The 72,089-nt window shown below is 34.1% G+C and overlaps 3 protein-coding genes and 1 pseudogene across 4 annotated transcripts; 2 read left to right on the top strand and 2 right to left on the bottom strand.

The window, feature by feature from the left end:
• Positions 1–37,284: 37,284 nt before the first annotated feature.
• On the bottom strand, positions 37,285–40,083 carry LOC139859186 (probable L-type lectin-domain containing receptor kinase S.5; annotated as a pseudogene).
• A 343-nt stretch (positions 40,084–40,426) lies between these two features.
• On the top strand, positions 40,427–43,508 carry LOC139859185 (uncharacterized). The gene is made up of 4 exons (XM_071847980.1): positions 40,427–40,432; positions 40,960–41,671; positions 42,092–42,185; positions 42,485–43,508. The coding sequence occupies exons 1-4, from the start codon at positions 40,427–40,429 to the stop codon at positions 43,506–43,508; spliced, it is 1,836 nt and encodes a 611-aa protein (XP_071704081.1).
• Positions 43,509–44,009: 501 nt separating this feature from the next.
• On the top strand, positions 44,010–49,528 carry LOC139857227 (RNA polymerase I-specific transcription initiation factor rrn3-like). Its single transcript, XM_071845965.1, has 15 exons — positions 44,010–44,343; positions 45,044–45,127; positions 45,209–45,280; positions 45,671–45,742; positions 45,825–46,061; positions 46,151–46,261; positions 46,352–46,468; positions 46,580–46,705; positions 46,798–46,866; positions 47,194–47,300; positions 47,480–47,563; positions 47,650–47,737; positions 47,825–47,944; positions 48,518–48,702; positions 48,881–49,528. Exons 1-15 carry the CDS (start codon positions 44,245–44,247, stop codon positions 49,182–49,184), a joined length of 1,875 nt encoding a protein of 624 aa, XP_071702066.1. The 5' UTR covers positions 44,010–44,244; the 3' UTR covers positions 49,185–49,528.
• A 3,370-nt stretch (positions 49,529–52,898) lies between these two features.
• LOC139858579 (DEAD-box ATP-dependent RNA helicase 15) lies at positions 52,899–58,022 on the bottom strand. Of its 2 annotated transcripts, XM_071847416.1 has the most exons (12): positions 57,922–58,022; positions 57,670–57,790; positions 56,662–56,762; positions 56,154–56,326; positions 55,819–56,050; positions 55,616–55,734; positions 55,127–55,183; positions 54,612–54,796; positions 53,961–54,105; positions 53,798–53,881; positions 53,500–53,563; positions 52,899–53,246 (listed from the first exon to the last, which is right to left on the bottom strand). In XM_071847416.1, exons 2-12 carry the CDS (start codon positions 57,786–57,788, stop codon positions 53,236–53,238), a joined length of 1,290 nt encoding a protein of 429 aa, XP_071703517.1. In that variant the 5' UTR covers positions 57,789–57,790; positions 57,922–58,022; the 3' UTR covers positions 52,899–53,235. The 2 variants fall into 2 exon arrangements, with proteins under 2 accessions (XP_071703517.1, XP_071703518.1); XM_071847417.1 differs by lacking the exon at positions 57,922–58,022 and having other exon boundaries at positions 56,154–56,427; positions 57,670–57,696.
• Between the last annotated feature and the right edge of the window lie 14,067 nt (positions 58,023–72,089).

The following is a 72,089-nucleotide window of genomic DNA, read 5'->3' as shown; positions in this document are numbered from 1 at the left end:
AAACCATAGCAATTTGATTCACTCAAAACGGATTTAAAATGAAGAAGTTATGGGTAAAACAAGATTGGATAATTTTTTCTCATTTTAGCTACGTGAAAATTGGTAACAAATCTATTCCAACCATAACTTAATCAACTTGTATTGTATATTATGTAATCTTGAGATACCATAGACACGTATACAATGTTTCGACCTATCATGTCGACACATCTATATATATTTCGGAACAACCATAGACACTCTATATGTGAATGTTGGAGGTAGCTATACAGGGTTGAGGTTGATTCCAAAATATATATAGTTTGAGTTGTGATCAATACTGAGATACGTATACACTGGGTCGTGGATTGATTCAAGATAATATTTATCGATTTATTTCTGTACATCTAACTGTGGACAACTAGTTGTAGGTTACTAACGAGGACAAATGACTTAATAAACTTAAAACATCAAAATATATTAAAAGTGTTGTAAATATATTTTGAACATACTTTGATATATATGTATATATTGTTATAGGTTCGTGAATCAACCAGTAGCTAAGTCTTACTTCCCGACGAAGTAAAAATCTGTGAAAGTGAGTTATAGTCCCACTTTTAAAATCTAATATTTTTGGGATGAGAATACATGCAGGTTTTATAAATGATTTACAAAATAGACACAAGTACGTGAAACTACATTCTATGGTTGAATTATCGAAATCGAATATGCCCCTTTTTATTAAGTCTGGTAATCTAAGAATTAGGGAACAGGCACCCTAATTGACGCGAATCCTAAAGATAGATCTATTGGGCCTAACAAACCCCATCCAAAGTACCGGATGCTTTAGTACTTCGAAATTTATATCATATCCGAAGGGTGTCCCAGAATGATGGGGATATTCTTATATATGCATCTTGTTAATGTCGGTTACCAGGTGTTCACCATATGAATGATTTTTATCTCTATGTATGGGATGTGTATTGAAATTTGAAATCTTGTGGTCGATTATTATGATTTGATATATATAGGTTAAACCTATAACTCACCAACATTTTTGTTGATGTTTTAAGCATGTTTATTCTCAGGTGATTATTAAGAGCTTTCGCTGTCGCATACTTAAATAAGGACGAGATTTGGAGTCCATGCTTATATGATATTTTGTAAAAACTGCATTCAAGAAACTTATTTTGTTGTAACATATTTGTATTGTAAACCATTATGTAATGGTCGTGTGTAAACAGGATATTTTAGATTATCATTATTTGATAATCTACGTAAAGCTTTTTAAAACCTTTATCTATGAAATAAAGGTTATGGTTTGTTTTAAAAATGAATGCAGTCTTTGAAAAATGTCTCATATAGAGGTCAAAACCTCGCAACGAAATCAATTAATATGGAACGTTTTTAATCAATAAGAACGGGACATTTCATATATAAACTAAACAACAACAAGACCCAAACAGATAGTATGTAGAGTTTAAATATAATTTACGGTAACAAGTGGAGCCAGGGGTCCACATTCAACAGCCACCATAATTCTCTTCTTTTATATAAACCGATCGAAAGTAAAAAAAAATAATAGATAGCAGCTTAAATAGACGCAATTAATAGTGTAGCAGCAGTTTTTCAGTGGGTTTCGATGGTTGATCACGGTGGTGGTCAACGATGAGATGTGGTGGTTTTCGTTGTGGTGTAGGTGGTAATTGTTATGGTGAAGATGATGGCGGTTTAGTGGGTTCGAGGTGGTGATGATTGTGGGGGACGGTGGTGATTATCATAGAAGTTTGTATGGTGGTATATGGTGGAGGTGTTGGTGACGGTTGATGATGTGGGTGTTTAATGGTGCTTCGAAACAATAACATAATAAGAGAGAGAGAGAGAGAGAGAGAAGAGAGAGAGAGATGAAGGAAAGAGATGGTTGAAGGTGACAGAGGTGGTAGACGGCGGACGGTGATGGTGGTTGTCGAGGGTTGTAGTTGGAACAGAAAGGGATCGGGCAAGTGAGTTAGGGAGTGGTTTTCTTGGTGATGGGTTGATAAACACTGAATTCCTTGTATATGTATATAGATACATCATATAATATGCAAGTTGTTAACATAGATAAGAATATAAACGTGTTATATAAGGGATTTTAAAATGCAAAAGTAAAACACAGTAATTCAATCTCAATCATGCATAGTTGTATCCAAATAATTAGGCACAGTGTTCTTAAATCATATATCGATTATCACGGATCTAAATTACTATGTCTAATATAATAATTATAATATTAAATAATAATATATTATATCATATGAAAGTCAAAAGAGCATAGTAATAATGCAGAGAATGAAAGAAGCATCCTTCGTTTTGTTTACTAGTACCGACAGTTTTTACGGAGTATTATATCGTGCGAAATTAGTGGCGGATAAAAGTGTTCAGAAAAATACCATATTTTTAAATTAACTATATTTATTTATTTTGGTCATTATGGTATAAAATTCGATCATTAATTTATTAAATAAAAATTACATCAACTGTCCCTTTCATTTATGGGTGAAATATAAAAAGTGTTAAAACTTAACAAATAGTTCCTAAATATATTTTTAATAAGCCTAAAATTTATAGATTTCATTTTTGTATCACCGTTTATTTTAAAATTACATATGTTTGAATTTAACTTGCTTAATATCAATCAGAACATCAGACGAGTATTACAATCATTTAATATATTTTTTTAATATACTTTATATATATATGTATATATATATATATATATATATATATATATATATAGATTCAGGTTTTATTATATAATTAAATACATTAAGTATATGTTTTCAAATAAATAAATTTAATATTTAATCTTATATATTTACAATTAATATTCATGTACATATATATATACATACTTAAATATATATGAATCTATTTACAAATAGTTGTTCGTGAATCGTTGGGAACAGTCGAAGGTCAATTAAGTATATAAACATAGTTTCAAAATTTTCGAGACCCAACATTACAGACTTTGTTTATCGTATCGAAATCATATGAAGATTAAGTTTAAATTTAGTCGGAAATTTCCGGGTCGTCACAGTACCTACCCGTTAAAGAAATTTCGTCCCGAAATTTGATTGGGATGGTCATGGCTGTCAATAGGTATGTTTTTATGACGCATACGAGCTGAAAATTAGAGTTTTATTACCATTAAGTAATAAGTATAAAATAATTTGATTATTCTAAGAGTACGAATGAAGCTATCACAAAAGATTGGAATGAGGAAATAAAGATTCGTCATAACCTTTGACGTAGTCACCTTTGAATTTAGAAAATAAGGTTCGTCTTAACTTTTGACGTTGTCTCGGTTGAATTCCGGAATTCAGGGGATTTAGAGGAAATCTTCGTAATAAGATTTGATTCTTTGGTAATTAAGGAAATTGGGATTTTCTTTGGTTAAATGCGATAATCTGTTTTGATTGCTCTGTCGGATATTTCACTATAAATCTACTCTCTTCATTTCCTTTATATTTTAAGAGTTTCATCCTTTTGTTTTCTCTTTCCGACTTTAAGTCAAGCGAATAATGGGCCAGAATTTGTAGATACGGAGTTTCGAATGAACTTAGTTAATGTTCTAAGAAAGAAACGGTAATAGCACAATCTGACTTGTCAAATTATCAAAATTCAAGAGAAAGATAAGACTATCAAGAAAATACGTTCTTGATATGTTTGGAGATGAGGTAGAATGTAAGAGTCGTGTCACATGGCACATGATGATGTTATGATCTATGAATCATCATGTTCCATTAGAAACTCAGCATGACTTACTGTAATATAATCACGTTGATCAAGTGTCATTATATTATACTAACTCATGCTTCAGTTCCCAACACAGCTTCCAAATCATTCATAATTTAAACTTGAAGGTTTACATAATATAGAAACTAAACAGTTTCCTTTATGGTGTAATACAGGTAACGTGAAAAGATAACTGATTTCAGAAAAGGATAGTTATGAAAATATCTTCAGAAATATCGAAGATATTTATGACGATTTTTAGAATTTCTAAGATCGAAGGTTGATGAAGAAAATCCTTTCGCAAGAATTCAGAATAAATAAGGAGCAAGATATTCGCTGAAGAGTTCATCAGATACAGGATCATCTGAATTCGTTAAGTACATGTTTAGTCCTTGTGATTTGTTCACAGTCTCCTTCATAGTTTTGCATAATTCGCTTTTTGGTACTAAATTTTATATTAAGCGTTCCCAACCTTCCATTCTTTATTATCAAACTTTTGGCCGTTTAGACCATCTACAATTTTGCTGTTTCCTCTGTATTTAATGCTACCATATCTGAATCATCGGTTATCAATCCGAGGTGGTTTCAAGAGAATCATGTTTTTAGATGATTAAATGCTGATGGTAATATGGTGGAATATAAAAGGTTTCCCGATAACAATAAAAGAGCACTTATATATATCAAGATTATAATAAGGTTGTTTCGAACGAAAAGTCGAAGTTGGCTTGCTGGAGCTGTGACAAAATTTGCTAATTTGGAAAGAGATTGAAAAGTTATTTTCGGTAATAATAACGCTAAAGGAATTAGCACAGTTACGCGTTAAACGTTTACTCAGTTTCCAAGAGTTTTCAGGTGCATAGCTATACGCATCAATCTTTTCTTCCGTAGATGAAGTGCAGTTGTTTCATTCTCTCAATTGAGGTGTGGTCAAGAATCATAAATGATTTGAACGCAGATTGTAATCGTCAAGATACAAATGAGGTTTAAGATGAAATCAAGTGGCAACCTTGAAGAATTGTTTAGTTTCATATGTTATAATCAATATTTTAATTCATTTTAATTGTCCAATGTTATTAGTCCACAGTCGATAGTCCACAGTTAACAGTCCAATAATTCATATATAATTTAATATATAATATTCGAATTAATTAATACGTATCGTGACCCGTGTACATGTCTCAGACTCGATCACAACTCAAAGTATATATATTATTTAAGAATCAACCTCAACTCTGTATAGCGAAATCTAGCATTATAGCATATAGATTGTCTATGGTGATTCCAAATAATATATATAGATGCGTCGATATGATATGTCAAAATCTTGTATACGTGTCCCGATATTTAAAGTGCGTAAAATAAATAACAAAAATTAAATGACGATAAATTAAATGCGTAAAGTAAATAACAGAAATTAAATGACGATAAATAAAATTACGATAATTAAATTGCGATAAATAAACTGCGATAAATAAAATGTAATCAGTTAGCTAGGAACAGTTAGCTAGGAACAGTTAGCGTGGATTCGTAACAAAATTTTTTTCATAGTTAATTTGTTTGTTTCTAACAAATTTTATTTTGTCCAATGTTTTCTTCATTATGCCACTTGTTGGATTCTGAGAGGTCAAAATCCAAATATGAAATTGAATGAAAATGGTTATTCTGCGGTGAACGGATACGTATATCTTGTGGATGTAAGTAGGATAGTAAATGACTGTTGAATCAGATTCAAAGAATGTACAATGTAACTTATTAATGTGAAATCAAAATATTCCTCGGGTATTACCTACCCGTTAAAATATTTTTCATCATTAACAGTTTGTACGAAAGAATTTTTAATTACAAACTTTATGAAAACATATGTACATATATATTTTCTTCAGATGTAATCATGGATTTAGTGAGTTAATATGATATTAATCTCATTTGATTTAGTGTTAAAATTAGAATACATAATCTCTAAAACATTAGAGATTACATAATTGCCATGAAGAACGAAGATAATTGATGTAGAACGATACATTGAACGATAATTATACTCGAGGTACAAAATGAGATATTGAGGCATGTGATGTTGAAACTTGGCTTGTTGGTGGTACTGTTGGTGTTGGTGATGTTGTTGAAGCTGGTAAATTTTGCACCATATTCTCCAAATTGATTACACGGGCGCAAAGTTCGTTGACTTATTCTATTATTCCGGGATGATTGTTGATCGAAATGAGTAGATGAATATGGTTTAGAATCTGAGTTATGATTTAGTCATGGTGAGATACTCTGAGAGAGAAATTGGTGTTTCGAACAGGTTCGCCGGTAAGTGTTTCTGGTTCTTCACCGAGAGGGGAATGTGGTGGATGGAAAGGATCGCCTTCTTCTCGTCTCCATCGGTTAAGTCGACTACGAACCCATCAGATGAATTGTGGATAGCTGATTGGTTGATTCATTCTAGTGACACTGCTTCCAGAGCTTAGGTGAATATCCATGTCGGAATAGTTGTCGGAATAACTATCGTAATAGCTATCGGAATCTAAGGGACTCGAACTGGTTAAGGGATTCATCTCGTACGACCAGATGAAGGATTTTCGATAAGAAATAGATTATAGGATGTAGATTAGTACCCTGCAATACATAATTTACATATGCATATATAATACTAACATCTCATAAGTTACGGAGGAATCTACGGAAGCTGTCAGGCAAAGGTAATAATAATAGATACGCTAAGATATGAATTTTTGTCTATACAATATACATGCAATCAATGTAGTAAGACGTGTCTAGACTTTAAGGATGATAAGCAGGTAATTTCCGACACTAAATGATAAGCAAAACTTTTGACATGCAGACACGGTCGAAGTCCAGATCCACTAATGCATCTAAACAACTATCAGTTAGACACACTAATGCAAGACCTGGTTCGCTAAGACCACCGCTCTGATACCAACTCTAATATGTGGGGATAACCACCGTCTCACCCAGTGCCTTCCCAGCTAACCACCTGGTGACCACTGAGTGTACCTCAGATACTGATTTTAGGGCCTGCCTCTCGGCTACTGCCAACCCTCGTAAGGGATCGCAAGGAGTAAGAGCCAATGCTTCGTCACAGGTAACACTGTGAGAATCTCCTTTACGACTAACCCGCCACTCATGGACGGCGTTATACCAGCTCTGATGCCAACTCTAATGACCCGTCCTAATCCATCTGGACGAATACATTACAATTGGTTACATCGCGAGGTACTTGACCTCTATATGATACATTTTACAAACATTGCATTCGTTTTTGAAAGACAAACTTTCTTCACATCGAAAGTTGACGGCATGCATACCATTTCATAATATATTCAACTATAATTAACTTAATAATAATCTTGATGAACTCGACGACTCGAATGCAACGTCTTTTGAAATAGGTCATGAATGATTCCATGTAATATCTCTAATATGATCAAATGCACAGCGGAAGATTTCTTTCGCACCTGAGAATAAACATGCTTTCAAGTGTCAACCAAAAGGTTGGTGAGTTCATAGGTTTATCATAAAACAATAAAATTTATCATTTTGATAGACCACAAGATTTAAATCCTGCATGGTACAAATGGGCCCGAATCCTATACCCACCTGTAATGTACATGCGATATCTTTTAAATACAGTACACCTTTCTCGTGTACGAAATCCATTTTTCATAAATCTTAGTAACCGTACACATATCTCGTGCACAAAAATAACATACACATAATCTGTGTATAAAATCATTCTCTCGATACATAACATTCACTTTTCATTGCTTTCATAGCTTGGCTTGGTAACCGACCTTAACATATAATGCGCATAATAATATCCCCAAAACAGAACATCTCGTCTGTATAATAATCATATAAACTTCGAAGTACTAAACACCACGCCCACTAGCCCTTCCGTCTAGTGAACATTCTGGGTGAGGGTGTTAAACCCGGTAGCTACCTTTAGGATTCGCGTCAATTAGGCGTGCACTAATTCTCAAAATTAGTGATATTCCCTAATTCTTAGGTTACCAAGAAATAATAATCAGAGGAAAAATATTCATATCAATTGTGGTAATTATCACGTCCACATAATTCAATGGTGGCAATTATCACGTCCACAGAATTCATTCGAGGAATGTTTTGCTTGTGTTTATCTCGTCAAACATTTATAAAAGCATTTCATGTATTCGTAGTTCAAAATGTATTTCAAAAGCATTTAATAAAGCAATTGTAAAAGTAGCGCATGTATTCTCAGTCCCAAAAATGTAAAGAGTAAAAGGGAATCAAATGAACTCACAATACTGTATTTTGTAGTAAAAATACATATGACGAAACTGAACAATGCAGGGTTGGCCTCGGATTCACGAACCTATATCATTTATATATATATATATATATTAAATCATATAATCGTAACTGAACTAATTTATTTATTATAACCTTAATTTATATCTTATGTACATTTAATTTGTGTATGTTTTCAAAATGGTTAATATTTATATAGTTATATTAATATATTTATATACATATTTGTTTTAATGTTTAAAAATTGATAGTTTGTTATTTGTAAGTATTTATATAAATAGTCTTAGTAGGTTTGATATATATAGTTATGTGAAATTTTAATATAAGTATAGTTTATATAATAAGCATATTTTATGTACAAAATATTTATCTGCTTAAAAATGATAGTTTTGATATTAATGATTTAAAAAAAATGATAATATTAATAATAATATTGATTTTTACTGTTAATATTGTTATGATAATGATTTTTGTAATTACATAATAATAATACTCATGATAATATAAATAATACTACCTATATTAATATTAACAATTCTATTATTTATAAAAAGATACTAATACTAATATTTACGAAGAAAAAAAATAATAATAATTTGTATTATTTTCATAACGATAATAATAATAACAACCTTTCTCACCATAATGATAATAATATTAAAGTTTTTTTTTAAATTAATAATAATATCATAAGTAATACTCATAATAATAATAGATATGATACTTATATTTATGATAATAATAATAAATACAATTATGATACTTATAATAATAAATATAATACTAATAACAATAATAATCACAATAATAACAATAATAAACATAATAATAAACATCATAATAACTAATATTAATAATGATATAAATAAAATAAAAGTGTATACCCTCTCCAAGATTTTTCTAAAAAGTAATGTCCTAGACGAGACTCGAACCCGCGACCTCACGCTAAAGCACAAACACCCTTAAACATATCACCATTTGTTTCTTTCTGTTATACATCGACTGTTTAGTCTTTTTAACCCGACAGTTCCCTTCTTCCATCCCAATCTCTCGGCCCAATAATTACAACAGAATTCGGCCCAATCAAAATAACTGCTCACGGCCCAACAAAGAACAAGCCCAACACATGTGGCCCACTTGTACTGCTATTTATTGATAAAAAGAATAAACTGCACCCGCCTTGGTTCGAACTCGTAACCTCTTGCTTAACAAACACCCTTCCAATCCACTGAGCCATTCGTTCATTTTTGATTAAACTCGCCTGGTTATTTATTTACTAAGTATGAATCAGTTTATCTATATCCTACTTCTTTTCATCATCATCGTTATTTACTATTGTATCATCATCATCATTTTTATCTAATCTTAACATCATCATCGATCATAATCATCTCGTCTTCATCATTACACCCGCATCATCATCTTAAACCATCATCATATATTATCGTCCTCTCATTTCAACATCATCGAGCATCATTTATCATAATAATAATCATCACGATTACCGTATCCATCATCATCGTCTTCATAATCCAATCGTCCCGTAATCATCGTTCTCGTTGTTTAACCTCAACATTGTTACGTCCACTATCATCATAATCTGAGTATCTCACCATTATCAACCGAATTTTTATTGTTCTCATTTGCTCAGCACAACAAAATAAATTTGGGCGCTGGTTCACATCCCAATATATAAACTAAACAACAACAAGGCCCAAACAGATAGTATGTAGAGTTTAAATATAATTTAGGGTAACAAGTGGAGCCAGGGGTCCACATTCAACAGCCACCATAATTCTCTTCTTTTATATAAACCGATCGAAAGTAAAAAAAAAAAATAGATAACAGCTTAAATAGACGCAATTAATAGTGTAGCAGCAGTTTTTCAGTGGGTTTCGATGGTTGATCACGGTGGTGGTCAACGATGAGATGTGGTGGTTTTCGTTGTGGTGTAGGTGGTAATTGTTATGGTGAAGATGATGGCGGTTTAGTGGGTTCGAGGTGGTGATGATTGTGGGGGACGGTGGTGATTATCATAGAAGTTTGTATGGTGGTATATGGTGGAGGTGTTGGTGACGGTTGATGATGTGGGTGTTTAATGGTGCTTCGAAACAATAACATAATAAGAGAGAGAGAGAGAGAGAGAGAGAGATAAGAGAGAGAGAGAGAGAGAGAGAGATGAAGGAAAGAGATGGTTGAAGGTGACAGAGGTGGTAGACGGTGGACGGTGATGGTGGTTGTCGAGGGTTGTAGTTGGAACAGAAAGGGATCGGGCAAGTGAGTTAGGAAGTGGTTTTCTTGGTGATGGGTTGATAAACACTGAATTCCTTGTATATGTATATAGATACATCATATAATATGGAAGTTGTTAACATAGATAAGAATATAAACGTGTTATATAAGGGATTTTAAAATGCAAAAGTAAAACGCAGTAATTCAATTTCAATCATGCATAGTTGTATCCAAATAATTAGGCACAGTTGTAACATCCCGCATTTTTCCGTTAAATTATTTTAACGCCCGTCTTTTTCTTTTTAAATAATACCCTTCGTATCTAGATTCGTATCCTTTGTTATGTAACGTTTTAAATATTCTCGTTATCGGATTTCAATATCTCCCGTACTCCCGTGTAACTTAAAATAAATCGTTTGGTTATATCCCGCACCCGATTTGAACTCGAAGGACTAAAGTCGCCAAAGGGTCAAACTAGTGACTAGGTCAACTAGTCAACCCTTCTCCTCCATCCATTCATTTCACCTCCTTCTTCCTTTTTGATACTTTCAAACTCTCTCAACATTCAAACCTTAAATCATCATCCAAATCCGTTCAAGCGAGCTTCAATCCAAACAAACTACATATTCTTGATCCTCTCATCATCCTCTTCGATTTGATGCTAACCACTTCGATTTTGGGTAACATTTCTTAAACACTAGATTTCTTTAAATTCGTGTTCTTGACTTAAAAGTATGTTAATTGGTGTCTATGGCTCATTGTGATGTCGTGTATGTAATTTGTATGCTCGATTTGTTGTTTTTGGGAGTAACTAGTTCATTATGAAAATTGCTTGCTAAATCCTTGATTTTGGATGATCAAATGTTGTTAGATTGTTAAAGTGCATGTTTTAAAAGTGTTACTAGTATCTTTAGCTTCGTTTTGATGTATAGGTTGATTAAGGAAACATCAAACTCTTGACTATTGATTTTTGTGAATTTTCGTTAGAGTTTGATAGACTTTAAATGAACTTTTGATGATTTGAATGCCATGAAATGTTGTTAGTAAGTGTTTAGTTGTATTACATGTTTCATTACCTTCAAAACGGCATATCATATGTATAAATTGGATTCCCGAAACTTGAATTGCAATTGATGAACTTGAAACCTTGTTTTGGAACGTTTAACGAACTTTCGACGAGATTTTTGTTGTCTAAAATGATAAATTTGATTTAGGAAATGTATCTAGTTGTGTTCCTTGTCGAAAGAGCTTTCCGGTGATATAAAATACATGTCTTGATTGTTTGCGGATCATAAACTAGGATTGATTGAAGTTTGGCTCGTGCCTTGTGTTTTCTGCAAACAGGACCTGTAAGCCTTTTGGGACGCCGTCCCAACCACCTAGACGCCATCCCACCCTTCATATTGGGACGCCGTCCTGACAATTGGGACGCCGTCCCACTCTTCATATCAGGACCCCGTCCTGATTTTTGGGACACCGTCCTGATACACTAAAATGGGCTGTTTGCTTTGATCTTTTGACGTAAAATGTTTGCTATGCTACGGACCTCCGATTAACATGAAACTTGGCCAACATGCTCATATATGATTATATAACTTAGAAAAATTGTCGGATACCCAACCCGACCCCGTTGACTTTTCCGTTGACTTTGACCCGACCAAGTTTGACTTTTTGTCAAACTTAACCAAATACTTATGCAACCTTTCTAACATGATTATTTACTTGTAACTTGCATGAAACTTGACTAGTTGATTCACATGTTAATATAATCGAGTCGTAACGAGCCATAGGACTAATTGAACATCTTTGACCGTTTGTGCTTACCGATATTGATATAACCTATATGTTTAGGTCAAGACTAGCTTTGTCTTTGCACGCGTTTACTTGTTGAAGTACTTTATTAACTCTCGCGCTCAAGGTGAGATCATAGTCCCACCTTTTCAACAACTTTTATACTTTTAAATCGTGGGCTGAGAAAACATATACTTTGTTACATCTTGTACTACTTACTTTTATGTTTTGAACACAAGTGTGAAAACAAACATTCCACGTGCGAGTTAGAACAAAAATGCCTCAATTTGATTATCATTAGTTACACTTGCAGGGTGTAAGCGAGAACTTATATTGTGTGGCCATACGGGTTTAACAAACCCTCATTCGGACGGTTCGCTACCGTTATGCGGATGAAATATATTTTTGTGTTTTAGTGTGGGTTCTAGCACTGTGTGATGGGGTAACGTTGGTTAAGTTTTGATAATTGAGTGCTCGCGTATAACAACACTTTTGGAATGCAAATGATTTGGATAATCTACGTTATGGAAATACAAAATCTTGTGGTTCAAAAACAACGTTTAATACTTACTAAACCTATGATTTCACCAACGTTTTCGTTGACAGATTCTTCTATGTTTTCTCAGGTTTTGAATGCTTAGTGATACATGCTTCCGCACTCTTTTGATACTTGCTTGGATGTCAAGTATACATGCATTTTGGAGCATCTTTTGAACTTATTTAAACTGGGTCGCATAGTTTTCATTTGTACTTAACGTTGTAACTTAACTTGTGGTCAATTATCTTTGTAAACTTTGAAATAATCTTTACACTTGAATGGATGCGACATATTTTGGGTCAAACGTCTGTTTTAAAGACTTATGACCAGGTAATGGGACCTACGTAGTCGACGCCGTCACTTGACGATTTGTCGGGGTCGCTACAAGTGGTATCAGAGCCTTGGTTGTAGGGATTTAGAGTTCATTTGTGTCCACCCCGAGTCATAGGGTACATAGGTGAATCTAGACTACAACTGGCATATAGACTGAAGTAGGAATTACTTGACTATTTGTGCATCTATACTCAAACTCTTCTATCATATCTAACTCGTATTCGATCTTGATCTTACGTTGATAAATTTTGTTGACGCGCCACCTTGACTTTATGAGGTAATGTTAAATGCACATGAGAATCAGGGTAATATAATTTCCGGGATTATATTACGGTGATTCATATGGACATTCTGACATTATGACATAAAGAATTTAAGGCGAGTCAAGGAAAATTTTCTCTACATCATCATTCCCTATCATGATTAGTATTATTGAGAATACTAATCAACGATATTCTTGTGTCTTGAAGGAACAATGCCTCCCCGTCGCGGGCCACGTAATGAAACTTCCGAACAAGCTTTTCAACGCATGATAGCCACCGCCATAGGTGCGGCTATGGCTAGTATCTCCTCCGACATCAATAACAACCACAACCACAACAACCATGGAGTCGGTAATTCAAACGATGGTTGCTCCTACAAAACTTTCATGGGGTGCAAACCTCACACCTTCGATGGGACCGGAGGACCGGTTGTGCTCACCCGATGGTTTGAGCAAACAGAAGCCGTTTTTAGCATAAGCGGTTGTCGGGACCAAGACAAAGTCAAATATTCCACCCACACTTTTGCCGGTATCGCCCTCACATGGTGGAATACGTATGTGCTGTCGGTGGGTATCGATGAAGCTCACACTCTCTCATGGGCCGACTTAAAGAAAAAGATGATCACCGAATACTTCCCGCACGAAGAGACCCGTAAGCTCGAACACGAACTAAGAACTTTAAAAGCGGTCGGGAATGACCTAAAGGCATATAATCAACGATTTTCTGAGCTATCCTTAATGTGCCCAAACCTCGTGACCCCCGAACCTCTAAGGGTTGAACTTTACATGGATGGTCTTCCCAAGAGCATCAAACAAGGAGTAATGTCATCCAAACCCAGTAATCACCAAGAGGCCCTGAATATGGCCCGTCAATTGATCGAAACGGTAGACGAGATTGAAGTGCCGGCACCTAAAGCCGAGGATGAGTCGGGTGACAACAAAAGAAAATGGGAAGCCCCCCAATCGAGCAACTACAACAACAACTTTGCCAAGGAACCTCTCACCCCCGTCGGCAAGAAAAGTTATGCCGGGACACGACCTTTTTGCAACAAATGCCACAAGCATCATTTTGGTGAATGTGGCAAGCTAATTTGCCATCGGTGCCAAGGTAGTGGTCATATTGCCAAGTATTGTGGAAGTACCGCCCCCGTCACTCAAAAGGGGCCCGACGCACCAAAGCCGAGTATTTGCTACAAATGTGGCCAATCGGGTCATTTTAGGAATGAATGCCCAAAGAATAAAGCAAAAACCAACGCGCGCCGTTGAACTTACAACATCGACACCTAGAATGCCCGAGACGATGATGGACTAGTCACGGGTACGTTTCTTCACAACAAACCGTATATTTCATACTTATTCGATTCGAGTACCGTTAGACATTTTATAACCAAGGATTTGACTCGTGCTCTTTATATTCCACCTCTTTCCCCCAGATACTACTTAGACGATTTAAGTGACCGACGGAAAATATTGTGTGCCTATAAATTTTATCGGAGGATATGTGTAACGACCCTGGTTTTTCCAACGTTATTTATTAATAATTATTATTATTAATACGCTTGATTAAACGAATGTATGTTATTACATTTACATGTTGCTTTAATTGCCCGTACTTGAACTTTAAATGCCCGAAACGTCTTTGTGACACCCGGAACTTGCACGAATAATATTTTAAGATATTATTTACATTCATGATTAATTTTATTAATCATTTTAATTAACTAAAGCTATTAGTTAGTTACTTGGGCTTAAGTTGGACTTTTAGTGGACTTACATGTTACTTGCATACAACTTGGGCTTTATACATGTACATGGACTTATGAGAGCCCACCCTACTTATTAGTTGGACTTAATTAGCCCATTAAGACTTGCAAGTATCAAACTTAAGTGTAACTAGTTAGTTACATCCATTTAGAATCTTGTTAACACATCATCCCCATGCACTACACCTTAATATCCAACTTTTGTCATCTTTACAAGCTAGTAACCAATGAACCAACCCATCCCCTCTTCTTTTTCTGCTGAATGCCGAACCCATAGTGTCATAATAGTGGTGTTTTGATTTCATTTTTCCTTCATTACTCTCACTTGTATGCTCTCTCAAAAACACACACACTTTACTTGCAAATTCCCTCAAACTTTCTTCCCTTTTTCTCTCATACTTGTAAGTGTTTGAAACAACTTCTTTTCTTCTTTTCTTTGTTGGTAAAAACTGATTTCATAAGCATTCATCATCATCAATCTTTGTTTGTTGTTTGATTCTTGTTACATGTTGTTGTTACTTACTCACTAACTTTCAAGAATCTAACTTCCTAGTTTTGATTCTTCATAATATCTTGTATTTATCAAGAACATCCAAGAACATAATCTATCTAGTTATGTTCTACATATTTTGTTTCAAAAGATTAAAGTTCATAGTTGTATAAACTCTTTACTTGTAGTTCTTGAAGTAACTTTAAAGTTACTTCACTTAAAGATCAACTTGGGTTGAATCTTTAAAAGTATGAGCAACTATGAACCATTTTCTTATTTAGTTAGTTTTCTACTTTATTTTGTTTCAAAAGATTTAAAGTTTATAATCTTTATAATTGTTACTTGTGTTCTTGTTTGTTGTATGTTACTAGAATACCACCTTCATGGTTGGTTTAGGCTTATCATTCATTTTCTTTATTTCTTATTGTTAGTTGCTTACTACACATTTGAACAAGGACATGAAACCAACAAGAGCTTACACTTTGGTGCAAGTATCATGGATCCAACACTTGGTTGTGATCTTTCTTAGTGTTCATGAACTTGTTCATAAACTTACATGTAACCTTGGTTCATCAAACACTTACAACACTTGCACTTGAGTTATGATGGACAAACCTTGGTCAAAATGATGTTAACACATCAACGAGTTGTACACTTGAAGCTATACGCATCAAGGATGAGAACCGTGATGAACATCAAGCACCGAGACAACCGGAACTCTCCAAAACCCACTGCATTCTGTCCAAAAGTTTCTGACCTACTGCTTCTGGAACAGACCAGTAGACCTGGGCTGTTCTAACCTTTATTTTTAGATAGAACTTTTCGAGTAGATAACTTTTCATATAGGACTCGTCTTAATCCGAGTTACGGTCTAGGATTTATGGCCCTCCGATCGTTACCATGTCCTTTAACGTTGTGCAGAAATTTCTGACCTACTCGCACTTAGACCGTCTCCACGGTCAAACCAAGACGAGTTTGCTTCTGTAAATTTTACCACACTTAAGGGACTCATAGACGGAGCCATGACCACTGGTCTCACCTTAATTCAGTAAGGGTAGAGGCCGTGGTGACTGACCGAAGTCAGCCTTTGTTTTAAACGACTTTCATAAACGAGTCTTACTTGTTACCTTTTGTTTAATGATGATTGATGATGACCCTTATGACCTTAATTACGTACTTGTAAACCTTTTGAGACGACTTAATGACTTAGTGCTATTTGACTTAGGTTGAGGACGTTTGGACCGTTACTTGCACACCACTTTCCGACTACTACCTTACCGTTACTACTAATCATTGTGAGTTATAGCATTCCCTTTTTACTTTAACTTATTTTGGGAACTGAGAATACATGCGGATTTTATGTTTTACATACTAGGCACGAGTACTTAAACTTTATATATGTGTGGGTTATATAACGGCAGAAACATTCCCTTTAGCTCGGTAACGTTTAATCATTGGTTTTTGAACCATGAACGCGAATCTTAGATATGGATCCATAGGGTTTGACATCCCCACTCGGGCTAGTAGCGCTAGCATTTAACGAGTGTTTAATACTTCGAGGTTATACGCACTTGCCAAGTGCACTTTAAGGGGGTACAATAAACGTTAAGTTAGTTACCGGGTGCCCACGGTTAAGCATATACTTTTACATACTTTTGAAACGCTCGTTGTAGCACTGAAATCTCGTGGCCTACTTACATTACTGTTATACTTAAACTATAGCTCACCAACCTTTGTGTTGACCTTTTTAAGCATGTATTTTCTCAGGTGCTTGAAGTCGCTTCCGCTATCTTACTAGTCGTGCTGTAGAACCCGCTGCCTAGAGTTGTTATCGCATGACTACTTATGTTGCATTCAAACTTTTTACTTATGAACTTATGTAACGACCATTATGGTCACGTACACTTATTTAATGCTTCTACTTAGCGAAGCATACTTTTGATTTGTAAAACAATTGACGTATGTTATGACGTCACTTTTATTTATAAATGTAAACTCTGTTTTGATAACGCATATAGTACTTAACCTTGTAATGATCCTGTTGTTGATGGTCCGTACATGATGATTTAGTACGGGGCGTCACATTTGGTATCAGAGCATTGGTGGTAGGGAATTAGGATGCATTAGTGAGTCTAAGACCGACCCGAGTAGGATTCACTAATAGGGCTAATCTACAACTTGTTAGTTTACTTGTTTCCGCTGAACTTACTGCATGCTGCTGCTTACTGTTACTGCTATATGCCGTATGCTACTACGTGATTTCACTACTGCATGCTATTACTTGCTTTCGATTGCATGCTAGTTTCGTACGATTACTGATATTGCCATGCTACTTATTGTTATACATGATTTAAACTGTTGGCCTATTATTTGCTAGCTTTATGACATACTGACATGGAAAATTTATTTTTCCTTGTTCAGATGTCGGACGTTCCACCTACTGACATCCCGAGCGGCTCAGGCCCCGTTGTTCCTCCCACTGCTGCACCTGTTGCTGCTGCTGCTGCTGCTGACATTCCGGCCCCGACACCCACTGGCGACCCCGGCGCCTCTAGTTCTGGAGCTAGCTCTAGTGTGCCTATCCCGGCGTCTTCTTCCAGACCCCTGAGGCAACTGGCTCGCATTGGTGGCATGGAGATCCCCGCGGAGTTCGGGGAAGGACCCTTCCGTAATCACTGGCGCACACCTTGCCGACGCACTGCCGACGGCCGCTTAGCCGTGATTACGCCAGGCCGACACCGACAGATGTTGGCCGCTTTCGGATATGTTGAGCCACCCGCGCCACCACCGCATGATTCAGACGACGGTTCTTCCACCGATGCTTCTTCAGACGACACCTCATCTGACGACTCCAGTGATGAGGAGGATCCCGCTGACCGACCGATTCAGGCACCTTCTACCTCGCCGAAGAATCGGTATCGCTTCGCTGGCATAATTCCTGGTCGTACTGTCACTGACGCTTATGGTCGGCGTCGTAGGATCACTGCTCGTAAACGGCTGGTGCCGTACCCCGCCGACCCACTAATATTACCGTCTCCACCCAGAGCCGGACCATCCACTTCAGCACCACCGGCTCCACCTGCACCGCCAGCACCACCTGCCCCACCATCTTCCTCTAATGAGGAAAGGAGGCGGGAGATTGAGATTCTCCAGACTCGAGTTACTGAGCTCGAGGAGCAGTTGGCTCATGTTTTGGACATCTTGTACCCACCATCGCCGTAGGACTTCGTACTAGATTCTGTATTGTAATCTCTTTTGTAATTTCATATTTCACTTATGTAATGTACGAACTTATTGTAATGTATGAACTTATTATCAGTAATGAATGGAATTTGTGTTGCTTACTTCTTGCGCAAGTGTTCTATTTACGTTATCATCTCATGGTTTTGTGGTACCTATATCTGCTTGCGTTATTTAATCAACATGTGTTGTGCTGTTTTCATGTTGGTTGTTATATAATGTACTATTATTATTTGCATAATGGATTTTGACTTGAGTCAAAATGTTTGTATAGAACATCATGGCCAACGGGAGATCTACCCCCACCGCGGCACAAATTGAGGAAATGATTAACGAGCGAGTCGCTGCTGCACTAGCTGAAAGACAACCCCAAGTTCCACCACCACCGCCTGTCAATCCACCTGTCGTCCGAGATGGGTGTACTTACAAGGAATTCCAAAACTGCAAGCCACACTACTTCAGTGGCACTGAGGGACCCGTCGGTCTCACCAGATGGTTCGAAAAGTTGGAATCGGTATTCAGGGTTAGCAATTGTTCTGAGGCTAACAAAACGAAATTTGCATCTTGCACGCTGTCTGATGGCGCGCTCACATGGTGGAATACCATGGCCCAAGCGAAAGGAATTGATGAGGCGTATGCTACGCCTTGGGAAGAATTTAAATGTGCTATGATCGAGGAATACTGTCCGAGAACCGAGATTCAAAAGATGGAAATCGAATTTATGCAATTGAAAACCGTAGGGAACGACCTTAACAGCTACAACCGTAGGTTTTTGGAATTGGCTCTTATGTGTCCAACCATGGTCACCCCCGAATTTAAGCGTTTGGAGAAATACTTCTCGGGACTTCCTAAGTCCATCAAGGGTAATGTTACCTCATCCAAGCCGCCAAGCGTTCCCGAAGCAATGCGCATGGTGCATACTCTCTTGAATCAAATCATCCTTGACGAGCCGGAGAAGGCTAAGTTCGAAACTGTTAGTGGTGAAAAGAGGAAATGGGACAACAACCACAACAACAACAGGGGTAGGAACTATGATCAAAACCCGGCAAAACGACATGAAGGGTTCAGGCAAAACAACAACATACACAACAACAACACCAACCCCAACAACAACAACCGCACCAATCCGAACTACAAAGGAACCTTACCACAATGCAATAGGTGCTACAAGCACCACACTGGGTATTGCAATGTTATCTGTGAGAAGTGCCAACGATCTGGACATGTTGGCAAGGATTGCAAGGTTACCACCTTGAACGTGAAGCCAAACCACAACAACAATGGGCCTAAGAAGTGTTATGAATGTGGAAAGACGGGCCATTTCAGAAACGAGTGTCCTAACAAGCGTAAGGATGGCGGACCACCACGTGCTAGAGCCTTCAATGTTAATGCAAGGGACGCTCGCGACAACCCCGACTTGGTGACAGGTATATTCAAGATCAACAATCTTTTAGCTTCTGTCCTATTTGATACTGGTGCCGATAGGAGCTATGTGTGTAGACATTTTTGTGATAAGTTAGATTGGTCGTTAGTTCCTTTGAAGGAAAGTATGCTTGTCGAGGTCGCCAATGGAAAACTTGAAAAGGTTGACCATATTAGTCGTGGAGCTATTATCAACATAGCTGGTGCAGATTTCGAAATTGATTTGATACCTATCAAACTGGGAAGTTTTGACGTGATCGTCGGTATGGATTGGTTGAGCAAGATAAAGGCCGATGTTATCTGTGGAGATAAAGCACTTCGCATACCACAAGGAGATGGTGAACCACTGGTTATCTATGGAGAGAAATGTACCTCGAAGTTGAACCTCATTAGTTGCGTGAAAGCGCAAAAGATTATGAAGAAGGGACGCTTTGCTGTCCTAGCACATGTGAAAGCGGTAGAAACTGAGGTGAAGAACGTGAACGATGTGCGTATTGTGAACGAGTTTTCCGATGTCTTTCCCGGAGAACTGCCTGGATTACCGCCGCCGAGGGCAGTAGAGTTTCAGATTGACTTAGTGCCAGGAGCTGCACCTGTAGCTCGCGCACCTTATAGACTCGCACCTTCCGAGATGCAAGAATTACAGAGTCAACTACAAGAACTATTAGATCGAGGGTTTATCCAACCAAGCTTCTCGCCTTGGGGCGCACCTGTGTTGTTTGTAAAGAAGAAGGATGGATCCTTCCGTATGTGTATCGACTACCGTGAACTCAACAAATTGACTATCAAGAATCGATATCCTCTCCCACGAATTGATGACCTTTTTGATCAACTACAAGGATCGAGCGTTTATTCAAAGATCGATTTGCGATCCGGATATCACCAGCTGAGGGTGAAGGAAAGTGACGTGATGAAAACTGCATTCAGGACCCGTTATGGTCATTATGAGTTCCTCGTGATGCCATTCGGTTTGACAAATGCACCTGCCGTGTTCATGGATCTCATGAATCGTGTCTGCAAGCCTTACTTGGATAAGTTTGTTATCGTCTTCATAGATGATATCCTCATCTACTCTAAGAGCGAAGAAGAACATGAGCAACACCTTCGGCTAGTGCTTGAACTCTTAAGACAAGAGCAACTTTACGCCAAATTCTCCAAGTGCGAATTTTGGTTGAAGGAAGTACAGTTTTTGGGTCATGTTGTGAGCGACCAGGGTATCAAAGTTGATCCCGCCAAGATTGAAGCCATCAGCAAGTGGGAGACCCCCACTACTCCAACGCATATTCGCCAATTTCTAGGTCTCGCCGGTTATTATCGAAGGTTTATCGAAGGATTTTCTCTGATTGCGCGTCCTTTGACCGCACTGACTCACAAGGGCAAGAAGTTCATTTGGGAATCCACACACGAATCAGCATTCCAAACTTTAAAGAAGAAGTTAACCTCCGCACCTATCCTATCACTTCCTGAAGGCAGTGACGACTTTGTTGTTTATTGCGATGCATCGAAGAGTGGTCTTGGTTGTGTATTGATGCAACGATCAAAGGTTATTGCCTATGCCTCCCGCCAATTGAAGATTCACGAGCGGAACTACACTACACATGATCTTGAACTTGGAGCCGTTGTCTTTGCACTCAAATTGTGGAGACATTATTTGTATGGAACTAAGAGCACTATCTTCACCGATCACAAGAGTCTCCAGCACATCTTCGATCAGAAGCAATTGAATATGAGACAGCGTCGATGGATCGAGACGCTCAACGACTACGATTGTGAACTCCGTTATCACCCTGGCAAGGCCAATGTTGTAGCTGACGCTTTAAGCCGAAAGGAGAGGACGGCACCTCTCCGTGTTAGGGCTCTGAACATCACCATCCATTCGAACCTCAACAACCAGATCAGAGTAGCCCAAGTTGAGGCTCTCAAGGAGGAGAACATATCTCACGAGCATTTGAACATACTTGTCTCTCGATTCGAGGTTAGAGAGTCTGGACTCCGATGTTATGCCGGAAGAATTTGGGTACCTTACTATGGAGATCTACGAAGCCTGATACTTGATGAAGCACACAAATCGAGATATTCGATTCACCCCGGTGCAGGTAAGATGTACCACGACCTTAAAGAACAGTATTGGTGGCCGAATCTTAAGAAGGACGTTGCGACTTATGTTGGCAAGTGTTTGACTTGCTCGAAGGTTAAAGCCGAGCATCAGAGACCTTCTGGGTTACTTCAACAGCCGGAAATCCCACAATGGAAGTGGGAAAGGATCACAATGGATTTCATTACTAAGCTGCCGAAGACGGTGGGCGGATACGATACTATTTGGGTTATTGTTGACCGCCTCACCAAATCTGCACACTTCCTAGCGATGAAGGAAACTGATACAATGGAAAGACTTGCTCAGCTGTACATCAAAGAGGTTGTATCTCGTCATGGTGTACCTTTATCAATCATCTCCGATCGCGATCCCCGTTTTGCTTCCAGATTTTGGCGTTCTTTGCAAGAAGCCATGGGAACTCGTCTTGACATGAGTACTGCTTATCATCCTCAGACTGACGGGCAAAGTGAACGAACGATTCAGACCTTGGAGGACATGCTGCGTGCATGTGTCATTGATTTTGGAAAGGCCTGGGAAAGGCATTTGCCACTCGCCGAATTCTCGTACAACAACAGTTATCACTCAAGCATTAATGCTGCGCCTTTTGAAGCATTGTATGGTCGTAAGTGCCGATCTCCTATTTGTTGGGCCGAAGTAGGCGAAAAGCAAATCACCGGACCCGAGGTAGTTCACGAAACCACGGAGAAGATTGCTCAGATCCAAGCTAGACTTAAGACTGCCCGTGATCGCCAAAAGAGCTATGCCGATCTTAAACGAAAAGACTTTGAATTTAATGTTGGTGATCGTGTAATGTTGAAGGTTGCACCTTGGAAAGGTGTGATCCGTTTTGGAAAACGTGGAAAGTTGAACCCACGATACATTGGTCCTTTCGAAATTTTGGAACGTGTTGGACCCGTTGCTTATCGTCTTGATCTTCCAGCACAATTGAGCTCAGTTCATCCTACCTTCCATGTGTCAAACTTGAAGAAGTGTCTTGCTGCACCCGAACTCATCATACCATTGGAAGAACTTACTATCGATGATAAACTCCACTTTGTGGAGGAACCTGTTGAGATTATGGATCGTGAGATCAAAACTTTGAAACGCAACAAGATTCCGATTGTACGAGTACGATGGAATGCCAAACGAGGACCTGAGTTTACTTGGGAACGAAAGGATCAAATGATGCGGAAATATCCTCATCTTTTCCCGACTCCTCCATCTACTTCAGCTTAAATTTCGGGACGAAATTTTCTTTAACAGGTGGGTAATGTAACGACCCTGGTTTTTCCAACGTTATTTATTAATAATTATTATTATTAATACGCTTGATTAAACGAATGTATGTTATTACATTTACATGTTGCTTTAATTGCCCGTACTTGAACTTTAAATGCCCGAAACGTCTTTGTGACACCCGGAACTTGCACGAATAATATTTTAAGATATTATTTACATTCATGATTAATTTTATTAATCATTTTAATTAACTAAAGCTATTAGTTTGTTACTTGGGCTTAAGTTGGACTTTTAGTGGACTTACATGTTACTTGCATACAACTTGGGCTTTATACATGTACATGGACTTATGAGAGCCCACCCTACTTATTAGTTGGACTTAATTAGCCCATTAAGACTTGCAAGTATCAAACTTAAGTGTAACTAGTTAGTTACATCCATTTAGAATCTTGTTAACACATCATCCCCATGCACTACACCTTAATATCCAACTTTTGTCATCTTTACAAGCTAGTAACCAATGAACCAACCCATCCCCTCTTCTTTTTCTGCTGAATGCCGAACCCATAGTGTCATAATAGTGGTGTTTTGATTTCATTTTTCCTTCATTACTCTCACTTGTATGCTCTCTCAAAAACACACACACTTTACTTGCAAATTCCCTCAAACTTTCTTCCCTTTTTCTCTCATACTTGTAAGTGTTTGAAACAACTTCTTTTCTTCTTTTCTTTGTTGGTAAAAACTGATTTCATAAGCATTCATCATCATCAATCTTTGTTTGTTGTTTGATTCTTGTTACATGTTGTTGTTACTTACTTACTAACTTTCAAGAATCTAACTTCCTAGTTTTGATTCTTCATAATATCTTGTATTTATAAAGAACATCCAAGAACATAATCTATCTAGTTATGTTCTACATATTTTGTTTCAAAAGATTAAAGTTCATAGTTGTATAAACTCTTTACTTGTAGTTCTTGAAGTAACTTTAAAGTTACTTCACTTAAAGATCAACTTGGGTTGAATCTTTAAAAGTATGAGCAACTATGAACCATTTTCTTATTTAGTTAGTTTTCTACTTTATTTTGTTTCAAAAGATTTAAAGTTTATAATCTTTATAATTGTTACTTGTGTTCTTGTTTGTTGTATGTTACTAGAATACCACCTTCATGGTTGGTTTAGGCTTATCATTCATTTTCTTTATTTCTTATTGTTAGTTGCTTACTACACATTTGAACAAGGACATGAAACCAACAAGAGCTTACACTTTGGTGCAAGTATCATGGATCCAACACTTGGTTGTGATCTTTCTTAGTGTTCATGAACTTGTTCATAAACTTACATGTAACCTTGGTTCATCAAACACTTACAACACTTGCACTTGAGTTATGATGGACAAACCTTGGTCAAAATGATGTTAACACATCAACGAGTTGTACACTTGAAGCTATACGCATCAAGGATGAGAACCGTGATGAACATCAAGCACCGAGACAACCGGAACTCTCCAAAACCCACTGCATTCTGTCCAAAAGTTTCTGACCTACTGCTTCTGGAACAGACCAGTAGACCTGGGCTGTTCTAACCTTGATTTTTAGATAGAACTTTTCGAGTAGATAACTTTTCATATAGGACTCGTCTTAATCCGAGTTACGGTCTAGGATTTATGGCCCTCCGATCGTTACCATGTCCTTTAACGTTGTGCAGAAATTTCTGACCTACTCGCACTTAGACCGTCGCCACGGTCAAACCAAGACGAGTTTGCTTCTGTAAATTTTACCACACTTAAGGGACTCATAGACGGAGCCATGACCACTGGTCTCACCTTAATTCAGTAAGGGTAGAGGCCGTGGTGACTGACCGAAGTCAGCCTTTGTTTTAAACGACTTTCATAAACGAGTCTTACTTGTTACCTTTTGTTTAATGATGATTGATGATGACCCTTATGACCTTAATTACGTACTTGTAAACCTTTTGAGACGACTTAATGACTTAGTGCTATTTGACTTAGGTTGAGGACGTTTGGACCGTTACTTGCACACCACTTTCCGACTACTACCTTACCGTTACTACTAATCATTGTGAGTTATAGCATTCCCTTTTTACTTTAACTTATTTTGGGAACTGAGAATACATGCGGATTTTATGTTTTACATACTAGGCACGAGTACTTAAACTTTATATATGTGTGGGTTATATAACGGCAGAAACATTCCCTTTAGCTCGGTAACGTTTAATCATTGGTTTTTGAACCATGAACGCGAATCTTAGATATGGATCCATAGGGTTTGACATCCCCACTCGGGCTAGTAGCGCTAGCATTTAACGAGTGTTTAATACTTCGAGGTTATACGCACTTGCCAAGTGCACTTTAAGGGGGTACAATAAACGTTAAGTTAGTTACCGGGTGCCCACGGTTAAGCATATACTTTTACATACTTTTGAAATGCTCGTTGTAGCACTGAAATCTCGTGGCCTACTTACATTACTGTTATACTTAAACTATAGCTCACCAACCTTTGTGTTGACCTTTTTAAGCATGTATTTTCTCAGGTGCTTGAAGTCGCTTCCGCTATCTTACTAGTCGTGCTGTAGAACCCGCTGCCTAGAGTTGTTATCGCATGACTACTTATGTTGCATTCAAACTTTTTACTTATGAACTTATGTAACGACCATTATGGTCACGTACACTTATTTAATGCTTCTACTTAGCGAAGCATACTTTTGATTTGTAAAACAATTGACGTATGTTATGACGTCACTTTTATTTATAAATGTAAACTCTGTTTTGATAACGCATATAGTACTTAACCTTGTAATGATCCTGTTGTTGATGGTCCGTACATGATGATTTAGTACGGGGCGTCACAATATGCGTTAAGAAATGGGACTCGACACCTATAGAACTAAGGAACTCAAAACCTATTCATTAAGGAGAAATTGTTGCCCTACATTTATGTATAGATTATTGTGAACTAAGTAACTTTCGGTTGGAAACCAATACTCTCTTCCTCGTATCCATTACCTCATGATTATTTGCGTGGATCCCGTGTATTCCAAATCGACCTCCGTTCTGGTTATCATCAATTGGGGGTTAAGGGAGACGATGCCTCCTAAGCCATTTTCCGAGCTCGCAACGTTAGTTGTAAATCCCTCTTAGTACCGTTTGATTTATTTAGGACTCCGTCCGTATTCATGAACCTCCTAAACCACGTATGCAACTTATCTAGACAAATCTGTTATCATATTTATAGATGACATCTTAACTTATTCAAGTAAAGAAGGCAAACGAACAACATCATCATCTTACGCTCGAACTTTGAGAAAAGAGCAACTCTATACCAAATTCTCCGAGTGAGAATTTCTGTTAAACGAAGTCAAATTTTCTAGACCATGATGTTAATGGTCAAGGCATTACAATCAATCTCGAAATCAAGCCACACGTAATCATGAAACTCTCTCAACTCAGACTTGTATTCGTAAAATCTTAGATCTCGCCTGTTATCACCGAAGATTCATTTCTGACTTTTCTCGTGTTACCCGACTTTTAAACTCGTTAACTCACTAAGGGAAAACTTTAAACCTCTCCGTGTTCGAACCTTGAGCGTGATTCTTCACACCAACATTTCTAGTTAAAATCGTATAGCAACAGATGGAACTCAAACATGGAAATATTTCTACATGAACGCCGAAAGGCATACTCTCTCGACTCAAAATTAACGTAACTAAAATTCGTTATTTTGCACGAAGAATTCGAATACTAAACTGTAGATCCGATCAACTTTCTCGTCATCACGTACCACACACATACCTCTGTTATTTCACCGTTACTGTCTGATATTACTGGAATTTAAGATAACACACAATCCAACGATACTTCACTCTTCTTTGACTTAACGTCCTTGTGTTTCTGATAATCGGCCAACTATTATTCAACCCCGAACTATACAATTACGTGTACTATCTTGTTTCTCTTCCAGACTTCAATTTTCGACAACTAGAGGCACGTTATGGCAACCTCGAGATGTAAGCTCATCCTATTCTCAGTCCTCATTTCACTCCTATCTTTATCGCTCGCATTTCCGTTTAAGGAAACTCCTTGTAACATTTCTCCATGGATAGAGAAACTCCTCACATTACATTAGTATTCGCCACGAGGGTGAATAGTCCTAACGAACATTTTTTTTTTTTTTTTTTTTTGAACCCTAACTAACTTGTTCAAACATATCTTAAGAGATTCTATTCCAACACGGTGTATCCTTGTCGATTATCCCGTATCGAAATACTCGTTTCACTTCTAGTTTTACAAGAAACCCTGGAGACCCGCTTAGACATGAGTACCACGTACCACCCACAAACCGATGAACCGAGCAAACGAACGATTTACGTCTTGGAAAGACATGTCACAAACTCGTATTGTCACCTTTAGTAGATCACTCGTACAACAGTAGTTACCACTCGTGTGTTCACCCGCACTTTCCGAAACCCTATATGACCGCTAATGTCGTACCCCTGTTCATTTAACCAATGCATGTGGCAAACAAAACACAGAATCTGAACTCAATCAAGAAACAACAATTGAGATCATTCAAGTCCGAGAAGGGCTCGAGACAACCCATAGTCACCAAAAGAGTTATACCAAACTTAGATGAAAACCTCACAAAATCCCTGTAACAGTGTAATATTGAGAACCCGCACCTTGGAAAGGTGTAATCCGTTTCGAGAATCATGGAAAGTTAAACTCGCGACACGTTAACCCTTTTGAAACCTTAGGGCGTATTGGAACCGCTTCCTACCGTTTGGAACTTCTGACTCAATTAAGTTTCCGCTTACCCTGTGTACCATGTAACAAACTTAGAAACGTGTCCTGCGGAACAGGAACGTGCAATCCTGCTAGATACATCAACTATCGATGACAAACTTCTCTTCATAGGAAAACCAGTTGAAACCAGGTATCGTAAAAACCGAACCTTAATACAACGAAATACTCTAACTATCCAAATTCATGAGAACACTCAAGGACGTGCCTTCACTTATTCATAACATTGACAACGTAAAGTCTCGAGTAAGAGATATCGACTACTACTTCCAACTAAATTTCGGGACGAAATTTCTTTTGAGGTGTGGATAATGTAACATCCCGCATTTTTCCGTTAAATTATTTTAACGCCCGTCTTTTTCTTTTTAAATAATACCCTTCGTATCTAGATTCGTATCCTTTGTTATGTAACGTTTTAAATATTCTCGTTATCGGATTTCAATATCTCCCGTACTCCCGTGTAACTTAAAATAAATCGTTTGGTTATATCCCGCACCCGATTTGAACTCGAAGGACTAAAGTCGCCAAAGGGTCAAACTAGTGACTAGGTCAACTAGTCAACCCTTCTCCTCCATCCATTCATTTCACCTCCTTCTTCCTTTTTGATACTTTCAAACTCTCTCAACATTCAAACCTTAAATCATCATCCAAATCCGTTCAAGCGAGCTTCAATCCAAACAAACTACATATTCTTGATCCTCTCATCATCCTCTTCGATTTGATGCTAACCACTTCGATTTTGGGTAACATTTCTTAAACACTAGATTTCTTTAAATTCGTGTTCTTGACTTAAAAGTATGTTAATTGGTGTCTATGGCTCATTGTGATGTCGTGTATGTAATTTGTATGCTCGATTTGTTGTTTTTGGGAGTAACTAGTTCATTATGAAAATTGCTTGCTAAATCCTTGATTTTGGATGATCAAATGTTGTTAGATTGTTAAAGTGCATGTTTTAAAAGTGTTACTAGTATCTTTAGCTTCGTTTTGATGTATAGGTTGATTAAGGAAACATCAAACTCTTGACTATTGATTTTTGTGAATTTTCGTTAGAGTTTGATAGACTTTAAATGAACTTTTGATGATTTGAATGCCATGAAATGTTGTTATTAAGTGTTTAGTTGTATTACATGTTTCATTACCTTCAAAACGGCATATCATATGTATAAATTGGATTCCCGAAACTTGAATTGCAATTGATGAACTTGAAACCTTGTTTTGGAACGTTTAACGAACTTTCGACGAGATTTTTGTTGTCTAAAATGATAAATTTGATTTAGGAAATGTATCTAGTTGTGTTCCTTGTCGAAAGAGCTTTCCGGTGATATAAAATACATGTCTTGATTGTTTGCGGATCATAAACTAGGATTGATTGAAGTTTGGCTCGTGCCTTGTGTTTTCTGCAAACAGGACCTGTAAGCCTTTTGGGACGCCGTCCCAACCACCTAGATGCCGTCCCACCCTTCATATTGGGACGCCGTCCTGACAATTGGGACGCCGTCCCACTCTTCATATCAGGACCCCGTCCTGATTTTTGGGACACCGTCCTGATACACTAAAATGGGCTGTTTGCTTTGATCTTTTGACGTAAAATGTTTGCTATGCTACGGACCTCCGATTAACATGAAACTTGGCCAACATGCTCATATATGATTATATAACTTAGAAAAATTGTCGGATACCCAACCCGACCCCGTTGACTTTTCCGTTGACTTTGACCCGACCAAGTTTGACTTTTTGTCAAACTTAACCAAATACTTATGCAACCTTTCTAACATGATTATTTACTTGTAACTTGCATGAAACTTGACTAGTTGATTCACATGTTAATATAATCGAGTCGTAACGAGCCATAGGACTAATTGAACATCTTTGACCGTTTGTGCTTACCGATATTGATATAACCTATATGTTTAGGTCAAGACTAGCTTTGTCTTTGCACGCGTTTACTTGTTGAAGTACTTTATTAACTCTCGCGCTCAAGGTGAGATCATAGTCCCACCTTTTCAACAACTTTTATACTTTTAAATCGTGGGCTGAGAAAACATATACTTTGTTACATCTTGTACTACTTACTTTTATGTTTTGAACACAAGTGTGAAAACAAACATTCCACGTGCGAGTTAGAACAAAAATGCCTCAATTCGATTATCATTAGTTACACTTGCAGGGTGTAAGCGAGAACTTATATTGTGTGGCCATACGGGTTTAACAAACCCTCATTCGGACGGTTCGCTACCGTTATGCGGATGAAATATATTTTTGTGTTTTAGTGTGGGTTCTAGCACTGTGTGATGGGGTAACGTTGGTTAAGTTTTGATAATTGAGTGCTCGCGTATAACAACACTTTTGGAATGCAAATGATTTGGATAATCTACGTTATGGAAATACAAAATCTTGTGGTTGAAAAACAACGTTTAATACTTACTAAACCTATGATTTCACCAACGTTTTCGTTGACAGATTCTTCTATGTTTCTCAGGTTTTGAATGCTTAGTGATACATGCTTCCGCACTCTTTTGATACTTGCTTGGATGTCAAGTATACATGCATTTTGGAGCATCTTTTGAACTTATTTAAACTGGGTCGCATAGTTTTCATTTGTACTTAACGTTGTAACTTAACTTGTGGTCAATTATCTTTGTAAACTTTGAAATAATATTTACACTTGAATGGATGCGACATATTTTGGGTCAAACGTCTGTTTTAAAGACTTATGACCAGGTAATGGGACCTACGTAGTCGACGCCGTCACTTGACGATTTGTCGGGGTCGCTACAACAGTGTTCTTAAATCATATATCGATTATCACGGATCTAAATTACTATGTCTAATATAATAATTATAATATTAAATAATAATATATTATATCATATGAAAGTCAAAAGAGCATAATAATAATGCAGAGAATGAAAGAAGCATCCTTCGTTTTGTTTACTAGTACCGACAGTTTTTACGGAGTATTATATCGTGCGAAATTAGTGGCGGATAAAAGTGTTCAGAAAAATCCCATATTTTTAAATTAAATATATTTATTTATTTTGGTCATTATGGTATAAAATTCGATCATTAATTTATTAAATAAAAATTACATCAACTGTCCCTTTCATTTATGGGTGAAATATAAAAAGTGTTAAAACTTAACAAATAGTTCCTAAATATATTTTTAATAAGCCTAAAATTTATAGATTTCATTTTTGTATCACCGTTTATTTTAAAATTACATATGTTTGAATTTAACTTGCTTAATATCAATCGGAACATCAGACGAGTATTACAATCATTTAATATTTTTTTTAATATACTTTATATATATATATATATATAGATTCGGGTTTTATTATATAATTAAATACATTAAGTATATGTTTTCAAATAAATAAATTTAATATTTAATCTTATATATTTACAATTAATATTCATGTACATATATATATACATACTTAAATATATATGAATCTGTTTACAAATAGTTGCTCGTGAATCGTTGAGAACAGTCGAAGGTCAATTGAATATATAAACATAGGTTCAAAATTTTCGAGACTCAATATTACAGACTTTGTTTATCGTATCGAAATCATATGAAGATTAAGTTTAAATTTGGTCGGAAATTTTCGGGTCGTCACAATGATGAAAAGCGCAGCGCATATGATTAAAAGTGCATATGATAAAAGGCGCATATGATGAAAAGCACAACGCATATGATTAAAAGCGCATATGATGAAAAGTGCATATGATGAAAAGCGCAGCACATATGATTAAAAGCGCATATGGTGAAAAGGATATATGATGAAAATCGCATATGGTGATTAATGAAAAAGCACATATGGTGATTAATGAAAAGCACGTATGGTGATTAATGAAAAGCACATATGGTGGTTAATAGAATATTGAGAAAGAATCACCAATGTTTCTTGAAAGAATTCAAGGTTATATATAAGGACTAATTCATCCATCATGTGAACCATTTTGATATTTCATGGTTCTAATAGACGCATCTAGCGGATGGTCTCATGTTTGTATGTTATCAAGCCGTAATATGGCATTTGCAAAGTTTCTTGCTCAAATTATTAAATTGAGGGCACATTTCCCTGATTATACTATTAAAAGGGTGAGATTGGATAATGCTTGTAAGTTTACATCTCAAGCATTTAATGATTTTTGCATGTCTATTGGGATTGTTGTTGAACATCCTGCTACTCATGTGCATACATAAAATGGTTTAACCGAATCACTAGTCAAACGATTGCAGTTAATAGCTAGACCATTGATAATGAGAACAAAACTCCCAGTATCTGTATGGGGTCATGCAATTTTACATGCTGCATCATTAATTCGCATTAGACCAAGTGCAAGTCATACATATTCTCTCTTGCAACTTGCTTTTGGCCATCAGTCAAATATTTCCCACCTTAGAACATTTGGTTGTGCGGTTTATGTTCCTATCGCACCACCACAACGCACTAAAATGGGTCCTCAAAGAATGATGGAAATATATGTTGGATATGAAATATCTTCAATCATAAGATATATTGAACTCATGACGTGTGATGTTTTTACAACACGTTGCTGATTGTCACTTTAATGAAACATTGTTCCCTATATTAGGGAGAGAAATGAAAAATAAAGAAAAAGATACTTCATGATGTGAACATCGATTAAGGTATATAGACATCGCACAAAAGAATGCGAAAAGAAAGTTAAAAAATAATACATATGCAAGAACTTGCAAATAAATTACCTGATGTATTTACAGATACAAAAAGTAGTGACTAAATCATATATACTAGCAGTAAATGCTTCAGCTAGAATTGAAATTCTAAAAGCTAACAATAATGTCACTCATGAGTCTTTGCCACGACAGAAACGTGGAAGACCAATTAGTTCCAAAGATAAAAATCTTCGAAAAAGAAAATCAGCTGATAATGAGGTAAAAGAAAATGTTCAAAAAGAACCACAAATCAATACTCCTTCTGCAGAGGAGATTGAGGATGTCAACACGGATTTTTCAATCAATTATGCACATTCAAAAATATTATGGAACCAAAATGAAATGAAAAATCTTGATGAGATATTTTCATATAATGTTGCATATGACATCATGAATGATGATGATGATCCAGAACCAAAATCTGTCATTAAATGTCAAAATAGACACGACTGAGCTCAATAGAAAGAAACAATACGAGCTAAATTTGAATCCCTCAATAAAGAAAAGTTTTCATATCAATAGTTATCATTGTGAAATATATGGAATACAAATGAATTTTTATCCGAAAAAGAAATGAGAAAAATGAAGTTACAAGGTAAAGCTAGATTTGTAACTCAAAACTTCTCTCAAAGACCAGAAATTGATTATGAGAAAACTTATTCTCCTGTTATGGATGAAATTACTTAATCATCCTGGCAATTTCTAAAGATTTATAAATGCATCTAATGGATGTTATTACTACTTATTTAAATGAATCACTTGATTGTGATATATACATGAATATACATGAAGGATTTAAGGTATCGAAAGCATCAAATGCAAAATCCAATGAAATGTATTCCATTAAATCACAAAGGTCTTTATATGGGTTGAAACAATTGGATCGCATGTGGTATACCCGATTAAGTGATTACTTGATAAGCAAAGGGTATACAAATAATCTTATTTGCCCATGCATTTTCATTAAGAAAACAACATCTGGATATGTGATTATAGCTGTTTATGTTGATGATCGTAACATCATAGGTACAAATAAAGATATTCATGAAGTCATTCAACTTCTAAAGAAAGAATTTAAAATGAAAGATCTCTGTAAAACCAAGTATTGCTTTGGTTTACAGATTGAGCATATGCCTAATGGTTTACTTGTACATCAAACAAATTATACCAAAAAGGTTTTTTAAAACACTTCAATATGGACAAGGCAAAATCATTAAGTACTCCTATGGTGGTTAGATCACTCAATGTTGACACTGATCCATTTCGTCCCCGAGAAGAACATGAAGATGTTCTTGGTTCAGAAGTTCCATATCTTAGTGCAATTGGAGCTCTTATGTACCTTACAAATTGTACAAGAACTGACATTTATTTTGCAGTTACTTTGTTGGCAAGGTTTAGCTCAGCTCATACAAAAAGACACCGGAATAGGATCAAACACATATTTCGATACCCTTGAGGAACTGCTGATTTAAAATTATTTTATTCTAACAATTCAAAACAAGATTTGTTTGGTTATATAGATGCAAGTTATTTATCCGATCCACATAAATCAAAATCTTAAACTGGATATGTATTCCTAAATTGAGGTACAATAATTTCATGGCGGTTCCAGAAACAAACACTTATTGCTACATCCTCAAATCATGCCAAAGTCATTGTATTACATGAAGCTACCCAATAATGTGTTTTGGTTGAGATCAATGACACAAATCATTATTGATTCTTGTGGACTAGAACGCTATAAAAACCCAACAACTATCTATGAAGATAATTCAACTTGCATAGTACAAATGAAAGAAGAGTATCAAAAGTGACAGAACAAAACATAAATGCTGACGAGGAGCTAAAACCATAGACGGTTTTAAAGGTCATAAGTTTGATGGAAAAGAATGGTATGTTGGTAAGGCTCAGAAAAGGACTGAAAGAGAATAGGAATTGAAACAACGGTTTGAGCAAACCATGAAGGAGACTGTAGACAAATCACAGGGGCTAAACTTGTACATAAAAGATTTAGATGATATAGTTTCAGATGAAAACCTCAGATTCTTTTATATACTCAAGATCTCATAAAAGACAACCAGATTAAAATGAGATACGTTCAATCAACAACTCTGCTGATCTTTATACCAAAGCACTGTTAACTGTTGTCTTTAGAACACACGTTCACAATATTGGCATGAGGCAAGTTCAAAAGATGTGATGACTCAACGATATCTACTTGAGGGGGAGTCAACTTTATGCTGCACTCTTTTTCCCTTGGCTAAAGTTTTTATCTCACTGGGTTTTTCTTTAGCAAGGTTTTTAACGAGGCAGTACTAGTTGTTTTTCAATAAAATTGTCATCCAAGGGGGAGTGTTGTGAAAAGATGTTATCTCAAAAGTCAAAAGTGGATGACAACTTTTACATATCACTATTTCACATGCTTCATAATTGAAGAATCTCAAATGTACAGATATTTTAGTAGTATATATATCGAGTAAATGTAACCATATGAGGTGCACCATTCTTACATATATATGAAATATATACTCCTCTCTCTCTCTCTCTCTCTCTCTCTCTCTCTCTCTCTCCCCATTACTACTCTTTAATATTTAAGTATTGTATAAGCTTAGACAAAAGGTAGTAATAAACTACTAAATTACAACATCATTATCATTATTATTATTATTATTATTATTATTATTATTATTATTATTATTATTATTATTATTATTATTATTATTATTATTATTATTATTATTATTATTATTATTATTATTATTATCATCATCATCATTATTATTATCATCATCATCATCATCATCATCATCATCATCATCATTATTATTATTATTATTATTACTCAAAGACCCGCGAATTCGCGGAATTTTTTAAAAAAAAATTGTTATAGTAAAGTAGAAATTGACCTTATATCTAAGGATTGATTATTACCCATTATATAATATTTATTTATATTTTATTTTATATAATAGTAAAGTTTGAATTATATTTTTATATAAATTCAATTTGAAATGGTTTTACTGTTATCCATTTTTGATTCTCACTAAAAAAGTGGTATATCTAGGCAAATCGCCATATTAGTTATAGGGATGACAATGAGCGGGAAAAACCAGTAAAACCATGGGTTCGTTTAAGAAATACATATAAAAATTACCCGTGAAAACATAAGTTCATTTTTTTTTAAAGGTTAAAGCTTCAAATAAGTCATATATTTTTATTTTTGTCTCATTGTAGGTTATATACCCCGAATGATCTCACTGTAGGTTATAAACTTTCAAAAAGTGCATTAATATAAATGACTAAACATTTAAACCTGGAACAAAATAACATGTCATCCTATTTAGCAATGAGTTGTCATTCCACATAGGATTATGGTTGGTATTTAAACCCCCTGTATTGGGATAAAAGAGAAACTATATAGCATACATTGAGACAAAAGAGAAACTATATAGTCTATTTATAGTTTTAACCCTTAATTAATTATATCTGTTTCATGTCATCTTTAAAAGAAAAGAAAAAATGCCACGTAACTAAATTATCGAGAGAACCGCTAGTAGGTAATGTTTTGTTGACATGAATACACTTTTTGAAAGTTATAACCTGTAATGAGATTATTTGAGTTATACAGCCTACAATGGGACAGTTCAAAATATATACTCTATTTGTAGCGTTAACCCTATAAAAAAAAAGTGATAGAAAATATATGTATTAGGAATTTTCTAACTTATCATTAAAAATTAAAACACTCATAATACAATAGTCTAAAGTGAAACATAGTCCCGATTCTGAGAGAAATAATGTTAATCTTGTCCACATGATCATATAATTATCATTCAAAATTTCTTATGACATGTATCTTGAATACCCTTCAAAGGTCGGTGAGCTTCTATCAAGGAGAGCTGCACAACCAAGATCATTATTATACACTTATATATTTTCAGGCTTTATATCTAAGTAAATTGCAAAGTCTTGGATATATGTAAACAAACAAAATCATTGTGTTAATGGTAGAGTTGTATATAACTGTAAAGCCAAGGAGAAATTATATAAGTTAACAAAAATATTGTATTAAAGCATATATATAATACTGACATTGTGATGCTATCAACATAAACACCAAAATCAAGTGTTCTAATGTAGATTCTATAAGTATACTGAGTTGAATGAACCATGTTAACATGGAAAAATACATTTGCTAAGCAATTGCAACGGTAATTTTCAACTTGTAGATGAAAATGTCTTTGCTGGGCACCCGCATTCAGTATGGTCCATAATCAAAAGTAGCCGTTTTCTAAAGTAAATACATGGCACCCAAGTTTTTACATTTAATTAATATAGTAGCCCTACCAGTGTAGGTTACTTCTGGTGCAAGGTACCCGATCGTTCCAGCAACCATTGTCATGACAGACGTGTCGTTATGGATCAATCTAGCTAGACCGAAATCACCTAAATGAGCATTGAATTCTGAATCTAACATCACGTTGTTTGGCTTTACGTCACGGTGAACCACTGGGCTACCACATTCTTCGTGTAGGTAGACTAGTACGGACGCTAACCCCGTTAGAATATTGTGCCGTTGTTCCCAATTTAGGAGCGTTGTCCCAATGTATTTGTCGAGGCTACCATTTGGCATGTACTCGTATACAAGAAGGAGTTGATCACGATCATGGCACCAACCTTCGAGTTGTACCAAGTTTTTGTGTTTTAATCGTCCAATCGTGCAAATCTCGGCCAAATACTCCTTCTCGCCTATAATTCAAGTCGATTAATAATCCAAAGGAAGTAAAAAAAGATTTTATATATGAAGACGATCTACCAATTACTGCCGCAGTCTTAAAATAATTTTCCACCAATAAAAGCATAGTTTTAGAAATATGCAACACTAAAAAAAATTCAATTTTTGACGTTTTTATTATTTTTAACGCTTTAATGTGTATATAACTTGACATGTTTTTTACACTTAAAACAGTCAAAAAGAAAAACTTAATGACACTAAAGTTAATAATCCTTAAAAAATTTGACACCATCATTTTTCAAGCTTTAAAGTTTTTGACGTTATATTATTTCACGTTTCTAACTTATATTCACAATTCTAAGCGTGAGAAAGTCATTCCAAAGTGTTATGATGTGATTGTTTCACCTGTAAATCATCAAATACTAATTTTACCCTTCTAAAGTATGCAACTTTTTAAAATTACACTTCGTGAAGTCGGCATTCAAATTTGTAGGAAGTTAACGAATCATAAATGCGAGATTATTTTATGAACTTAGCACGAACCTTGGGTGGATGTCGACGAAACTTCCTTAACGGCTATCGTTTTATGAGGATCAGATAAATAACCTTTATAAACGCTTTTGAAACCTCCTGTCCCTAACAAGTTGCATTTGCTAAAGTTTTTGGTCGCTTTTGCAAGTGTTTTATACTTATACACCTTTGGTGCATTCGCAGCATGTTGTGACAAATGTTCAATTTCGTTATGTCTTTGATTCCTTTCTTTGTTCCGCCTAAAAGCTCTAATCGCAAACAGAAGGATAATAGCAATCAAAATCAAAATCGCAAGTAGTACAGGAACAACAATCACCAACACGATCTTCAATTTGCTTTTTACAACATTTTCATTTAGTGACTTCTGGTAAATCGGTTAAGATGAAGTTCCAGTTAAGTATATGGTGTGATTCACGTGCAAGGCCCGTTGATCCTGTGAACCCGATGAAAACTTGCCTAGGTACGGTATTTTTCATAATAATGGGTTGTTGGAGAAATTCGACAAGTGGCTCTTCTGCGTACGCTACGAAACCTTTAAGGATTTTTTCCCAACCGTCGTATGTAATTTGGACAGTGATGTCTAGTCCACTCTTTAGATCAATTTGTGTGTCATTTAGACTTTTTACGACGACTGGATTTTGTACACTGAATGTGTCGATTGCCACGTGATTCGCATCCGGATCACTCTCGATCTCATTATTCTTGTATGTGTCCAGCTCTAATGCTAGTTGGTGTGGAACTCCACCTTCAAAAGTTGATTGAGTGTAAGTATAAAATTTGTTATGATTACACACTTACACCCACATAATTAGCTGAAGTGAGGATAATTTTAGACATAAACCTGGTTACCCGGCCCGTATACCCAAAAAAGGACCCGACCCGTTTAAATTTCAAAACTTGGAGAATATTACATAAAACGACAATACTCTCCGTGTTCCAAATCTATTGTCTTGTTTTGACTTTAGAGGTCTTTTCTTTTCAACTTTGACTTTAAATTTAAATTATTTTGTATGTGTTACATAATTAAAACTTGATGAGTGTTATACCATTAAAAAATATATTTAAAAATCAATCTATTAATATAAATTTTATCGAAGAATATATAACACAAACAAAAATATTCAAAGTCAAAGTAACGTCAAAACAGGAAAAAGAATTCCCAATATGTGCTTGTTTTCAAGACATGATAAACGGTATACCTCGTTCAAATATAAGTTTAAAACCTATGTCTTTTTCAAACACGTTGATTGGGTTATGGTCAGAAATAGGCATACCCTTTACCTTTTATAAAACAAGCACATGTTGGAAATTTACTCAATTAAATGATAACCATGGTTCATGGAATGTATCACTCACATTGAGCAGGAGGACCAAGGATACCATATACGATCCATGGCTTAGTTGCGGTGAAGGTTGATCGTCTTGAGCAATAACAAATGCCATTCCATCGCCAAACATCTCCGAATCCGGATCAACCAAAATCCTAACACTAAAAGTTGTGACGAAGCATGCGGGCCATGCGATCACAGGAGTCTTGTATAAAACCCGACCAATTAGATCAACCAAAGAACTATTCGCGGTTACTTGTGGCCCTTCATCTTTAGGAGTTATGATCAAACTCCCATTACTTGAAATAACCGATCCCATACAAATAAAATCGCCATCTTGGTCGCAACTATTTGAATTAAAAAACGAGAATGAGAAGCTAAAATCACATAATCCCGTGTTTGGGATAACGAAAAGAAGAAGCGCTACGACTAACATGATTACTCGTGATCGAATAACACGAGATACAAAATACCAAATGGAGAGTAATTGGGTCATATGAGTATATAATTAGGTACAAGATCTTTTTCTTGTTTTTAGTAGCGTTTGTTGTCATTTTTAATGTAATTTTTTTTTGACAAAAATGGAATCTAGATTCTAGAACATGGTTGGAGTTACATTCAATATATGGTTACATATGATAACAAAGTTGGGTTCTTGAATGAAATTTAGTGTGCAAGACGTGTATATATATAGAGAGAGAGGGAACGAATTATTGTCGTCATATATGCTCTTCTAAACTTCGGCATCTTCATCCAATTAGATCTGAATATGTTTTATTGTACTTTGCACTAGCGTAACTGTGTAAAATACCCATAAGCATTTTATTATTAAGATGTATATGGCGGTTATTGAATTGTTCATAATTCTATTCGCAATTCTTTACAAACTTTAATTACATTGGTTTTTTAATCTTGTTACACCAATTATCCTTTAAACTAACGATTGTCAATTATTACTAAAAATAGTCATAATATTTTTTTTTTCTTTTTATAAAGATCGTTGGCTGGTTTGTTTTAGGAAAATCTTTTATAGAACCAGATACGAATCATGTTATACATGAGTAGTCTTCGTTAGATCTAGTTCACTTTACTTCATATTAAATTGAATTTATTAGTATATAAATGCATTCATTTCCTTTGCGTTGACACAATCTCGAATTGACACAATATAGAATGCTATCCTAGTGAATCACGAGTGTAACATATAAAAACAAAGTCAAAAATTATTATGTACTTTGGACAAAAGTGAGTATGTATTGTTTTATAATCAGTAATCCATTATTTATATTTGTTCTAGAGAATGTCTTATTTTCTCGAGTGTTGCTAAATTGAATATGATAACCACAATTGAAAAAATAATAATTCCTTAAAGAGGAAATATAATAAAAACAACATCCGGGGGATTAATGTTAATGGGTCTTGGTGTGAAAATCCTAATACAATCAAAGAAGTTGCTTTCAACCATTTTAAGAGCATATTCGAGGTACATAATTCGGATGGACCAAGCCTTGAAGGGCTGTTTTCTGAATTGATTACATCAGCGGACAACGAGCTCTTAGAAGCTCCTTTCACGGAAGGGGAAATTTGGGAATCGGTCAAATGTTGTGGTAGTTCGAAGGCCCCGGGACCGGATGGGTTCAACTTTGGTTTTTTCAAAAAGTTTTGGTCCATAATCAAAGATGATTTGGTAGGTGCTATCAACTGGTTTTGGGTTTTTGGCGAGTTTTCAAAGGGTTGCAATGCCTCTTTTGTTTCCCTTATTCCGAAGAAATCGGACCCGCTGAGTTTTAGTGATTATCGCCCGATTAGTCTTATTTGCAGTTATTATAAAATTATCGCGAAGATGTTGTCTTTGAGAATTTGTAAAGTGGTACCTAGTCTTGTAGGGAAGGAACAGAGTGCGTTTCTTGGGGGTAGATATATTCTAGACGGTGCGTTAGTTGCAAATGAAGTGGTCGAAGATCTTAAACGAAACAAAAAGCACGGCCTAATTTTTAAGGTAGACTTCGAGAAAGCCTTTGATTCGCTTAATTGGGATTATCTTCTTAAAGTGATGAAATGTATGGGGTTCGGTACCAAATGGTGTAAGTGGATTTCCTCGTGTCTTAAATCGGCTACAATCTCCATTCTCATAAACGGGTCTCCGACAAGTGAGTTTAATCTTAAAAGGGGCGTTCGCCAAGGTGATCCCTTATCACCTTTCCTTTTTATTATTGCAGCGGAGGGACTTAATATCCTAACGAAAAAGGCGGTTGAGAGAGGGATGTATAAAGGGGTGGAGGTGGGTAAAGATAAAGTCGTCATTTCTCATTTGCAATATGCGGATGATACGATTTTTTTTGGCGAATGGAGTAGACGTAATGCGCGAAATTTAATGTACTTGTTGGAATGTTTTGAACGGGCTTCGGGGTTGAAGGTTAATTATAATAAAAGTCAATTATTTGGGATAGGCATTAGTAATGATAACGTGGAAGCTCTTGCGTCTTGGTGTTCATGTCTTGCAGGTCGGTTGCCTTTCATGTATTTGGGTATTCCCGTGGGTAATAAGATGAAGAAATTGAATGATTGGTCCCCGGTGATCGAGAAATTTAACAAGAGGTTAGCGGACTGGAGAGCAAAAATGATTTCATTCGGTGGACGGTTAACTTTAGTTAAGTCGGTTCTCTCTAGCCTACCTCTCTATTACTTCTCGCTCTTTCGTGCCCCTACTTGTGTGCTAAATTCTCTCGAGAGTGTGAGACGGAAATTTTTTTGGGGCGGGACGGGTTCTAACTCTAAAATGTCATGGGTTAAGTGGGAAAAAATCCTTCTTCCTCACGAAGAAGGGAAGAAGGAGGTTTAAATATCATGTCCTTAAAAAGTAAAAATTTAGCTCTTCTTTGTAAGTGGTGGTGGAGGTTTAAAACCGAAACTAACACTTTGTGGGTCGCCGTAATTCGTAGCATTTATGGTTCTAATGGAGGTCTTGTGCTTGGAAACGGGCTTGTCCGAAAACCAAACGCTAGCCTTTGGAATTCTATTTGTGTCGCAGGAAAACATGTGGACGGGTTAGGGATTTCTTTCTCTAAGTCTTTCATACGCTTGCTCGGGGACGGGAAAAGCACCTCTTTTTGGAATGACATTTGGGTGGGGAACGCAAGCCTCAAAGACAAATTCAAAAGATTATACAGGCTCGAGATTGACAAAGATATCAACATCAGTAATAAAACCGAAGAATTTAAGGGAGATGGGCTCGGCAATTGGGCCTATCCACCTATGGGACGAACGAATAGTGAACTAACTGAATTGCGAGATACTGTTCGGAACTTGCAGCTGATCGAAGATAAAAAAGACTGTTGGAGCTGGAATCTCAATTCGAAGGGTACATATATGGTCAAGGACTGTTCGGTTCTAGTGGACAAAGTCATCCTACCACGTGCGGTTAATTCAATTGAGTCGTTGCGAAATGGTTTGGTTCCAAAAAAAGTAGAGGTGTTTATTTGGCGGGCGAGATTAGGTCGTATACCGGTAAGGTTCGAGTTAGATAAACGGGGCATCGATTTGAACAGCGTGAGATGTCCGATTTGTGATGGTGACATTGAGACGGTGGAACATATACTTTTTTCTTGTCAAATGGCCAAAGACATATGGGCGAAAGTCCTTAAATGGTGGGGGTATAATTCGGCTTTATTCGGGTATGAGGATATTTTTAATGGTACCTTCGGCTACGTAGCACATGATCACAAAAGGAACCAATGGCAAGCGGTTTGTTGGGTGGTTTGTTACATTATATGGAAGAATCGAAATGCAAAGGTGTTCAAGAATAAGCTCGAGAAGGTCCCATCTTTATTTAGCGAGGTTCAAGTTCTTTCATACGATTGGATTTCACGACGTTGCAAGGGTCATATTATGGATTGGCTTCAATGGTTCTCACAACATTAGTTTCTCTCTTTTGTTAGTTGCAATCTTTGCAATTAGCTTAGGGCGGTGTAATTTGTTTTCTCTATTTCTTTCGTGATGTATTGTGTTGTTAAGGTTGCCCAGTCAACCATGTACTATTCGTGATTGTTTAATATAAGTCCTTCTTGCTTTTCAAAAAAAAAAAATAGAACAATAACCATAGGAAAAAGGACTTCTCGTTTCCCTGACTCTTTCTTACCTTGGTCCTTGGGCATAAAAGCATAATGGGTCAATAGTCCACTAAAGAATATCGTAAGGCCCAATAAAATGTCATTTTTTTGAAGCCCAAATTAAATCAAATGACTTAGTAGCCCAATATCAAGCTAACGCCGAATGCAAAAGCCCAAAAAATCCAACACCCCTTATTTTTTTCAACGAGAGAAATCAAATCAAATAAGAACAGAATATAACACACACGATTGTTAAACCCCAAGGTTATCAATATATTCACTTTCTACCCTTATATCAAGGGTTACGGCTTTTGCTAGGGTTTAAACCAACGCTCATTCTATTAGTTGGTCTGGCGGCAAAATCACAAAATTCAAGTTTCTTTAATCTCTCAATCCAACTACAGAATCCTTATTTTCTAACTTTAATCTCAATTCAAGATTCTAATTTACAATCAAGAAAGTTGTCAAGTTCCTATTTTTATTTTCGCCCAATTCCTAAAAAGGTCAAAATTTGTCGAATTTGCAAGTGAGTTTCTGTTATTATTGCGATGGGAGCTGTAGGTGGAGATGAACATGCTGAGATGGGTGATGTTAGTGATTATGAGTTGTCTCATCATGTTCGTGAAGCGCTTAAATCTGCTATTTTGGTATCAAAACTTTATTTTTTACTCTCAGGGTTTTGATTATATTGGTTTTCTTTTAATTTATGTTATTATTATTATTATTATTATTATTAATCTATTAAGTGGATGAATTTGTAAAAATTATGCTTTATGGGATTTGAAGGTTAAATGGTCAGTATGTGTTCTTAATGTAAACCAAAATTATGGTATATCATATGAGGTGGTTGAATTGAATTGAATTGAATTGAATTTAGGCACATTATAAAATTTAGATAAAGAGTTTTTAAGAGTTTTATGTCCATTTTATATTCTAGTAATTATGAGTTCTTTAGAAATGATTAGGCTTTTGTGGTAATTGGATCATAATTAGCGATTCTAGTAATTATGAGTTCTAAAAAAATGATTATTTTTGTTCCAAAGAAAATTGGATCTTTAAAATTTAGAACCTAATTCCTCTCTTTTTCCACTTCGCTTGTATTGTTTGTTGGGCTTTTGTGGTAATTGGATCATAATTAGCGTTTGTAGTTTGTGAGTGTATCGAATTCCATATCTTTTTCTGTTGTATACTCCTACTTCAAAACCTTATATGGCGTGTATTCAATTTTGAAAACCGTCTATTGTATAAGTAATAAATTACGATAACATTTCACGTGAGTTTTGGATTTTTTAGTTGGTAGTCAAATTTATATTAGAGGAGATATTGATTTACAATGGCTTGTTGCAGGGTGATACTGATGAATATAATCAAATTGTTGGACATATGCATCACAATGTGCGCCTAGACCCTGATGAAGTGGCCATGCTTGTCGTAAGTCTGTTGTCATTAAAAAAACAATGTATACAGATAAATAACGAGCTTGGATTTATTATGTTTTCTTTTTTCTGACAGACAATTTTGAGAGCGCTATCTGAAGCAGTTTCCCACATCGATGTTGTGCATCACCGGTCTCTTCTTTCTTCTGTAAGATAATAAGTTAGAAGTGTATTGTACATCAATTACTCTTCAATGATGGGTAGAGTTCAACACCTCTTGTATGGTTCTAATGGGTAAAACTAAAAAATGTAACTAAAAAGGAAGTGGCTCGAATGGCTTGAACAATGTATTAAATATGTTAAAATGTATAAAACCTGCTTACTCGATTGCCATAATTTAGTCTGTGTATTCAGTGCATTATGTATACGAACTTAGAAAAGTGTTTGCATGCATGCCTCACCCAGTTCATTCTGACCCGTAAAACTACATGGTTTGACTTGAACTCATTATGACTAGCTGCGCAACTTACCCAATTTGACACCCTTGTGGTAATTCAACTTGTATACTAGATAATTCTGATAATCTTATATGTTTTAGATATGTGGAATGAGCTTGTGGAACTACGGGCCCAATGTCATGGATGCATTAGTCGAACTAGTAGTAACCTTGGTATGAGCTTAATCCGATTGTGTCAAATATAAACAATTTGTCTTCAAGTTTCTTACTTTATTTCATAAAAACTGCGTATCAGGCTTCATCAAGTGGAAAATACGTTGATTTGTGTTTGGATATGCTTGTAAGCAACTTTACCCCACCTTTCAATTTCCTCGAGATTTTGAAGCAGCCACGTGGATTAGCGAAAAAGGATCAAGTTCTTAGTCGAGTTCATTTTGCACTAAAAGGAATTGCCGATCTTGTGCCGCTAGCGCCTTCGAGATTGGAACAGATTGTTAGGGAGAGAATACCAAATGTGTTCGCTAAAGAAGCTGTGAGCTAAATGCATATTTGAACCTTATATTCGATAGTCATGTTTAAAAAAAACAGTGGTAATGTTTAATAACTTTGCTACTTTTGCAGCAAATTGTAGTATATGTGGAGAACATGCTAATGTTGGAGGGTGGTGATATGGGTGAGCTTGTTGGTAACTCTATGATATTCGAATTGGTGAATAGGCTGATAGACCTAGATGTGAGTGGTTACTAAATTCGTAGTATTACAGAAGTTAGAATAAAAATGCGTACTTTTATTAAAAATTTAATCGGATTGGACTTGTTATAGGTGGAAATAGGTTGGGATGAAGTTTTGCAGGATGATGTTACCAATAAAGGCATCTTTGAGATGGAGCTAGAAGATATGGCACGACCCATTGATGAAACCGAGATGGATATGGATGAGGTAATCTAAAAACCCGTGTATGCATTAATGAGTTGACTTATTGAAAGAACTGTTGTAGTACAAACTTATTGCTTAATTTATTGAACCTTGTGTATCATTTTTTGTTTACAGCCCCAGAGAGTATATACTGGTCGAAAAGTTCTTTGGGCAAACGTAGCTGCTCAGAAGTTGGATACGTTAATGGTTCTCATGTTTGACCACCTTCAAGCTGCTTTCAATAACGGTCGTTTGGTGCAGGTAGTTTGTGGACTTCAATTTTTTACTTTATATATGCTCTTATTTTCTGTTTATAGGTATATGTATCATTTTAAATTTAAAATTTCATTTAGGTTTTTGAGGCACTTCTTCAGTCATTCCAGAGTACTGTGTTGAACGCATACAAGTCAAAATTTGCCCAGGTAACCAATTAATCCTTATTTTTCTTTTATGTCCATCTTAAAAATGGAATTTTCCTATTTAAAATGTGTCAATTCGGGTTATGTTTTATCTATGACAAAGTGGCACGAGTAAAGTTAAAAAAAGTTAGCCTAAATTTGTCTAAATCATCTCTATTTGGAAATTTGTATTATCATTGTACAAATATAGATCTACATTATTTACCCATGTTGACCCGTTACCCGTTTCACCTGACTCACCCACTTTGCCTAATCTAATTGTGTTAGTTTACTCTTCAACTGTTTACATGATACGCTTGCTTACCCAAACTTCAATTTTTGTTATTGTAGTTTGTAATGTTCTATGCTTGTTCGCTTGACCCCGATGATTGCGGGATGCAGTTTGTGAGCAGGCTTCTTGAAATCTTTAGTAGTACTGTCTATCCTCAAGACTGGCGGTAAATTGTTTCTTTCAAATAATGGATCTTTCAAAAAATATATGTTTTTTTATATTCCTTATAAATATTACTGTAATTAATATACTATACTATTTATGATAAAAAAAAAGAGAGCTGTCTTGATGGGTCAACCTGGCCTGATTTTTACCTATAGCTAACATATTCTTGATGCATTGCAGAATGAGTGCAGTTGCTTATCTTGCAAGTTACCTGTCTCGTGCCAAATTCTTGTCCGATTCGTATGTGACAGACGTATTGGAAAGGTTGGCAGACATATTATACAACAGTTATATTAATTTTTTCTACATAAATCTTATATGCTGAAATGTAATTTTTTCAACTGTTCCAGTATTGTGGATTGGTGTTACAAGTACTCCGAAATCCAGAGTGGTGAAATAAACCCAAAAAATCACCGAGTATTTTATGCTGGATGCCAGGTATGATAACTTGTTTGTATAAAATTGAATCATTATAACTGGATCCAATGTGATTTTATATATTTTTGTTTATTGATTTGAACACAGGCCATTATGTATGTACTTTGCTTCCGTCTGAGATCAATTATGGACACTCCTTTACTCAAATCAAAACTATCAAATATGCCTCTTGAGCAACTTTTAAAGCATGGATTGAACCCTTTAGAGGTATATATTAAAAAATTTCTTTGTTGTAATACGCTACGGCTTTTTGATGACTCATTCCTAGGGATGAGCAAAAATCCCGAAATACCGAAACCGTACCGGTACCGAAACACCTTACCGATGGTATTCGGTATCGGTATCGGTTCTTGATTTGAGACGATTTCGGTATCGGTACCATTCGGTATCCGTACCTATGCAAATCACTTCATACCATAAAAACCTTGTCAAAAGATATATTCTGTGAATATAATTCAAAGAGTGTACCAATATTAGTTGTGTGACAATATCAGCTGTGTGAATTGAAAAAAAAAAAGTTGTAAAAATCGAAAAAAATTATAAATTCGGGACGAACGGGTAAAATACCGGTACCGATACCGGTACCGATTTCGGTATTCGGTATGGTATTTGGTTCTCGATTTTCCTTATTTTCGGTATCGGGATATCCGGTATCGGTATGGTACGGTACGGTACCTGTACCGATCTCATCCCCACGTCACTGCAAAAAAAAAATAAAAAAAAAAAAAAAAAAAAAAACATTTAATCATCGCATCACAATCACAATATATGTTATAATAGGTGTGCTTACCGTCCATAGTAGAGGAGTTTCTCCATCAAACTAAAGCCGCTCGTCTTTTTCGTGTATCGGGTACATTTGCGTTTCATGATCTACTTGAATCGGACCTTTCCCGGGCTTTTGGTGGGTTCGAAAGACTTGATATGTTCTTTCCCTTTGATCCATATTTGTTGAAGAAGTCCGACAGGTTAGGGTTTTTTTTCCTTTATATATATATATATATATATATATATATATATATATATATATATATATATATATATATATATATATATATATATATATATATATTAATAATTTGCTATCAAAATAAAATTAATGTAGTTTGGCATTTTCTGCATCGTGTAAATTTACTCAACTTGCAGTTATATCCGACCAAACTTCATGTACTGGAAAATGGTGAGGACTACTTCCGACGATGAACATGACGAGGATGATGATGATGATGACGACGTCGATGAGGAAGGTGTTAGAGACGAAGATGAAGGTAATCACGGTGTATCTAATGGCATGGGTCCCATGAGCTTTGAAGACGATAACGTACTTGATATGAAGTTGAACGAGATGTCTATTACTCCCCGAGATTCCTTCATGTTTGGAAACGATCGGCATAAAAAAATGCAGATGCCTTCAAGAATCAGACCGTCTACGAGCCCAGAATCCTTGTGATTCCATGTGTGATTTTTCTTCTGGATGAATGGACGTAACTACCCTTGATTTGGACGCTGGGGTATTGGTATTGTAGCGAACGTATGGTTAAAGATCATACTTGTAGACAGATGTGCATCTGTTGTTGGCCCCACACGCGGTGGTAGCGATTGTAATGTTGTTGATAGTTTAGGTGGTTATATTGTATCAACTCTTTTTTGATGGTGTTAACAAGAATGTTGGAAACAATTGGATCTTTTATCATATGAATGTTTTAGATTTTGCACTAAAAGAATGTAAGCTTTATTATTAGTTGATTTCTTATATATATGATAAATCCAAATCTGGATTATATCTTAACATTTTTCAGAATGGTTGTTACTCATCCTCCTCTTTTTGTTTTATATATTTCAATCATCAGTTTAAATGAAACATTCAACAATTGTCTTATGGGTTTAAGTCATATTAAAGCTATGTATATTTCCAATAAGCTATCAATCAAAGTTTTAAAAATAAATTATCAAGTTGATACCTATTAAACTTGATCACAATGTGTTTTAAGTTGCTAAAGCTGCATATATTCAAGTAAAAATACTTACCCTATTCATATGCCAAGTAGTTTGAATAGAAAAAAACTTTTATCCGTTTACCTGTATATCTTTTAAACTTGTGTTCAATGTGAGTCGGATCGCTTAACCATTGTTCATATTTGAAAAAAAAGAGCAATGTGGAAATACATGCCACTCAAACAAACGACAAAGATCTATGGAATCATATGTTAAGTGCTTAACATTTTAATTCCAATAAACAATTATATGCCAAATAGGCAACCAACTTATGCCACGTCGTCTTAATGTAACCGTCTCGAAATGATGTCTATCACCCTAAAATGATTAAAGAATTGTGAATTAGCATCAAAGATTTATTACCAACACAAAATCAGATCCACCTGAAATGTTTATTACTATGAAATTGCCGTCTAACTTCGTAAATCTTTATCACAACAGCAATGTCTCTTTCAAGTTTCAACACAAATGAGTTATGACATACCTTTTGCAGGTGATCAGCGCATTACTTGCAAGTTGCAACCAACACTTAACAAACGCTTTGGCGTTTGTCGATCTATTCCAACTACTGCTATAACTTGTGGTTCTGCTTCTAATGTTAATTCAGTAGCAGTAGGAGTTGATAATTTTTCTGTTAATGATGTTAAATCCGTACCAGCAACTGCTACTGCTTGTGGTTCGGTTTCTGCTGTTAATTCTGTAGAAGGTATTGCTACTGTGTGTGGTTCATCGAGGACATATTTGGCTCTTGAGCCACCCTCACCTATTCATTTTGGTTCTTTTGAGGTTGATGAGTTAGAAAAGAACGTGTTTGTTTTGAAGAGTGACAATGGAGTTTGTTTTGATGAAAGCGGGGAAAAAAAAGTGAACAAATTTAACAATTCGAAGACGACGGTGCCCCTTTAGTTAAAATTTGGAATATCACTAACGATGATGATAATTGTATGAATGTTAACGAGATCAAATCTTCTCTCAAAGGCGTTGACGGGCTCACTTTTGTTAGTTTACATCGTGACCATTTGGATGTTGCTTCAAATATTGTGCCTGAGGACCCATGCTCTTCTAATGCAACTGTCCTATATCATTCAATTGTTTTTCCAAATGTCCGAGATTCTACTCAAGGCCCTGTCGAAGTGGTTAATTTCGTTTATAATGGTGTGCCAGAGCCGAATGACAAGAACACTACGTTTGCGGTAAGATTAGCCAGTTTGAAGAATGAAAAGAAGAAAAAGAAGGAAGAATTGTTGGCAAAACGTAAGGTAGAATCAAACGATGAAAGGCCTCTACCGGTTTTGATTGGTCATAGTGGAAGAAGTTATTGCGATTGCGAGGCCCCTTCGTGGGAAGGTTTTTGTAAATCGTAGTATGTCTTGAATAAAGATGTTTCAAAAAGTTTGTTTGGTAAAGTTAACCCGAGGTCTAGAAAGAAGGCAAAGGAGGCTTCCACTTCGGGTACTTATAAGCTTAAAGATACGGGGATGCAATTCAAAACTTGTTGATGGTCTTCAAGATGGTAGTGATTGTGGTTCATCGAAAATCGGGCGAGGAAACATGTCCGCAAAGGCTTTTGCGGCATTCGACGAAATGATGACACGTTTGGCCGAGGAGAGAGTACCAAGTGACGGATCCGCCAATGTGTTATCTTACAAGACCGAGAATCGGTCCGGGAAGAATCCCTTAAAAGAGACGGCTAATGGTAAGTTTGAAAGAGCGGAACCTAGAGGTTGATTGGTCGGGCTCGTCTTGTTTTGTTCGTTTGGTATGATTCCTTTGAATCGTGTTGTAATCGATTTTGTTTGGTTAGTGTGTTTTTATGATTTTTCGGGTTGTTAGGGAGGCTGGCTTATAGATAGTTTTCATTTAGATAGTTATTTTCTAGGTACGAGCTTTGCCCTTTTCGTCATCTTTTTGTATTCCTTGTTGAGAGCGTTTTTCTTTGAAAAATGACTTCGGTTCCATATAAGTATTCGTTTTTATCGCAAAAAAAAAAAAAAAAAAAAAAAAAAAAAAAAAAAAACACGCTTTGTTAAACATTTGTTTTAAATTCGGTTCGCACGTGGGATTTATCAGTCTATTTCGACATAATCTTCTCATTTACATCACCAGCATTGTATTAAACCTACTAACAATAAAGCTTGGATTTAACACAAACGGCAAAGCAATTTTAAACATTAGTTGTTAAATTAAGCACAGGCATATAGTAAGTTTTGAACCCAATATAACTAGTACCCCTATGATGATCTAACATCAATTTAGATGTCACGAGTTCAATTCTCTTTGGAGGCAATGCGTGTATATATAATTGTAGTAATATGTGTATTTGTACATATAATATACGAGATAATGTACTACATTTCTGAAAAGAAGAATAAAAGTTTACTTAAATAACATTCTTTATCTACGATTATTAACTTGTTCTAGTACATTAATTCCTACCATACATGAAGGAACAAGATCCATTTTCTCAAATTTTGTTGCATTTGTTCTACAAACATGAAACAAAAACGGAACGAGATTCGATTTCTCATTTTTATACAACATGAGATTGTAGAGATGGCATCGGGCCAGGTTTGGACCGGGTATAGGTAATCGAACCCGATTAAAAAACGAGCCCCTATTTACTTACTGTCGAATTATCGAGTTCCTCCTAGGTAAACGGGGATCTCCATTTACTTACTAAATAACAGGTTAACGAATTACCCCCGGGTATGGAATAAACACCTCATCAAACAGCTCTCAGTTATGAATAAACATACTTCATTCAATAAAGAAACAAATTTCATACTAAGCGTCATCAATTATAAGTAAACAAATGAACCACGCAATATAATTAGGTTTCGTACACAATAATTTAATACTAAAATTTGTTAAAATCCCTCATAGCCGGTAAACGGGATACGGATTGAGTATACGAGCAAGTAAATGGTTTTGCATACAAAACCGGACCCCGAACCCAGAATAATTTTTAAAACCATCCTCATACCCGGCCGGCCCTAGACCCGGGCAAATAATGTCAAGTTTCGAGTTTCTCCATCAGGTACGAGTACTTTTGCTATCCCTACATGAGATACCCAAGGGCGAGAGCGAGTGGTCTAATCATTTAATGAAGTGGGCAACAAATTATCTAGGAATAGTGGGCACAACTTTTTTATAAAGCAATGCACTTGGATAATGTAATCTAGGCGTCTAATTATGAAAAAACTAAGATTATCCAACTGGATAGAATCCAATTTAAAGGGCTAAAATGCTACTCTAACTCGTACATAACGAGTTAAAAGTTGCATTCCAGTTGACTTGGCTATTTTAACACCATAAAAGACACTCAACTCCACTCCTAGAAGTCTGAAAAGCAAATTTATAAATGTTACAAAACAGATAAGTATTGAAGAGCGGATCGTCTCGTGATACTGTAGGTTTAACAATGTTTAGATTGTTTAAAGGTGAACATCGCACAATAACCATGGTTGTTACCAGCTAAAAGCTTGAGTTCTGATTGGGGTCAAGTCCTAAGAAGGCACTGCAAGTTGAACATCCAAAAAAGAGTAATCAGCTTATGTCAATTTGAATGAGCAGTTTGAATCTTTCAATTTACTAATCCATATACAGTTTTTTAGCACAAAATGTTTGCTAGCCAACCCCAGCATGTTTCGCCATGTCCCTTATTTGTCAGCCAGCCCACCCATTAAGCGACCAATAATTGTGATATAATTGGATACGAGCACAGCAGTTAAAACATCAAATGAGTGTGCAACTAATAATAAAGAACTTACTATAAGTTGAGGTATCAATCTGCTCAGGAAGCTCTTTAATATCGACCTCGAATCTCTCTTGAACCTAAAACAGCCAAAGCAGAGCACGATCAACAACACTAACCAAAAGAAATGTGCCACTTCAAAAATAATCATGTGGAAACGTAGGTGATGTGTTATTATCATCGGGTAAAAAAAACAAACGTAGAAACAAATACCTACTGAAACAATTCAAATGACTCAAATGCAACCTACTTGATTCCCAGCCAACACCGATATTTTTATCAACATAAAGTATATTTTATAGATAGCTACATACCTGGTTAAGAACATCCGAGTCGCCTGCAGAAGACACAAATGTGATTGCAAGGCCTTTAGTTCCAAACCTACCAGCTCTACCAACCTGTCAAGTTACAAACACACACTTCAGAAATTTTGATCAATAAGACACGGTAAATGGATGAAATTAAGAGATAAATTACTCGGTGGAGATAGGTGTCAGCAGAATCTGGCATATCATAGTTGATGACGATGTTTACACGTTCAATGTCGATACCCCTACCAACTAAATCTGTTGCCACCAAGATTCTCTTGTGCCCTTCCTTGAAACCTTTATAGCGTGTCAGCCTGCAAATTCAGAATGATAAGCCCAAAACAATCAACATATCACTAATATAAAACAACATACACCATACTCATATAAAAAAAAAAGATGATGCTTTATCCCTAAACTAATTCGCTCAAATGAGTAACTTAAACAATATTTGTTTAAACGAAACCCCGTCGAATGGGTAGAACAGATGCCGTACACATCAAACTATCCCAGATTGTACTTTTCAGCATAAACCAGTTGAATCATTCTTAGCCAAAACTATGAAATATTCATGATCATATTTGACTGTAAAACTTGCAATGTAATATACAGATATATAGAAGTTTTTTGAGCCAACCCGCTGGTACCGCAAGTTAAAATATTTGACCCTGCCCTATTTACCACCTGTTGTTATAACCATATAATGAAGACCGTAATAAAACAAAAAAGTCACAGCCAGATATTAGAAGTCTATACATTCTGAATCAGATACAAATTAATAATTATAATATTCATGTAAGTTCAAAAAGCTGAAGCACACCTTTCTTCCTGAGTCATGCCAGAGTGGATGCAGATTGATGGAAAGTTGCACTCCACAAGCAATTTGTTGAGCTCAGCTGCTCTGCTTACACTTTTGACGAATATCACAACTTGATTGAAATCTAATGCATCAAGCAAATCATTCAGCTTACGGTTCTTCTCCAGCTCGCTCAATTTGATGTAGTGCTGCAATTATCAGTTTTTATACAAAGGACAACATGATTTAAAGGAATATAGAGAACAATACGACCAATTTATCTCAACTGGTCAAATTATATTCTGAAATAATAACTAAAAAACGCAAAAAAAATAGATAAAGAGAACGACCAATAGATAGATTAGATATAATATTTCATAAACATTATTAATGGCTTCGTTTAATTATAAAAAGTAACCTTATAGAAAACAGAAAAAGGATTCAACCTAACACAACCCGTTTTCACCCAACCCCACCAACTCACCCGCCATGCCACTTACATGAAAGGAAAACAAAAAACTTGAAGTACAAGCTCGTACCTGTACAAGACCATGTAGGGTCAACTTGGCTTCATCATCCACATAAATTTCCATTGGCTGAAAGAAACAAATATCATAGTAAAGCATATTAGGAATCTTCGGAGGGTAACGTGAACGGTGAATCCAGTACGATAGATGAACATCCTCCGGATCAACATTCTGGTCCATCTGACTGATATCCTTTGCAGACGCTTTCAAATCAGACCGACCATGTTGGTACATGATCATAGCTATCTACTATCTACTATGACATATGTTGATATGTAACACAAAATAAATCCTAATGAAGACCACAACTACTGGCCTAAAAGACTTCGTAAGCTATAAATATACAAGGGAGAGATAAGGAAAGAAAGTGATTTGAGCTTTTTGTAACCAATTGAACCCGTCAACTTTTCAACCCTCTGAACTCTTGTTTGTTTCCCAACCCTCAGTTAAAATGAAAATGATGACTTCATAATTCAAGTAGAGCTGGCCACGAGAAATTACATCTTGCATGAATTTTTTGCAGACAGGACGAATCTCCTTGCTCAACGTTGCTGAGAACATCATTACTTGTTTATCGTGAGGAGTCATCTTGAAAATTTCTTGCACATCTCTCCTCATATCTGAGAGTAATAAAATAATTAGTTAATCTTTATGCAAGATTTGAAATCGATATATACGATACACGTAGAGACACCAAAGCATACCAAGTGACTCGAGCATCTTGTCACACTCATCGAGTATAAAATGTCTAACACTCTTTAATGCAAGGTCTTTGTCTCTAGCAAGTGCAAGAATCCTTCCTGGTGTTCCGACAACAATGTGCGGGCATTCGTTTTTTAAAAGCTCCTTGTGAATTTTGATGTTAACACCACCATAGAAGACAGCAACCTTGAGGTCGGTTAGATACGTGCTGAATCTTTCAAACTCGTGACAGATCTGTGAAGTAAAGAAAGTAAACAGCCCGCCGTAAATATAAAATGGAAAAGATAATATTGATTGACATGTATGAAATTTACGAGTAGTGAATATAATACTTTACCTGATAAGCCAATTCTCTTGTGTGACACAAAACAAGGGCTGCTACTTGACCAGCAACAGGCTCAATTTGTTGCAGTGTTGAGAGGACAAACACGGCAGTTTTTCCCATACCAGATTTCGCTTGACAAATGACATCCATTCCCAAAATAGCTTGAGGAATGCACTCATGTTGCACTGATGAAGAACCAAATAAATTGGAGCTAAGCAATCTTCTATTAAAAAAATACCAAATCTGACCAGTTCTCCAAATGACATGAGTGAAAGTTGTTATTTACCTGCAAAGAAACACTGAAAATTATCAATCATATTGTATAACACAATGGGATTTATGAAATGAAGTGTTGAATGTATATCATCAATGAATATAATATAAGCAGTGACAAGCTCAAAAATTGCAAGTACATGAAGTATCATGGTGCCTTGCAGAGCAAACTTATCAATCTTACACACACACACACAAAATGATATCAGACAAGTACTGTCTTTTCAACAGTTAAGAATAAGCTTGCCTTCAGAGGGATGTTCAAATCCTGAATCCACAATAGCCCGAAGTAGCTCTGGCTTCAAAAGAAAATCTCTGAACCCGGAACTGTGAATTCCTACATAGCCCCTACAGTAAATATGCAAAGCGAATCAGCCAAAAGTGAAAAGATTTAATAATTTAGGACCATAAACATTTCAAAAAGCATGCAATACTGCAGTCACATATGCAGTAAGAAAATAAGTAACACGATTCAAATAGCTGGAGTCATAGCACAACATGTAGCCTGAGGCTAACAACTATTTCTTCAACAATAAACTAACTTTATTTCCTTCATAAACAACACATCAATGCCCATAGACAAGGACAAATTTGCCATTAAATGTCTAGCCATAAATAACTTTCTTTTTAAAACCTACACAAAAACTTGGTTATTCCTACTACAGCAACACATAAAAGTCAAAAACAGTAACCTCGCACCTAGATTATAATAAGGTATATACCTTATATATAATCACTAAATCTAATCAAATCTCTAGTGTAAACAATCATAAAGCTTTATTCACTCACTCAAGAACATTAAAGTCTGTAACTTTAAGATAATTAAACACAAAAACAGTCTTCCTTTATCAGAAACATGTATGATGCAAAAAAAAAAAAAAAAACAATCATAAAGCCTTATTCCTTAAATATAATCACTAAATATAATCAAATCTCTAGTGCAAACAATCATAAAGCCTTATTCACTCACTCGAAAACATTAAAGTCTGTAACTTTACAATAATTAAACACAAAAACAATCTTCCTTTATCAGAAACAAGTATGATGCAAAAAAAAAAAAAAAAAAAAAAAAAAAAAAAAAAAAAAAAATATTGAAACTTTAGATAAATCTCGTTTAATAAGTCCAGATCCAGGATATACAAAACATAACAAATCACCGACTTATGATATATGCGGGAACTATATTATAGCCGTATTATTGCATATACATACATGCAGTTCTATGTATGTATACATATGAATTAAAATAACTAACTTTTTAACGGATTCTCCGTTGACTTTAACAGAAGAATCAGGGGCCTTCTCGTCTTCTTCCTCGTAATCGAGAAGCTCCTCCTCATAGGCATCATTATCCTTCATCTCTGTTTCGCCCATATCTAATTGAATTTCAAACACAAATCCAAAATTAGGGTTTCACGAATTAAAATTAGATCCAAATATAGATATTAGATGTATAGATGAATATGAAATTCGATTGATTTGTTAGGTTAGGGGAAGTTGTTCTGACCTTGGATCTGTGATAAAAGTTGTTAGGGTTTTAGGGTTTAAAGCGTCTGCAAAGGAAAATTTTGTTAGCAAAACAAATGCAAAGTTGAGTATGATATCAAGTGAAGAGGGCGGTAGGGCGATATTTTTGAGGGGGGGTTGAAAGAGAGAGGGTTTGGCAAGTGGATTAATTTTCATTTTTACCCCTACATAATTAAGATTGAAACAATCTTATCTTAAGTACTATATGTACTTATGTATCTGAATAAAATTACTAACCTCATTACTCATCAGGCCCAAATTTAGTTGCATTTATCCAAACTAGTGTCTATTTTATGCTGGGTGCAGTTTGATTTATTTGTACTGATTGATTTTAGTTGCATTCATCGTATTCGACGTTGTTTAATGTTTAGTTGGTTGAAAGGTGATATGTTAGGTGTTTATACATTTTCTTTAACCATCAACTATTATCCTCGATTCTAAAAATGTCTTAGCTTGAAAAAAATGGAATGTATCTTTAGAGAACTTGGTAGTCTAGTCGCGATTTATAAATAAAGGATGAGAACGAATGGCATTTGGCAAGACTCACCCGATGTTATTAAAAACGAAGCTCTTAATCATTTTAAACGCATTTTCAAAGAGTTAGATGTGGAAAGACCTAGTATGGAGGATCTAATCTATCCCTGAATATCCGCGGAAGAGGCATCGGCTGTTGAACTCCCGTTTTGTGAAAGTGAAATTAAAGATGCGGTATTTGATTGCGGGAGTACTAAAGCTCCCGGTCCCGACGGTTTCAATATGAAGTTCTACAAAAGGTATTGGGAGAAAATAAAAGGTGAGCTCATTAATGCAATTGGTTGGTTCTGGGATAAGGGCGAAATTTCTAATGGTTGCAATGCTTCCTTTGTCACTTTAGTCCCGAAAAAATCCAACCCATCCGGACTTGGTGACTTTCGGCCTATTAGTTTAACAGGGAGTTATTATAAAATTATTGCGAAAGTCCTATCAAATCGACTTCGGAAAGTCATACCTCGTCTTGTTGGGGCGGAGCAAAGTGCATTCATTAAAGGGAGATTTATCCTTGATGGTGCGTTAATTGTTAATGAAAGCATTGATTTTCTTAAAGGTGCAAAGGAAAAAGGCCTACTCCTGTAGTGACCCGAACTTTTTCATGTTTATATATATTAAATGAAATTGTTATTTACATGATTAAGTGTTTCCAACATGTTAAACAATCGAACTTGTTAAGACTTGATTAATTGAAATAGGTTTCGATAGACAATTGACCACCCAAGTTGACCGGTGATTCACGAACGTTAAAACTTGTAAAAACTATATGATGACATATATATGAATATATATATATATATATATATATATATATATATATATATATATATATATATATATATATATATATATATATATATATATATATATATATAGTTAACATGATATTATGATAAGTAAGTATCTCATTAGGTATTTTAACATTGAGTTATATACATAAAATTGAGTTTATTGAATTAAGAAACTCGAAACGGTATATATAACGATTATCGTTATAACAACGTCTTACTAAATACATATGAATCATATTATGATATTGATACACTATGTTTAATCATGATAAATTATAAGTAAACATGTCATTAAGTGTATTAACAATGAACTACATATGTAAAAACAAGACTACTAACTTAAGGATTTCGAAACGAGACATATATGTAACGATTATCGTTGTAACGACATTTAAATGTATATATATCATATTAAGATATATTAATATATCATAATATCATGATAATATAATAATTTAACATCTCATTAGATATAATAAACATTGGGTTTACAACATTTAACAAGATCGTTAACTTAAAGGTTTCAAATCAACATTTACATGTAACGACTAACGATGACTTAACGACTCGGTTAAAATGTATATACATGTAGTGTTTTAATATGTATTCATACACTTTTGAAAGACTTCAAGACACTTATCAAAATACTTCTACTTAACAAAAATACTTACAATTACATCCTCGTTCAGTTTCATCAACAATTCTACTCGTATGCACCCGTATTCGTACTCGTACAATACACAGCTTTTAGATGTATGTACTATTGGTATATATGAAATGTCCCGTTCTTATTGATTACAAACGTTCCATATTAATTGATTTCGTTGCGAGGTTTTGACCTCTATATGAGACGTTTTTCAAAGACTGCATTCATTTTAAAACAAACCATAACCTTTATTTCATCAATAAAGGTTTAAAAAGCTTTACGTAGATTATCAAATAATGATAATCTAAAATATCTTGTTTACACACGACCATTACATAATGGTTTACAATACAAATATGTTACAACAAAATAAGTTTCTTGAATGCAGTTTTTACACAATATCATACAAGCATGGACTCCAAATCTCGTCCTTATTTAAGTATGCGACAGCGGAAGCTCTTAATAATCACCTGAAAATAAACATGCTTAAAACGTCAAAAAAAATGTTGGTGAGTTATAGGTTTAACCTATATATATCAAATCATAATAATAGACCACAAGATTTCATATTACAATACACATCCCATACATAGAGATAAAAATCATTCATATGGTGAACACCTGGTAACCGACATTAACAAGATGCATATATAAGAATATCCCTATCATTCCGGGACACCCTTCGGATATGATATAAATTTCGAAGTACTAAAGCATCCGGTACTTTTGAAGGGGTTTGTTAGGCCCAATAGGTCTATCTTTAGGATTCGCGTCAATTAGGGTGTCTGTTCCCCAATTCTTAGATTACCAGACTTAATAAAAAGGGGCATATTCGATTTCGATAATTCAACCATAGAATGTAGTTTCACGTACTTGTGTCTATTTTGTAAATCATTTATAAAACCTGCATGTATTCTCATCCCAAAAATATTAGATTTTAAAAGTGGGACTATAACTCACTTTCACAGATTTTTACTTCGTCGGGAAGTAAGACTTGGCCACTGGTTGATTCACGAACCTATAACAATATATACATATATATCAAAGTATGTTCAAAATATATTTACAACACTTTTAATATATTTTGATGTTTTAAGTTTATTAAGTCAGTTGTCCTCGTTAGTAACCTACAACTAGTTGTCCACAGTTAGATGTACAGAAATAAATCGATAAATATTATCTTGAATCAATCCACGACCCAGTGTATACGTATCTCAGTATTGATCACAACTCAAACTATATATATTTTGGAATCAACATCAACCCTGTATAGCTAACTCCAACATTCACATATAGAGTGTCTATGGTTGTTCCGAAATATATATAGATGTGTCGACATGATAGGTCAAAACATTGTATACGTGTCTATGGTATCTCAAGATTACATAATATACAATACAAGTTGATTAAGTTATGGTTGGAATAGATTTGTTACCAATTTTCACGTAGCTAAAATGAGAAAAATTATCCAATCTTGTTTTACCCATAACTTCTTCATTTTAAATCCGTTTTGAGTGAATCAAATTGCTATGGTTTCATATTGAACTCTATTTTATGAATCTAAACAGAAAAAGTATAGGTTTATAGTCGAAAAAATAAGTTACAAGTCGTTTTTGTAAAGGTAGTCATTTCAGTCGAAAGAACGACGTCTAGATGACCATTTTAGAAAACATACTTCCACTTTGAGTTTAACCATAATTTTTGGATATAGTTTCATGTTCATAATAAAAATCATTTTCTCAGAATAACAACTTTTAAATCAAAGTTTATCATAGTTTTTAATTAACTAACCCAAAACAGCCCGCGGTGTTACTACGACGGCGTAAATCCGGTTTTACGGTGTTTTTCGTGTTTCCAGGTTTTAAATCATTAAGTTAGCATATCATATAGATATATAAAATGTGTTTAGTTGATTTTAAAAGTCAAGTTAGAAGGATTAACTTTTGTTTGCGAACAAGTTTAGAATTAACTAAACTATGTTCTAGTGATTACAAGTTTAAACCTTCGAATAAGATAGCTTTATATGTATGAATCGAATGATGTTATGAACATCATTACTACCTTAAGTTCCTTGGATAAACCTACTTGAAAAGAGAAAAATGGATCTAGCTTCAACGGATCCTTGGATGGCTCGAAGTTCTTGAAGCAGAATCATGACACGAAAACAAGTTCAAGTAAGATCATCACTTGAAATAAGATTGTTATAGTTATAGAAATTGAACCAAAGTTTGAATATGATTATTACCTTGTTTTAGAATGATAACCTACTGTAAGAAACAAAGATTTCTTGAGGTTGGATGATCACCTTACAAGATTGGAAGTGAGCTAGCAAACTTGAAAGTATTCTTGATTTTATGTAACTAGAACTTGTAGAATTTATGAAGAACACTTAGAACTTGAAGATAGAACTTGAGAGAGATCAATTAGATGAAGAAAATTGAAGAATGAAAGTGTTTGTAGGTGTTTTTGGTCGTTGGTGTATGGATTAGATATAAAGGATATGTAATTTTGTTTTCATGTAAATAAGTCATGAATGATTACTCATATTTTTGTAATTTTATGAGATATTTCATGCTAGTTGCCAAATGATGGTTCCCACATTTGTTAGGTGACTCACATGGGCTGCTAAGAGCTGATCATTGTAGTGTATATATCAATAGTACATACATCTAAAAGCTGTGTATTGTACGAGTACGAATACGGGTGCATACGAGTAGAATTGTTGATGAAACTGAACGAGGATGTAATTGTAAGCATTTTTGTTAAGTAGAAGTATTTTGATAAGTGTATTGAAGTCTTTCAAAAGTGTATAAATACATATTAAAACACTACATGTATATACATTTTAACTGAGTCGTTAAGTCATCGTTAGTCGTTACATGTAAGTGTTGTTTTGAAACCTTTAGGTTAACGATCTTGTTAAATGTTGTTAACCCAATGTTTATAATATCAAATGAGATTTTAAATTATTATATTATCATGATATTATCATGTATGAATATCTCTTAATATGATATATATACATTAAATGTCTTTACAACGATAATCGTTACATATATGTCTCGTTTAAAAATCATTTAGTAGTCTTCTTTTTACATATGTAGTTCATTGTTAATATACTTAATGATATGTTTACTTATCATAGTATCATGTTAACTATATATATATTTCCATATATATGTCATCATATAGTTTTTACAAGTTTTAACGTTCGTGAATCACCGGTCAACTTGGGTGGTCAATTGTCTATATGAAACATATTTCAATTAATCAAGTCTTAAAAAGTTTGATTGCTTAACATGTTGGAGACATTTAATCATGTAAATATCAATCTCAATTAATATATATAAACATGGAAAAGTTCGGGTCACTACAATATACACTCCAATGATCAGCTCTTAGCAGCCCATGTGAGTCACCTAACACATGTGGGAACCATCATTGGCAACTAGCATGAAATATCTCATAAAATTACAAAAATATTAGTAATCATTCATGACTTGTTTACATGTAAACAAAATTACACATCCTCTATATCTAATCCATATACCAACGACTAAAAACACCCACAAACACTTTCATTCTTCAATTTTCTTCATCTAATTGATCTCTCTCAAGTTCTATCTTCAAGTTCTAAGTGTTCTTCATAAATTCTATAAGTTCTAGTTTCATAAAATCAAGAATACTTCCAAGTTTGCTAGCTTACTTTCAATCTTGTAAAGTGATCATCCAACCTCAAGAAATCTTTCTTATTTATAGTAAGATATATTTCTAATACAAGGTAATACTCATATTCAAACTTTGATTCAATATCTATAACTATAACAATCTTATTTCGAGTGAAAATCTTACTTGAACTTGTTTTCGTGTCATGATTCTGCTTCAAGAACTTTCAAGCCATCCAAGGATCCTTTGAAGCTAGATCTATTTTTCTCATTTCCGGTAGGTTTATCCACAAAATCTGAGGTAGTAATGATGTTCATAACATCATTTGATTCATATATATAAAACTACCTTATTCGAAGGTTTAAACTTGAAATCACTAGAACATAGTTTAGTTAATTCTAAACTTGTTCGCAAACAAAAGTTAATCCTTTTAACTTGACTTTTAAAATCAACTAAACACATGTTCTATATCTATATGATATGCTAACTTAATGATTTAAAACCTGGAAACATGAAAAACACCGTAAAACCGGACATACGCCGTCGTAATAATAACACCGCGGGCTGTTTTGGGTTTGATAATTAAAAACTATGATAAACTTTGATTTAAAAGTTGTTCTTCTGGGAAAATGATTTTTCTTATGAACATGAAACTATATCCAAAAATCATGGTTAAACTCAAAGTGGAAGTATGTTTTCCAAAATGGTCATCTAGACGTCGTTCTTTCGACTGAAATGACTACCTTTACAAAAACGACTTGTAATCTGTATTTCTGACTATAAACTTATACTTTTTCTGTTTAGATTCATAAACTTAAGTTCAATATGAAACCATAGCAACTTGAAACACTCAAAACGGATTTAAAACGAAGAGGTTACTAACGAGGACAGCTGACTTAATAAACTTAAAACATTAAAATGTATTAAAAATGTTGTAAATATATTTTGAACATACTTTGATATATATGTACATATTTGTTATAGGTTCGTGAATCGACCAGTGTGTGACAACCCGGAAATTTCTGACCAAATTTCAACTTCATTCTTTATGTTATTCCGACACGATAAGCAAAGTTTGTAAGTTGAATCTAAAGAATTTTAAACTGTGTTCATGCATTCATTTAACCTCAACCAAATTCCAAAGATTCACGAACCATTATATGAACGAATATGATTATATATGTATATGTGTATATATTATAACTTGATAACGTTAACGAAATATTAAGTATAAATACTTTACAATATAGTATTTGGTTCCATATGTTTGTCGATGGAATTCCATAGTAATCAATTGATGTAGTTTTCAACTGTACGAAAACACTTTTTCATATAACAGGACTTGTCTATCTAAACTGCCTTTAAATAAATAAACGTAAGTTGAAATATTGGTTGTAACGTGTATTTAAAACGTGTTCATTAAATATATATGTTTTTAAATTAAGTATACGGTAGTAACACCCGCCTAGTGACATAATTGATATTTAAAAACGATTAGTACTTGTATCCATTTAAATTCTTAAAAAGAAAAACGTTACGCGCTAAACTATTTTCCTAAATGAAATGAAAATAAACTTTGAAAAATAAATAGTTTTGAAAAACTAAATGTTATATAGTTAGATGAAAGATTTTGGATACAAAATTTATATTTCTATATATATATATATATATATATATATATATATATATATATATATATATATATATATTGATCTCGTCATAAAACGTCTTAATTTAAAATAAAATATTTTGGTAAACAATGAGTCACTGATTTATAGAAGCAAATGACCACGACGCTCAAATTTTATAAGATATATTTTTACAAAGTAATTCATTGATGAATAAATCAAACTATTACTAAAGGTACACGTCGCGTAACGTAAAATGCTAGTTTTCTAAACGTACGAAAGTGCGCTCAAAAAATCGAAAGTGGTACATGAGTCGTGAGATCACGTCCGTGTCATTTTTGTAAAAATTATATTTTTACCATAAGCATAAATATAATATAATATTTAATTAATTCTAAAGATTAAATATATTATATATAAAATAATATATAAAGTTATATATATTACGTAATACTACGTATGAATGATACGAGTGATATATAATATTAATAACGAGTGTCGGCAGGTGACATTAGTGCATATGAGCTGTTAATTTATATCATACGGTCGCATAACAATTTCAATGAGACTCCATGCGAGTGCATGGAGTCTAAATCCTGGAAACCATCTATAAATAAAGCTCGGTCAAATGTATTTCACACACACATTAACACAAGTTCTTATTACTCCGTAGTTATTAGTTATATAATTATATTTATTATTATTATTAAGATTATTATTATAAATCGTATTATTATTAGTGGTATTAGTATTATTATTTATACATAAAATATTACGACGAGGTCATGAGTAAATTATTTCAAGACGGGTTTTTCGAGTAGGATAGGGCTAAGGAAAATATGGGTTATAGCTATGGAAGTGATGGGTATGGTTCATGGGTATGCTCGTGAGGTCAATCTAGTGTTTATTATCTCCGTTGCGTCTACGTACCTTTCTTGCAATATTGAATCTCAATATTGATACGTGAGTACTCGTAAATTAATTTTTACATATTAATAGTGTATCCCTGACTAGTGCTCGAGAATATAGGATTATGCATGTTTGTACTTTTGATATTGCCTTAGATAGAATATGTTGAATCCTGAGTTAGTTACACATGCGTTTGAGATAAGGTATAAGATATGCATGTCGTTAGAAAGCTAGCGAAAAATTAAGAACTTTTTATTTAGATGTCAAATGGTTTCGATGAACGGATTAGAAGTTATCGCCAATTGAATTTTTGTAAAAATGATTATTATTATCTTCGTTATTATCATCGTTCTAATTTTTATCGAATTATTATTACTACTACTACTACTACTATTATTATTATTATTATTATTATTATTATTATTATTATTATTATTATTATTATTATTATTATTATTATTATTATTATTATTATTATTATTATTATTATTATTATGATTGTTTTCCATAAAAAGTATCATTATTAAAAATTGTTATATTTATTATTATTACTATCATTTTTATCGTTAAAGTTATAATTAGTATTATTATTATTATTATCATTAAAATAGTTGTTAGTAATATCCTTATCATAATATTTATTATTATTAGTATTATTATTATTAAAAACTAATATTAGTAACACTTAATTATTATAATTACAATTATTATCATTAAAAGGAACGCGATATAAAAGATGATTTAAAAGCTACTAACAAATCGATTAGGAAATAATGAGTATGAGTATCATGATGAAATTTAAAATATTGTAAGACATTGATTTAGATAAAATTATCGTTCTCCATTATTTTTATCACTATTATTATTAAAAGTATTATTAATATTAATACTAAAAATATCATTTTTATAAAAATTATTATTTTTAAGAGGAATATCATTGTTAACCAAAATTTTATTATTCTTATGAATTAGAATTATCGTTTTATCATATATCATTGTTAGTAAATATTAAAAAAATTAATATCCTTATTATAAAGATAATAATAATTATTATTACAAAATAATACAACTTTTACTTATTATTATTATCAATGTTATTTTATCAAATAAATATGTAACACAAATAATATAAGTACCTTAATAAAACCTATCATAATATTTTATGATATTACATGAACTTTATAAATTTTATTACTTACGATACATAAAAGTATATTTGTATATAAAAATTTTATTTATTAATAAATGAATTATATTATTTACTTTAATAAACCTTTTAAAAATATTTAAAAATATAAAAACAACGACATTTAAAATATATAATAAACATGTATAGATTTTGAAATCATTTTTTAGTCAAATTGACTTTTGTTGACTTTTGTATATTAGTCTCGAGCATTAGGATTGTGGTTCACTATGATTCGACCTAATTTGTTAGACAAATATTGACCAACATATAAATATATATTTTAGGTTCGTGAATCCAAGGCCATCCCTGAAAGGACCCGTTCATATACATTATAAACAATTCACAATAGTTGATTACATTGCGAGGTATTTGACCTCTATATGATACATTTTACAAACATTACATTCATTTTTAAAAGACAAACTTTCTTTACATCGAAAATTGACAGGCATGCATACCATTTCATAATATCCACTATCCAACTATAAATTGATTTAATAATAATCTTTGATGAACTCAATGACTCGAATGCAACGTTATTCGAAATATACTATGAAAGACTCCAAGTAATATCTTTAAAATGAGCAAATGCACAGCGAAAGATTTCTTTAACACCTGAGAATAAACATGCTTTAAAGTGTCAATCAAAAGGTTGGTGAGTTCATTAGTTTATCATAATTATTTATTTCCATCATTTTAATAGACCACAAGAATTTCATTTCCAGTTCTCATAAATATACGTCCCATGCATAGAGACAAAAATAATCATTCATATGGTGAACACCTGGTAACCGACATTAACTAGATACATATAAGAATATCCCCTATCATTCCGGGATCCTCCTTCGGACATGATATAAATTTCGAAGTACTAAAGCATCCGGTACTTTGGATGGGGTTTGTTAGGCCCAATAGATCTATCTTTAGGATTCGCATCAATTAGGGTGTCTGTTCCCTAATTCTTAGATTACCAGACTTTAATAAAAAGGGGCATATTCGATTTCGATAATTCAACCATAGAATGTAGTTTCAATTACTTGTGTCTATTTAGTCAAACATTTATAAAAGCGCATGTATTCTCAGTCCCAAAAATATAAAGGGTAAAAAGGCAAATGAAACTCACCATACTGTATTTCGTAGTAAAAATACATATAACGTCATTGAACAAGTACAAGGTTGGCCTCGGATTCACGAACCTAAATTGATTATATATTTATGTGTTGGTCAATGTTTGTCAAACAAATTAGGTCAAGTCATAGTGTACCACAATCCTAATGCTCGAGACTAATATGCAAAAGTCAACAAAAGTAAATTTGACTCAAAATAATTTCCAAAAATCTATACATGATTAATATATAGTTTAAATATCATCGTTTTATATTTTTAAATATTTTTAAAAGATTTATTAGAGTAAATAATATAATTTATTTATTAATAAATAAAATTTTATATTAAATTTATATAATAAAATATACTTTTATATATATTAAGTAATAAAATTTATAGAGTTCATTTAATATCATAAAGATAATATGATAGGTATTATTAAAGTAAGTTATTACACGTAGTAAAATATGTTTGTATCACATATTTATTTGATAAAATAATATCTATAATGATAGTAAGTAAAAGTTGTATTATTTTGTAATAATAATTATTATTATAAAAATATCAATGTTTATAATTACTAAGATGACATTACGATAAAACGATAATTCTAATTATGATAACTTTAATATTTACGATAATTTTTAATATTATCTTTAAAATAATAATTCTATTTAAAATAATAATAATAATGATATTTTATAGTAACAATGACATTTCTATTAAAATGATAATTTTTGTTAAAATGATAGTTTTAATGCTAAAGATACTTTTAATAATAATAGTAATGATAAAAATAATAACAACGATAATTTTATCTAAATCAATATCTTATAATATTTTAATTTCATCATGATACTCTTACTCATTATTTCCTAATCGTTTCGTTTAATAGCTTTTAATCGTCTTTTATATCGTGTTCATAATAATGATAATAATAGTAATCAAAATAATTAGGTGTTACAAATATTTGTTTTAATTACACTAATATTAATAATGATAGTTACTATAACATTATTAACGATAATACTAATAATTATCTTAATGATAATATAGTAATAATAATAATAACAATAACAATAACTATTTTTAAATAATGATATATATATTAATAATGATAATAATAATAATAATACTAATAATAATAATAATAATAATAATAATAATAATAATAATAATTGGATAATAATAATAATACTAATTATAACTTTAACGATAATAACGATAGTAATAATAAAAAAAATAACAATTTTTAATGATAAATCCCTTTTATTGATAAAGATAATAATAATGATAATAATAAGATAAAACTAGAACGACCATAAAAACGATGATAATAATAATCATTTTTAATAAAAATATCGAAAATTCAATTGATTATAACTTCTAATCCGTTCATCGAAACTATTCGATATCTAAAGAAAAAGTTCTTAATTTTTCGCTAGCTTTCCAAGGACATGCATATCTTATACCTTATCTCAACCGCAAGTGTAACTAATTCAAGATTCAACCTAACCTGTCTAAGGGCAATATCAAAAGTACAAGCATGCATAATCCTAAATACTCAAGCACTAGTCAGGGATACACTATTAGTATGTAAAAGTTAAATTATGAGTACTCACGTATCAATATTGAGATTCAATATTGCAGGAAAGGTAGGTAGACGCAACGGAAATGATAAACACTATATTGATCTCATGAGCATACCCATGAACCATACTCAATCACCTCCATAGCTATAACCCATAATTTCCTTAATCCTATCCCACTCAAAAAACAATTTCAAAATCACTCGGACAGCACTCCGTCGTAATATTTTATGTATACAAATAATATCTTGAAATAATACGGAGTAAATATATATATGTAAATCGATTGAGAGAGTTTAGAGAAAAATATTTTCAAGTTTCTATGAAATAATGAAACCTATTGAATTCTATTTATAATAGATTTTTGAATTATTAAAGTGAATTATTAAAGTAAATTATTAAAGTATGAATTATTAAAGTGAATTATTAAAGTATGAATTATTAAAGTGAATTATTAAAGTATGAATTATTAAAGTTAATTATTAAAGTATGAATTATTAAAGTAAATTATTAAAGTTAAAGTAAAGTAAAAATAAAGTAAAGGTAAAGTTTAAGTATAGCAAAAGTATAAAACTATGTACGTATAATACGCGTATAAATATATATAATATTAATTTAAATCGTTATATATATTTAATAAAATAAAATATAAATATCGTTATCTTTATCATACTAGTTAAGTAATGAGTTGTCAAAAGTGGTTGTAGATATTTATAAAAGTTATATACGTTTTAATAATAAAGTTCTTTTTAAACTGAAAACGTTTTTGTACGTTTGAAACTAAATAGATCGATCGAGTCTTTATGAGATTCAATCTTCCACTATCCTTTGTCTAGTTCTCAATGATTGACAATTTGTTCTTATTTATAAATCACTTTACCATTTTCCGAATATTGTTAAAATGGAAAGATTTCTCAAATCAACGTGGGCCTTTCAACAGAGACTTGTAACCATAATTTAATATATCTGATAATTCAATCATTTGATCTTATCTTCTAATTCCATTGATAAACATTTTGAAACAGATACAATCATATAAAGTATTTAATCTAATATTTTGTTTACGTTTCAAGTTATAATATATATACACATATACATATATAATCATATTCGTTTAATGGTTCGTGAATCGTTGGAACTTGGTCGAGGTTAAATGAATGTATGAACATAGTTTAAAATTCTTGAAATTTAACTTAACAAATATTGTTTATCGTGTCGGAAACATATAAAGATTAAAGTTTAAATTTGGTTGGAAATTTCCGGGTTGTCACAATCCCTGCATTGTTAAATATCGTCCTATGTATTTTTACTACAAAATACATTATGTGAGTTTCATTATTTCCCTTTTAAATGCTTTTGCAATATATATTTTTGGGACTGAGAATACATGCGCTTTTATAACTGTTTTACGAAATAGACACAAGTAATCAAAACTACATTATATGGTTGAATGATCGAAGCCGAATATGCCCCTTTTTGCTTGGTAACCTAAGAATTAGTAAACCGATCTACTAATTGACCTGAATCCTAAAGATAGATCTATTGGGCCTAACGAACCCCATCCAAAGTACCGGATACTTTAGTACTTCGATGTTGTTTTTATCATATCCGAAGGATTTCTCGGAATGATAGAGGATATTCTTATATGCATCTTGTTAATGTCGGTTACCAGGTGTTCAATCCATATGAATGATATTTTTGTCTCTATGCATGGGACGTATATTTATGAGAACTGGAAATGAAATTCTTGTGGTCTGTTAAAATGATAAAAATGAATATTTATGATAAACTAATGAACTCAACAACCTTTTGGTTGACACTTTAAAGCATGTTTATTCTCAGGTGTTAAAGAAATCTTTCGCTGTGCATTTTCTCATTTTAAAGATATTACTTGGAGTCTTCATGGCATATTTCGAAGAACGTTGCTTTCGAGTCATTGAGTTTATCAAAGATTATTATTAAGTCAAGTTATAGTTGGATAGTGGATATTATGAAATAGTATGCATGTCTGTCAATTTTCGATGTAAAGAGAGTTTATCTTTTAAAAACGAATGCAATGTCTGAAAAATGTATCATATAGAGGTCAAATACCTCG

This window comes from Rutidosis leptorrhynchoides, chromosome 7, assembly GCF_046630445.1.
Source record: "Rutidosis leptorrhynchoides isolate AG116_Rl617_1_P2 chromosome 7, CSIRO_AGI_Rlap_v1, whole genome shotgun sequence".
In the NCBI taxonomy this organism is placed as follows: Eukaryota; Viridiplantae; Streptophyta; class Magnoliopsida; order Asterales; family Asteraceae; genus Rutidosis; species Rutidosis leptorrhynchoides.
Note: the sequence above shows the minus strand (reverse complement) of the source record. Positions and strands in the feature narration are given on the sequence as shown.

What these genes read in the sequence shown, in the direction of transcription:
- LOC139859185 (XM_071847980.1), top strand. An exon ending in GGGGTTCGGTACCAAATGGT is followed by an intron (nt 41,672 to 42,091) that starts GTAAGTGGATTT and finishes CATGTCTTGCAG; the next exon opens with GTCGGTTGCCTTTCATGTAT. An exon ending in ATCGAGAAATTTAACAAGAG is followed by an intron (nt 42,186 to 42,484) that starts GTTAGCGGACTG and finishes GTGGTGGTGGAG; the next exon opens with GTTTAAAACCGAAACTAACA.
- LOC139857227 (XM_071845965.1), top strand. Translation starts at nt 44,245, where the DNA reads ATGGGAGCTGTAGGTGGAGATGAACATGCTGAGATGGGTGATGTTAGT. An exon ending in ATAGGCTGATAGACCTAGAT is followed by an intron (nt 46,262 to 46,351) that starts GTGAGTGGTTAC and finishes GACTTGTTATAG; the next exon opens with GTGGAAATAGGTTGGGATGA. An exon ending in ACAAGTCAAAATTTGCCCAG is followed by an intron (nt 46,867 to 47,193) that starts GTAACCAATTAA and finishes TTGTTATTGTAG; the next exon opens with TTTGTAATGTTCTATGCTTG.
- LOC139858579 (XM_071847416.1), bottom strand. Translation starts at nt 57,788, where the DNA reads ATGGGCGAAACAGAGATGAAGGATAATGATGCCTATGAGGAGGAGCTT. An exon ending in ATTTGAACATCCCTCTGAAG is followed by an intron (nt 56,327 to 56,661) that starts GCAAGCTTATTC and finishes GTTCTTCATCAG; the next exon opens with TGCAACATGAGTGCATTCCT. An exon ending in CTGACACCTATCTCCACCGA is followed by an intron (nt 53,882 to 53,960) that starts GTAATTTATCTC and finishes GTAACTTGACAG; the next exon opens with GTTGGTAGAGCTGGTAGGTT.